General features: G+C 46.3%; 2 protein-coding genes across 2 annotated transcripts; both read left to right on the top strand.

Moving 5' to 3' along the window:
- Window positions 1–3,160: 3,160 nt before the first annotated feature.
- On the top strand, window positions 3,161–21,857 carry LOC108704178 (protein MTO1 homolog, mitochondrial). The gene is made up of 13 exons (XM_041578389.1): window positions 3,161–3,312; window positions 7,120–7,324; window positions 9,629–9,828; window positions 13,052–13,169; window positions 13,316–13,605; window positions 15,578–15,690; window positions 15,763–15,953; window positions 16,529–16,659; window positions 16,745–16,949; window positions 17,027–17,198; window positions 20,721–20,839; window positions 20,999–21,156; window positions 21,229–21,857. The coding sequence occupies exons 1-13, from the start codon at window positions 3,280–3,282 to the stop codon at window positions 21,400–21,402; spliced, it is 2,109 nt and encodes a 702-aa protein (XP_041434323.1). The 5' UTR covers window positions 3,161–3,279; the 3' UTR covers window positions 21,403–21,857.
- Window positions 21,858–30,926: 9,069 nt separating this feature from the next.
- On the top strand, window positions 30,927–44,758 carry LOC108704179 (serine/threonine-protein phosphatase alpha-2 isoform). Its single transcript, XM_041578147.1, has 7 exons — window positions 30,927–31,094; window positions 41,523–41,654; window positions 41,738–41,968; window positions 42,366–42,470; window positions 42,778–43,001; window positions 43,524–43,658; window positions 43,754–44,758. The coding sequence occupies exons 1-7, from the start codon at window positions 31,040–31,042 to the stop codon at window positions 43,850–43,852; spliced, it is 981 nt and encodes a 326-aa protein (XP_041434081.1). The 5' UTR covers window positions 30,927–31,039; the 3' UTR covers window positions 43,853–44,758.
- Window positions 44,759–63,036: the final 18,278 nt, after the last annotated feature.

The raw sequence follows: 63,036 nt of genomic DNA, 5'->3' as shown, positions 1-63,036 counted from the left end.
GACAATTTTATGGCACAGGTTGTTGAGGAGCCAACCAGAAATAATGTTATTGTGGATCTAGTGATCTCTAATGAGCCAGAACTTATAGCAAATGTGCAAGTCATTGAACCCCTGGGTAATAGTGACCATAATGTTATATCATTTAATGTCTGGTGCAAAAAACTAATATATACTGGGGCAACAAACACCAGGAATTTTGGAAAAACCTTTAATAAAAATGAATGTAAACAAGGCTCCAGGGCCTGATGGCATACACCCCCGAGTTCTAAGAGAGCTTAGTTCAGTTTTAGACCAGCCCCTATTTCTGATTTTCTCAGATTCACTGTCATCTGGTATGGTGCCTATGGATTGGAGAAAAGCTGATGTTATTCCAATATTTAAAAAGGGATTACGATCTCAGCCTGGCAATTATAGACCAGTAAGTCTGACATCTGTGGTGGGCAAATTATTTGAAGACTTGTTAAGGGATCACATTCAGAATGTTGTCCTAGTGAATGTCATTATGAGCAACAATCAGCATGGCTTTATGAAGGATAGGTCATGTCAGACGAATTTGATTGCTTTTTATGATGAGGTAAGTAAGATGCTGGACAGTGGGGGGGGCAGTAGATCTATTTGGATTTTGCCAAAGCGTTTGATACTGTGCCCCACAAACGACTGCTTTCTAAACTAAGGTCTGTTGGGCTTAATGAAGTCGTTTGCACATGGATAGGAAACTGGCTACAGGATCGGGTACAGAGGGTGGTTGTTAATGGGACATTCTCTACTTGGAGTAAGGTTCTTAGTGGGGTCCCCCAGGGCTCAGTATTGGGGCCACTTTTATTTAACTTGTTCATTAATGACTTAGGGGAGGGTATTGTAAGTAATGTATCAGTGTTTGCAGATGAGACAAAACTATCAGCCCAATTAATTCCATCCAGGATGTGGCACTTGCAACAGGATCTTGACTAACTGGCAATCTGGGCAGCTAAGTGGCAAATGAGATTCAATGTTGATAAATGTAAAGTCCTGCACCTGGGATGTAACAATATCCACTTATACCCTTAATGGGACTGCACTAGGCAAATCCATAATGGAGACGGAGCCAATGAGATTAGAGGAGGGAAAGGGGTGTTACAGGGAGAGCTGGGAAGTGAATCAGTGGTACAGGCTGATACATTAGATAGGTACAAGGAAGGGTCGGATGCTTTATTCACCAGTAGCTCCTCCCAGCAGACAGGAGGAGCCAATGAATTAGAGGAGGAAGGGGTGTTACAGGGAGAGCTGGGAAGTGAATCAGGGGTACAGGCTGATACATTAGATAGGTATAAGGAAGGGTCGGATGCTTTATTCACCAGTAGCTCCTCCCAGCAGACAGGAGGGAGCCAATGAGATTAGAGTAGGGAAAGGGGTGTTACAGGGAGAGCTGGGAAGTGAATCAGGGGTACAGGCTGATACATTAGATAGGTACAAGGAAGGGTCGGATGCTTTATTCACCAGTAGCTCCTCCCAGCAGACAGGAGGGAGCCAATGAGATTAGAGGAGGGAAAGGGGTGTTACAGGGAGAGCTGGGAAGTGAATCAGGGTACAGGCTGATACATTAGATAGGTACAAGGAAGGGTCGGATGCTTTATTCACCAGTAGCTCCTCCCAGCAGACAGGAGAGAGCCAATGAGATTAGAGGAGGAAAGGGTGTTACAGGGAGAGCGGGGAAGTGAATCAGGGGTACAGGCTGATACATTAGATAGGTACAAGGAAGGGTCGGATGCTTTATTCACCAGTAGCTCCTCCCAGCAGACAGGAGGGAGCCAATGAGATTAGAGGAGGGAAAGGGGTGTTACAGGGAGAGCTGGGAAGTGAATCAGGGTACAGGCTGATACATTAGATAGGTACAAGGAAGGGTCGGATGCTTTATTCACCAGTAGCTCCTCCCAGCAGACAGGAGAGAGCCAATGAGATTAGAGGAGGGAAAGGGGTGTTACAGGGAGAGCTGGGATGTGGCACTTGCAACAGGATCTTGACTAACTGGCAATCTGGGCAGCTAAGTGGCAAATGAGATTCAATGTTGATAAATGTAAAGTCCTGCACCTGGGATGTAACAATATCCACTTATACCCTTAATGGGACTGCACTAGGCAAATCCATAATGGAGACGGAGCCAATGAGATTAGAGGAGGGAAAGGGGTGTTACAGGAGAGCTGGAAGTGAATCAGTGGTACAGGCTGATACATTAGATAGGTACAAGGAAGGGTCGGATGCTTTATTCACCAGTAGCTCCTCCCAGCAGACAGGAGGGAGCCAATGAGATTAGAGGAGGGAAAGGGGTGTTACAGGGAGAGCTGGGAAGTGAATCAGTGGTACAGGCTGATACATTAGATAGGTACAAGGAAGGGTCGGAAGCTTTATTCACCAGTAGCTCCTCCCAGCAGACAGGAGGGAGCCAATGAGATTAGAGGAGGGAAAGGGGTGTTACAGGGAGAGCTGGGAAGTGAATCAGGGGTACAGGCTGATACATTAGATAGGTACAAGGAAGGGTCGGATGCTTTATTCACAGTAGCTCCTCCCAGCAGACAGGAGGGAGCCAATGAGATTAGAGGAGGGAAAGGGGTGTTACAGGGAGAGCTGGGAAGTGAATCAGGGGTACAGGCTGATACATTAGATAGGTACAAGGAAGGTCGGATGCTTTATTCACCAGTAGCTCCTCCCAGCAGACAGGAGGGAGCCAATGAGATTAGAGGAGGGAAAGGGGTGTTACAGGGAGAGCTGGGAAGTGAATCAGGGGTACAGACTGATACATTAGATAGGTACAAGGAAGGGTCGGATGCTTTATTCACCAGTAGCTCCTCCCAGCAGACAGGAGGGAGCCAATGAGAGGAGGGAAAGGGAAGTGAATTAGGGGTACAGGCTGGTCTGAGGCAAATGTTTCTGTGGATCAGATGACAGACACATTATATACAGACTTAGTGTCACTATGTGAGAGGGAGAAGGGGAGGAGGTACCACTTTGGGTTATGTACAAAACAAAATGTTTAGGACACTTATTAGCCGTTATTTAGAGTTGTAGCTATTTTTTATTTGATTCATTTCTGTTACGCAACTGCAGTGCCAGTAACCGAACGGCCAATCAGATCAGTAGCTGTGGGACCGCCCCTCCGCAGCGGGAAGCTAATGGTACAGTCCGCTTAGCAGCAAACTCCTCCTCTCAGTGCCTCGGCAGCGTTGAGTCCTCCAGAGCAGCGAAGTGGTGACGTATGGGCCTGAGCGCCGCCTCCTCTCGTTGGTAGCGCTAAGGAATAGTAAGATGGCTGCGCCCATAACTCGTCGCCGGGGAAAGGTGAGAAGAGTAGAACGACGGGACAGAGCTCACTCGATGGGTCCCCACTAATTCTGAGGTGTTATTGTGACTTTGAAGGGGACCCAGTCATTTAGGCCTCATATGTGTCCCGAGTAAACGAACAGTTCCCTTAGTTACAGTAGGTGGGCTGCTCAGTAATGGCGCCTTGTGCCTCTCATAGGCTTCTCCTCTGCCGACTGACTCACTGACTGACTCACTGACTGACTGACTGACTGACTGACTCACTGACTGACTCACTGACTGACTCACTGACTCACTGACTGACTGACTCACTGACTGACTCACTGACTGACTGACTCACTGACTCACTGACTCACTGACTGACTGACTCACTGACTCACTGACTGACTCACTGACTGACTGACTGACTGACTCACTGACTGACTGACTGACTCACTGACTGACTGACTCACTGACTCACTGACTGACTGACTGACTGACTCACTGACTGACTGACTGACTCACTGACTGACTGACTGACTGACTGACTGACTGACTGACTGACTGACTGACTGACTCACTGACTGACTGACTGACTCATGACTGTACTATGACTGACTGACTGACTGACGACTCACTGACTGACACTGACTGACTCATGTGACTGCTCACTGACTGACTACTAACTGACTGTACTGACTGACTGACTCACTGACTGACTCACTGACATACTGACTGGCTGACTGACTGACTGACTGACTGACTGACTCACTGACTGACACTGACTGACTGACTGACTGATCGAACTGACTGACTGACTCACTGACTGACTGACTACTGACTCACTGACGACTGACTGACCTGACTGACTGACTCACTGACTGACTACTGACTGACTCACTGACTGACTGACTGACTGACTACTGACTGAGACCTGACGACTCACTGACTGACTGACTCACTGACGATCTACTGACTGACTGACTCACTGACTCACTGGACTGACTGACTGATGACTGACTGACTACTGCCATGACTCACTGACTGACTGACTCACTGATGACTACTACTCAACCCGACTGCTCACTGCTACTACTACTGACTGCACTGACTCAGACTGACTGACTGACTCACTGACTACTGACTGACTGACTGACTGACTGACTACTGACTGACTGACTCACTGACTGACTCACTGACTGACCTGACTGACTCACTGACTTCACTGACTACTGACTCACTGACTCACTGACTGACTATGACTCACTGATCACTGACTCACTGACGACTGACTGACTGATCACTGATGACACTGACTACTACTGACTACTGACGACTGACTGACTCTGACTGACTGACTACTGACTACTGACTCACTGACTCTGACTGACACTGACTGACTCACTGACTACTGACTACTGACACTGACTGTGACTCACTGACTCATGTGTCCGAGTAAACTGACACGCTCCTACTGACACTGACTGTGACTGACTCACTGACTACTACTGACTGTGACTACTACTGACGACTGACTCACTGACTACTCACTGCTCACTGACTGACTCACTGACTGACTCAACTGACTGACCTGACTGACTGACTGACTCACTGACTGACTCACTGACTGACTACACTGACTCACTGACTCTGCTGACTGACTCACTGACTGACTGACTCACTGACCGACTGAAATCACTGACTCACTGACTCACTGACCTGACTGACTCACTGACTCACTGACTGACTCTCACTGACTGACTGACTGACTGACTCACTGACTGACTGACTGACTCACTGACTGACTGACATCACTGACTGACTACTGACTGCACTGACTGACTGACTCACTGACTACTGACTGACTACACTGACTCACTGACTACTGACTGACTGACTTCACTGACTGACTGACTACGACTACGAGACTCACTGACTGACTCACTACTGACTGCCACTGCACTGACTGACTCACTGACTCACTACTGACTGATACTGACTCACTGAGACTGACTCACTACTACTGACTACTGACTCACTGACTGACTCCTACTGACTCACTGACTGACTGACTACTGACTCACTGACTGACTGACTACTGACTCACTGACTGACTGACTACTGACTCACGACTGACTACTGACGACTGACTACTGATGCTACTGACTACGACTCACTGACTACTACTGACTGACTCACTGACTGACTCACTGACTACTGACCTGACTGACTGACTACTGACTACTGACTGACTGATGACTGACGACTCACTAGCTCACTGAACTGACTGACTGACTGACTGACTACTGACTACTGACTCACTGACTACTGACTCACTGACTGACTGACTCACTGACTGACTACTGATACTACTGACTCACTGATGACTGCGACTACTGATCTCCTGACTGACTGACTGACTGACTGACTGACTCACTGACTGACTGACTCACTGACTGACTGACTGACTGACTGACTCACTGACTGACTGACTGACTGACTGACTGACTCACTGACTGACTGACTCACTGACTGACTGACTCACTGACTGACTCACTGACTCGACTGACTCACTGACTGACTCACTGACTGACTGACTGACTGACACTGACTGACTGACTGCACTGACACTGACTGACTCACTGACTGACTACTGACTGACATCACTGACTGACTGACTCACTGACTGACTCACTGACTGACTGACTCACTGACTGACTGACTCACTGACTGACTGACTGACTGACTGACTGACTGACTCACTGACTGACTCACTGACTGACTGACTGACTGACTGACTGACTGACTCACTGACTCACTGACTGACTGACTCACTGACTCACTGACTGACTGACTGACTGACTGACTCACTGACTGACTGACTGACTGACTCACTGACTGACTGACTACTGATGACTGACTGACTCACTGACTGACTGACTGACTGATCTGACTCACTGACCTGACTCACTGACTGACTGACTCACTGACTGACTGACTCACTGACTCACTGACTGACTGACTGACTCACTGACTGACTCACTGACTGACTCACTGACTGACTGACTCACTGACTGACTCACTGACTGACTCACTGACTGACTGACTGACTGACTCACTGACTGACTGACTGACTGACTGACTGACTGACTGACTGACTGACTCACTGACTGACTGACTGACTGACTGACTGACTGACTGACTGACTGACTGACTGACTGACTGACTGACTGACTGACTGACTCACTGACTCCATGACTCACTGACTGACTACTGGACACTGACTGACTGACTGACTCACTGACTGACTGACTGACTGACTCACTGACTGACTCATGACTGACTGACTCACTGACTGACTACACTGACTGAACTGACCTGACCTGACTACTACTGACTCACTGACTCACTGACACTGACTCACTGACTGACTCACTGACTGACTGACTGACTGACTGACTCACTGACTGACTCACTGACTGACTGACTGACTGACTGACTGACTGACTGACTGACTGACTGACTGACTCACTGACTCACTGACTGACCACTGACTGACTGACTGACTGACTCACTGACTGACTGACTGACTCACTGACTGACTGACTGACTGACTGACTGACTGACTCACTGACTGACTACTGACTGACTGACTGACTGACTGACTGACTGACTGACTCACTGACTGACTCACTGACTGACTGACTGACTGACTGACTGACTGACTTCTGCCTCCAGTTGCCCCCAGCGGCCCGTCCTCCTGCTTCTAGATTATTTTTCTATTTGCCCCAGAATGCCCTCTGCTTCGTATTCTTTTCACTTCTACCAAAGCCATTTCTTATGTAGATGATCCTTTCCCACGGTGCCCGCTGTGCCCTCTCCCAAGTACCGATCCCCAGTCGCTCTCTGTGCCACCCCCCCAGACATGCCCGTGCCCCTCATTACCATGTGCTGGTTGTTGGGGGAGGGCACGCAGGGACTGAAGCTGCTGCTGCTGCCGCCAGGACTGGTGCCCACACCCTGCTCATCACCCACAGACTGGATACTATAGGTGAGATCTATTGTACCCACCCACTCACTACTGTCTCTTTATTGTACCCACCCACTCACTACTGTCTTTATATTGTACCCACCCACTCACTACTGTCTCTATATTGTACCCACCCACTCACTACTGTCTCTATATTGTACCCACCCACTCACTACTGTCTCTTTATTGTACCCACCCACTCACTACTGTCTCTATATTGTACCCACCCACTCACTACTGTCTCTATATTGTACCCACTCACTCACTACTGTCTCTTTATTGTACCCACCCACTCACTACTGTCTCTATATTGTACCCACCCACTCACTACTGTCTCTATATTGTACCCACTCACTCACTACTGTCTCTATATTGTACCCACTCACTCACTACTGTCTCTTTATTGTACCCACCCACTCACTACTGTCTCTATATTGTACCCACTCACTCACTCACTACTGTCTCTATATTGTACCCACTCACTCACTACTGTCTCTATATTGTACCCACTCACCCACTCACTACTGTCTCTATATTGTACCCACCCACTCACTACTGTCTCTATATTGTACCCACCCACTCACTACTGTCTCTATATTGTACCCACTCACTCACTACTGTCTCTATATTGTACCCACTCACTCACTCACTACTGTCTCTATATTGTACCCACTCACTCACTACTGTCTCTATATTGTACCCACTCACTCACTACTGTCTCTATATTGTACCCACTCACTCACTCACTACTGTCTCTATATTGTACCCACTCACTACTGTCTCTATATTGTACCCACTCACCCACTCACTACTGTCTTTATATTGTACCCACCCACTCACTACTGTCTCTATATTGTACCCACCCACTCACTACTGTCTCTATATTGTACCCACCCACTCACTACTGTCTCTTTATTGTACCCACTCACTCACTACTGTCTCTTTATTGTACCCACTCACTCACTACTGTCTCTATATTGTACCCACTCACCCACTCACTACTGTCTCTATATTGTACCCACCCACTCACTACTGTCTCTATACTGTACCCACTCACTCACTACTGTCTCTTTATTGTACCCACTCACTCACTACTGTCTCTATATTGTACCCACTCACCCACTCACTACTGTCTCTATATTGTACCCACTCACCCACTCACTACTGTCTCTATATTGTACCCATTCACTCACTCACTACTGTCTCTATATTGTACCCACTCACTCACTACTGTCTCTATATTGTACCCACTCACCCACTCACTACTGTCTCTATATTGTACCCACCCACTCACTTCTGTCTCTATACTGTACCCACTCACTCACTACTGTCTCTTTATTTTACCCACTCACTCACTACTGTCTCTATATTGTACCCACTCACTACTGTCTCTATATTGTACCCATTCACTCACTCGCTACTGTCTCTATATTGTACCCACCCACTCACTACTGTCTCTATATTGTACCCACTCACTCACTACTGTCTCTATATTGTACCCACTCACTACTGTCTCTATATTGTACCCACTCACTACTGTCTCTATATTATACCCACTCACTCACTCGCTACTGTCTCTATATTGTACCCACTCACTACTGTCTCTATATTGTACCCACTCACTACTGTCTCTATATTGTACCCACTCACTACTGTCTCTATATTGTACCCACTCACTCACTCACTACTGTCTCTATATTGTACCCACCCACTCACTACTGTCTCTATATTGTACCCACCCACTCACTACTGTCTCTATATTGTACCCACCCACTCACTACTGTCTCTTTATTGTACCCACCCACTTACTACTGGCTCTATATTGTACCCACTCACTACTGCCTCTATACTGTACCCACCCACTCACTACTGTCTCTTTATTGTACCCACCCACTCACTACTGTCTCTATATTGTACCCACCCACTCACTACTGTCTCTTTATTGTACCCACCCACTCACTACTGTCTCTTTATTGTACCCACCCACTCACTACTGTCTCTTTATTGTACCCACTCACCCACTCACTACTGTCTCTATATTGTACCCACTCACTCACTACTGTCTCTATATTGTACCCACCCACTCACTACTGTCTCTATATTGTACCCACTCACTACTGTCTCTATATTGTACCCACCCACTCACTACTGTCTCTATATTGTACCCACTCACTACTGTCTCTTTATTGTACCCACCCACTCACTACTGTCTCTTTATTGTACCCACCCACTCACTACTGTCTCTATATTGTACCCACCCACACACTACTGTCTCTATATTGTACCCATCCACTGATGGATATAAAATGTCTATCCCTGTGCCAGGCCAGATGTCGTGTAACCCCTCATTTGGGGGCATTGGCAAGGGGCACCTCATGCGGGAGATTGATGCACTCGATGGTCTCTGTGGCCGCATTTGTGACCTGTCGGGCATTCACTACAAGGTCCTAAATCGCTGCAAAGGGCCGGCTGTGTGGGGGCTGCGCGCTCAGATAGACAGGGAATTGTACAGGCGCAATATGCAGGTAAGTGAGTGTATGGAGGGAGTGAATATTCAGGTAAGTGAGTGTATGGGGGAGGGAGTGAATATGCAGGTAAGTGAGTGTATGGAGGGAGTGAATATGCAGGTAAGTGAGTGTATGGGGGAGGGAGTGAATATGCAGGTAAGTGAGTGTATGGGGGAGGGAGTGAATATGCAGCTAAGTGAGTGTATGGAGGAGGGAGGGAATATGCAGGTAAGTGAGTGTATGGGGGAGGGAGTGAATATGCAGGTAAGTGAGTGTATGGAGGGAGGGAGTGAATATGCAGGTAAGTGAGTGTATGGGGGAGGGAGTGAATATGCAGGTAAGTGAGTGTATGGAGGAGGGAGTGAATATGCAGGTAAGTGAGTGTATGGGGGAGGGAGTGAATATGCAGGTAAGTGAGTGTATGGGGAGGAGTGATATGCAGGTAAGTGAGTGTATGGAGGGAGGAGTGAATATGCAGGTAAGTGAGTGTATGGGGGGGAAGTGAATATGCAAAGGTAAGTGAGTGATGGAGGAGGGAGTGAATATGCAGGTAAGTGAGTGTATGGGGAGGGAGTGAATATGCAGGTAAGTGAGTGTATGGGGGAGGGAGTGAATATGCAGGTAGTGAGTGTATGGAGGAGGGAGTGAATATGCAGGTAAGTGAGTGTATGGGGGAGGGAGTGAATATGCAGGTAAGTGAGTGTATGGAGGAGGAGTGAATATGCAGGTAAGTGAGTGTATGGAGGAGGGAGTGAATATGCAGGTAAGTGAGTGTATGGAGGAGGGAGTGAATATGCAGGTAAGTGAGTGTATGGAGGGAGGGAGTGAATATGCAGGTAAGTGAGTGTATGGAGGAGGGAGTGAATATGCAGGTAAGTGAGTGTATGGGGGAGGGAGTGAATATGCAGGTAAGTGAGTGGTATGGAGGAGGAGTGAATATGCAGGTAAGTGAGGTATGGGGGGGGAGAATATGCAGGTAAGTGAGTGTATGGGGAGGAGTGAATATGCAGGTAAGTGAGTGTATGGGGGAGGAGTGAATATGCAGGTAAGTGAGTGTATGGGGAGGGAGTGAATATGCAGGTAAGTGAGTGTATGGGGAGGGAGTGAATATGCAGGTAAGTGAGTGTATGGGGAGGGAGTGAATGAGTAAGTGAGTGTATGGAGGGAGTGATATTGCAGGTAAGTGAGTAGGGAGGAGTGAATGAGGAGGGATGATATGAGGAAGGAGTGTATGCAGGAGGAGTGAGGGAGGAATGAGGTAGTGGGGGGAGGGAGTGAATATGAAGTAAGTGTTATGGAGGAGGGAGTGAATATGCAGGTAAGTGAGTGTATGGGGGAGGGAGTGAATATGCAGGTAAGTGAGTGTATGGAGGAGGGATGAATATGCAGGTAAGTGATGTATGGGGGGGAGTGAATATGCAGGTAAGTGTGTATGGAGGAGGGAGTGAATATGCAGGTAAGTGAGTGTATGGGGGGGGAGTGAATATGCAGGTAATGAGTGTATGGGGAGGGAGTGAATATGCAGGTAAGTGAGTGTATGGGGGGGAGGAATATGCAGGTAAGTGAGTGTATGGGGGGGAGTGAATATGCAGGTAAGGAGTGAATATGAGTAAGGAGTGTATGGGGAGAGTGAATGTGAGGGGGAGAGTGAATTGAGTATGGGAGGGGAGGGAGTGAAATGAGTAAGTGAGTGTATGGGGAGGGAGTGAATATGCAGGTAAGTGAGTGTATGGGGGAGGGAGTGAATATGCAGGTAAGTGAGTGTATGGAGGAGGGAGTGAATATGCAGGTAAGTGAGTGAGGGAGGAGTAAGTGATGATGGGGGGAGTGAATAGAGGTAAGTGAGTGTATGGGGGGGGAGTGAATATGCAGGTAAGTAGTGTATGGGGAGTGAATATGAGGTAGTGAGTGTATGGAGGGAGTGAATATGCAGGTAAGTGAGTGTTGGGGGGAGTGAATATGCAGGTAAGTGAGTGTATGGAGGAGGGAGTGAATATGCAGGTAAGTGAGTGTATGGGGGAGGGAGTGAATATGCAGGTAAGTGAGTGTATGGAGGAGGGAGTGAATATGCAGGTAAGTGAGTGTATGGGGCGGGAGTGAATATGCAGGTAAGTGAGTGTATGGAGGAGGGAGTGAATATGCAGGTAAGTGAGTGTATGGGGGCAGGGAGTGAATATGCAGGTAAGTGAGTGTATGGAGGAGGGAGTGAATATGCAGGTAAGTGAGTGTATGGGCGGGAGTGAATATGCAGGTAAGTGAGTGTATGGGGGAGGGAGTGAATATGCAGGTAAGTGAGTGTATGAGGAGGGAGTGAATATGCAGGTAAGTGAGTGTATGGGGGAGGGAGTGAATATGCAGGTAAGTGAGTGTATGGAGGAGGGAGTGAATATGCAGGTAAGTGAGTGTATGGAGGAGGGAGTGAATATGCAGGTAAGTGAGTGTATGGGGGAGGAGTGATGAGTAAGTGAGTGTATGGGGGAGGAGGTGAATATGCAGGTAAGTGAGTGTATGGAGGGAGGGAGTGAATATGCAGGTAAGTGAGTGTATGGAGGAGGGAGTGAATATGCAGGTAAGTGAGTGTATGGAGGGAGGGAGTGAATATGCAGGTAAGTGAGTGTATGGAGGGAGGGAGTGAATATGCAGGTAAGTGAGTGTATGGAGGAGGGAGTGAATATGCAGGTAAGTGAGTGTATGGGGGAGGGAGTGAATATGCAGGTAAGTGAGTGTATGGGGGAGGGAGTGAATATGCAGGTAAGTGAGTGTATGGAGGAGGGAGTGAATATGCAGGTAAGTGAGTGTATGGGGGAGGGAGTGAATATGCAGGTAAGTGAGTGTATGGGGGAGGGAGTGAATATGCAGGTAAGTGAGTGTATGGAGGGAGTGAATATGCAGGTAAGTGAGTGTATGGAGGGAGGGAGTGAATATGCAGGTAAGTGAGTGTATGGAGGGAGGGAGTGAATATGCAGGTAAGTGAGTGTATGGAGGAGGGAGTGAATATGCAGGTAAGTGAGTGTATGGAGGGAGGGAGTGAATATGCAGGTAAGTGAGTGTATGGAGGGAGGGAGTGAATATGCAGGTAAGTGAGTGTATGGAGGAGGGAGTGAATATGCAGGTAAGTGAGTGTATGGAGGGAGGGAGTGAATATGCAGGTAAGTGAGTGTATGGAGGAGGGAGTGAATATGCAGGTAGGTGAGTGTATGGGGGGAGGAAGTGCTCAGCATTGTGGCTCTTGTATTTGCAGAAGGAAATCCTGGGGACCCCTCGTCTGACCGTGATGGAGGCGTCTGTTGAAGATCTGATTTTAGAGACACCGGACCCCAGTCTTCCTGGGAAATGTCAGGTCAAAGGAGTCATTTTAGGTGAGAAGCTCCCAGGTTTTGTTAAAGACCCAGTAAGTGTTCCGGGTCTGTGTGGGTGAATGGTGCTAATGTTGGGGTGCAGTACACAGGATTAGGGCCCAGTTGGGTGCCCGAGGGTATGACCCATTTTGCCACTTGTTATTCAGGAGATGGCAGGCCGGTGTTGGCAAGCAGTGTGATTCTGACCAATGGCACTTTCCTGCGGGGAACCATGAGGATTGGAATGGAGGAGCGGCCAGCAGGACGCTGGGGGGAGGAGCCGGCCGTAGGTCTGGCACAGACATTGGATAATTTGGGGTTCACGGTGGGGCGACTAAAGACTGGAACCCCTCCTCGTATTGCCAAGGACTCTGTGAATTTCGATGTTGTGGAGAGGCACGAGGCTGATAATCCCCCAGTTCCGTTCAGCTTCATGAGTGACAAGGTCTGGATCCAGGTACAGTGAGTCGTTCATTGGCTAGAGAGGAATGTGGGGAGACTGGAAGTTCATTGGCTAGAGAGGAATGTGGGGAGACTGGAAGTTCATTGGCCAGAGGGGAATGTGGGGAGACTGGAAGTTCATTGGCTAGAGAGGAATGTGGGGAGACTGGAAGTTCATTGGCTAGAGGGGAATGTGGGGAGACTGGAAGTTCATTGGCTAGAGGGGAATGTGGGGAGACTGGAAGTTCATTGGCCAGAGGGGAATGTGGGGAGACTGGAAGTTCATTGGCCAGAGGGGAATGTGGGGAGACTGGAAGTTCATTGGCTAGAGAGGAATGTGGGGAGACTGGAAGTTCATTGGCTAGAGGGAATGTGGGGAGACTGGAAGTTCATTGGCTAGAGAGGAATGTGGGAGACTGGAAGTTCATTGGCTAGAGGGGAATGTGGGGAGACTGGAAGTTCATTGGCTAGAGGGGAATGTGGGGAGACTGGAAGTTCATTGGCTAGAGGGGAATGTGGGGAGACTGGAAGTTCATTGGCCAGAGGGGAATGTGGGGAGACTGGAAGTTCATTGGCTAGTGGGGAATGTGGGGAGACTGGAAGTTCATTGGCTAGAGGGGAATGTGGGGAGACTGGAAGTTCATTGGCTAGAGGGGAATGTGGGGAGACTGGAAGTTCATTGGCCAGAGGGGAATGTGGGGAGACTGGAAGTTCATTGGCTAGAGGGGAATGTGGGGAGACTGGAAGTTCATTGGCTAGAGGGGAATGTGGGGAGACTGGAAGTTCATTGGCTAGAGGGAATGTGGGGAGACTGGAAGTTCATTGGCTAGAGGGGAATGTGGGGAGACTGGAAGTTCATTGGCTAGAGGGGAATGTGGGGAGACTGGAAGTTCATTGGCCAGAGGGGAATGTGGGGAGACTGGAAGTTCATTGGCTAGAGAGGAATGTGGGGAGACTGGAAGTTCATTGGCTAGAGGGGAATGTGGGGAGACTGGAAGTTCATTGGCTAGAGGGGAATGTGGGGAGACTGGAAGTTCATTGGCTAGAGGGGAATGTGGGGAGACTGGAAGTTCATTGGCTAGAAGGGGAATGTGGGGAGACTGGAAGTTCATTGGCTAGAGAGGAATGTGGGGAGACTGGAAGTTCATTGGCCAGAGGGGAATGTGGGGAGACTGGAAGTTCATTGGCTAGAGAGGAATGTGGGGAGACTGGAAGTTCATTGGCTAAGAGGGGAATGTGGGGAGACTGGAAGTTCATTGGCTAGAGAGGAATGTGGGGAGACTGGAAGTTCATTGGCTAGAGGGGAATGTGGGGAGACTGGAAGTTCATTGGCCAGAGGGGAATGTGGGGAGACTGGAAGTTCATTGGCTAGAGGGGAATGTGGCGGAGACTGGAAGTTCATTGGCTAGAGGGGAATGTGGGGAGACTGGAAGTTCATTGGCTAGAGGGGAATGTGGGGAGACTGGAAGTTCATTGGCCAGAGGGGAATGTGGGGAGACTGGAAGTTCATTGGCTAGAGGGGAATGTGGGGAGACTGGAAGTTCATTGGCTAGAGGGGAAATGTGGGGAGACTGGAAGTTCATTGGCTAGAGGGGAATGTGGGGAGACTGGAAGTTCATTGGCTAGAGGGGAATGTGGGGAGACTGGAAGTTCATTGGCTAGAGGGGAATGTGGGGAGACTGGAAGTTCATTGGCTAGAGGGGAATGTGGGGAGACTGGAAGTTCATTGGCTAGAGGGGAATGTGGGGAGACTGGAAGTTCATTGGCCAGAGGGGAATGTGAGGAGACTGGAAGTTGATCGGGCCAGATGGAAGATAGGCGATATTAAGTGTCCCCAGTAGTTCCTGCACCCCGAAATCCCACTGTTTCACCTTCCATGACTATTTATTCTCACGCAACCTCACCCCACTGCTCAAGTCCCTCCCCATGGGGTGCACAGTAGGTTTGGGTTCCTGTATATATATGTAACACGCGTGTCATTCCCACAGCCTCACACGCAGCTCCCGTGTCACCTGACCAGTACCACGCCTGCTGTGGAGCACATTGTCCGAGAGAACCTTCACCTAAGTAGCCACGTCCAGGAGACCACTGCCGGCCCCCGGTGAGACCTTATTAGTCACCTGATTGGTCAGAGCCTTGAGTGCTTCTTGCTCATTGGCTGCTCTCTCCCCAGGTACTGCCCATCCATTGAATCCAAGGTGTTGCGCTTCCCTGGGAGGAGTCACCAGGTGTGGCTGGAGCCTGAAGGGGTAGATTGTGATGTCATTTACCCCCAGGGGCTTTCCGTCACCATCCCGGCCGAGGCTCAGGAGAGGCTTTTACGTCACATCCCTGGCCTGGAAAATGTGCGCATGTTACGTCCAGGTCTGTCTGTTGTGTGTGCCTACCTACCTGTCTACTCACCTACCTGTCTGTCTATACTCCTCAGCCCATTGTCAGTGCCTACCTACCTGTCTACTCACCTACCTGTCTGTCTATACTCCTCAGCCCATTGTCAGTGCCTACCTACCTGTCTACTCACCTACCTGTCTGTCTATACTCCTCAGCCCATTGTCAGTGCCTACCTACCTGTCTACTCACCTACCTGTCTATTTATACTCCTCAGCCCAATGGCAGTGCCTACCTACCTGTCTACTCACCTACTTGTCTATTTATAATCCCCAGCCCATTCTTTCAGTGCCTACCCACCTGCCTGTGTCTATTTATACTCCTCAGCCCATTCTGTGAGTGCAGGTGTGTGGGTACCTACCTACGTGCCTGTGTGTATTGATATTGTGTCAGTGCAGGTGTGTGGGTACCTACCTGTGCGTGTGTGTGCGTATATATATATATATATATATATATATATATATATATATATATATATATATATATATATATATATATATATATAGTGAGCGAGTGTTGAGCGTTATGAACTTGCCTTTGTGCCCCTGCAGGTTATGGGGTACAGTACGATTTCCTGGACCCCCGGCAGCTGTGCAGTTCATTGGAGACCTACCTGGTGCAGAGGCTTTTCCTGGCGGGGCAGATCAATGGCACCACGGGGTATGAGGAGGCAGCAGCTCAGGTACAGGTTATTGGCTGGGGTATTCACTGTAGTGCCCCCCAGGAATGTGCTTGGTTGTGACTGGCAGTTTGTGCCCCTGTTGCAGGGAATCATGGCGGGTATAAATGCTGCATTGAGAGTCAAGGGCCACCCTGCCTTTACCATCAGCCGCACCCAGGGCTACATTGGGGTGCTAATAGACGACCTAACCACACAGGGAACTAGAGAGCCATATCGCATGTTCACTAGCCGCGCTGAGTTCCGAATGTCCCTGAGACCCGACAATGCCGACTCCCGGCTGACCCTGAGAGGTGAGCAATTGGTCAGGCTAGAAATGGGGGCTTAGTTCTGTCTCTTATTAATGTGACTTCTTGCCCCCCACCATCAGGGTATGAGGAAGCCGGCTGTGTGTCCCAAGAACGTTATGAGAGGGCTCATGCCACAAACACCACCCTGGCACAGGGACTGGCCACACTGAGATCCCTCCAGCTGTCACCCCCAAAATGGCAGCAGCTCATCCCCAGAGTTCCCATCAGCAGCAGCCGGGGATCCACCCTCAGGTACCTGTGGGAACGGTTTGTTTCATCCCCCAAATTAGGGCATTTCCTTTTCTCGTAGGCCCTTGTGTCAGTTCAGACGTTTGGGTTATGTCCAGGATCTGAAGGCAGGACAGAATTGGTCTCCTGGCCCCTCCCTCAGGATATATAGGCTCCACCTCTGTTCCCCAGTTCTGTTGCAAAGCTTGGTGAGGTGATGAGGAGACGGCAAGTAGGAAGGAAGGTCAAGAGTATGGAACATAGTAGATATGTAGAGCAGGAGAAGTCCTTTCCCTCATACTAAAATCAGCCTGTTTGGCACTACACCTGGTTTTTATTTGTAACCAAAACTTACCTCCCAGCCTGGAATTCAAAAATCAGCACCTGGTTTAATGTCACCGGGAGCAACATCCGAGGTGTTGGAGAGCAACATGTTGCGGATCACTGGCATAGACTCTCTTGAAGTTCCAGGGAATTACCAGGGCATCTATGAACTGCGCCCCTTCATCCCTGGTTCTGGAGCAGTAGCATGGAACTTTGAAATTGTGTCTGGACACTAATAAGTCTGTGTCTGGTGTCCCCCATCTGGTGGTTATTTAGGCAAAGATCTTGTGATGAAGGCCCCATTCTCCTTGGGTGATAGGAAATCTGCCTCCCAGTTTTGGACTTTGGGGATATAAACTGCAGCAATTGATGGAACATGGCATTCTGACTTTTTTCATCTTGCAGGGTGTTCCTCCTTGTTTGTTCATACGCCACCTCTGTTGTGTTCTCTGATTGAATTCGGACTGGTTTGAAGGATGTTGGACCAGCCTCGGAGGACTAACACTATGGCACAAAGTTCTAGCACATTGATTGGCAAGCGAGACTTCTGTTGAGTCCACTGTCCCTGCAAAGTGTGGGTGCGGTTCACTGCTCCCCACTCGAATGTGCTTGTGTCGGTTGTCACGATCTCCCAAGTCCGTGGTGCTCAGCTTCTGCCAGAAGTTTGGTGTGCCTGAACCGTCCACCACGAGTGGCTGGCCCTGCTTTGTGGTGCTATTGGGATTTTCTGCTGGAGGTCTTGGTGACCTTTGTTCCAGCCCTGAAGAAAGTTGCTCTGTTGTGGTCGTAAATGAAATCTGGCATAGGGAATCGTCTCTATCGCTGCTACCATGAACCCCAGTAATTGAAGGCAGTCTGCTGCTGTTGCTTTGGTCTAGAAAGTGTCTTGTGCTGGAGATGATGGTGTAGACTTTGTCCCCTGTCAGTTGTACTGTTGCTTGGAGTCCAATAGTAGTGCCAGGAAGCCTATCCACTGAGCGGGTAGCAGCCAACCATGTTGTGTTAGCACCCATAGGGTTATTGTATCCGCTACTGCTTGATCTTCTGATGTTGCCTTGAGAAGGAGGTCGTCAGGATATAGTAGCACATGGACCCCATGGTCCTCAAGTGGGCCGCTATTGGTGCTAGGACTTTTGTGCACACTGTGCAGAGTCTGAAGGGAAGAGCTACAAATTGGAAGTGCTGATCTCTTACTGCAAACTGGAGGAAGGCTGTGAGCTTGGATGTGATGGGACATGGAGGTACACGTCATGCAGGTCGATTGAGCTCATAAAGCATCTGGGTTCCATGAAGACTATCGCTGACCTGATTGATTTCATCTTCAACTTCTGCTTGTGAATGAACCTGTTTAGTTATTTTAAGTAGAGAAGGGGTCAAAGTGTGCTCTTCTTTTTTGCCACCAAGAAAAGGTTGGAATACAATCCTTCTAATTTGTAATGGCCCCTGTTTGCCACGGGGATACTACTGCTTGTTGCAGAGTTGTTGTAGTTTGTGTGTTGGAACAAGCAATGGTATAAATAGTCTGGGTAGAAGTGTTGTATGATTTGCAGCACCCTATTGTCTGTGACAGTGGTTTTCCAACAGGAGAGGAAAGGTGACCCCCTACCTTGGCAATTGGGTTGTGGTGGGGGCAGTGATTCTGAGTTATGTTTTGTAGTGGCAGCTTTCCTCTGTCTATTTGACTGCTGCTACTGTTGTCTGTTGCACTCTGGTCTGTCCTGGAGCTACACAAGTCTGGTGCACCAAAGGAACAGGGCTTACGGCTAGTTGTGGAGCACGTTTGCCTGGTAGGGAATCTCTTCGGTTGATCACTATGTCCCCTCTTACCAGGTGGGAGGAAGGTGCTCTTTCCTCTTGTGACTTCTGTGATCATTTGTTTGAGGCACCCCCTGTATCTGTATCCCCTGTGCTTATTTGGCTACCACTGAATTGGCTACCGACTTTGCTGTGAGGCTGATCATTTCCAAGGCTGAATCCACTATAAAGCAGAGAGAAGTCTGTAACTTACTGATGGCGGCTGCTAACTCTTGAGCTGACACGGACGGCCCAGTGCTTTGTAGTTCTACTACATGCTCTTTTCACTGATGACTTTTTATCCAAAGATGCCCCTTCTGTCGCTAGTGTAGTATGTGTGGAGAGTCTGGCAATGGCTTTGGGTGCTTTGTCCCATAACTTACTCTGTTCCTCAGGAATTGGGTGTCATAGAATCACTTTGGGAAGATAAACCAACGTTGCGCGCTCTTTTCACAGCTGTAAAATAGAGCGCAGCCCCCATTGCCCAGTATAGTGTCCGTACCACATACCAACTGGGACACTAATCAGTGTGGGGAATGTAGGTAGCTCAGCACAGCTTCCTCCACAACTCCACTAAACTTTCATTGCCATAGTCTTGTGTTCCACTTGCTGCTATAAGCCAACAAACAGGGAACAGTGAATAACGTTGAGAGACAGCTCCCCATGCCTCCCTCCTAGGGATCAATAACTAAAAGATGAATAAAAAAAAGGAATGAAGAGTTTGTCCTTCACCTCCGAGGCAGGACAAAAGAACTGAGGAACAGAGGTGGAGCCTATATATCCTGAGGGAGGGGCCAAGAGACCAATTCTTCTGTCCTACCTCCAGAGGTGAACCTGGACATAACCCACTGGTCTGCACTGACAGGAGGGCCGCCTAGACAATATGTACTACTGCCCCACATGTTGGGCTGTACAGGTGCACCCCATAAGTCACCTTTGCCAGAGACCCTGAAATATCACTTGGGGGGTTCCTTGGTTCCAAACAGTACACACTTCATTACAAGGGAAGTTCACCATTCGATAACTTTTTTTTATTAATAGATCTATTCTGAGCAACGTTTCCATTGGTCTTGATTTTTTATTTGTTCAGAATAATTCTTCTATTCTGCCTCAATTCGGAATCAGTAGGGGTCGCTGACCTAGGCAACAAAAAGCAGACACTGTGTGAGGCTTGTGCTTTATTGTGTCTGTATGTGGTCCTTACTTCTAGTAACCAGGGAGCATGTGTAATGCACTTGTATCATTGCCTCCTCCGTTCTACTACTGGTCCAGTCCCCTTAGCAACCACATACACTTTACATTATATCAGCTGCAGAACAAAAGAACAGGCGAAATAAGACCAATTGCAAAGGTGTCACTCTGGTGTCTTATGTGGAAAGTGTAGGGAACCCTGCTTGAAGCCATGTCTCTTGCTCTTCAACCCGCCAGTGCCTTGGAGCTGCTTCGTTACCAGGGAATGGACCTGCCCACAATCTCCCGAGCGTTTCCCAATCAGCTGAGAATGTTCTGTGAGAGGCCCGACATTGCCCAGCGCCTAAAGATTGAAGGTGAGTGCCCCCCTGAGTGACACCCCCTCATTGCTATATTCCAATAAGATGGGAACTCTTCATTCCTATCTAGTATATATTTATTATATATGTGCCAGCCTGTAAGCCTCCCTCAGTTGTGTCAGATAATGGGGTGACCAGCCTGTATCCCCCCTGTAGCCGCGTATGAGGTGCACGTGTCTCAGCAGCGCAAGGAGATTCTGGAGGTGCAGCGGGACGAGTCCCTGGTTCTGCCCCATGATCTGGATTACAGGAGCCTGGATGCCTCCCTGTCTATTGAGGTGCAGGAGAAGTTGGCAGAGAGCAGACCAGAAACGGTGAGATTGGGTCCAGTCCCTAGTGGGGGGCTCATTACTGGCGCAACCCTAATACTCTGTTCTTCCCACCAGATTGGTGCCGCCAGTCGGATCCCTGGGGTGACACCGGCTGCTGTAGTGAATCTCCTCAGGTATGTGAGGAACAAAACACAAGAACCCCCCAGGAGGAAAGTGGGCAAAGTCGGTTCTGAGGCTGAAAGGAAGTTTTTAATTGGAGGCGGGAGCCACGAGCCCAGAGTCTTGTAGCCCAGAGTCCTGTAGCCCAGAGTCTTGTAGCCCAGAAGCAGCACTGCTGGACAGACCTGGAGCCCATGGATTTGCACTGGATAGTCCTGGGCTCTGGAACGTTTCTCCTCACTTGCCCATGGTAATATGGGTGTCGGATGTGGAACTATGAGCCAGAGAAGGTGTTTGTGGGCCCAGTCCAGTTGCTAAGGATGTGGTGGTAGCAACGGCTGGTGACGTGTGGAACAGGACTGAGTTGATCTGTGACTAGGGGTTGCACCTGGCTGCTATAACTGATGCCAATCTTATTAATAGGAAAAAGGGTAAGAATAGAGGAATGGCCTTTTATTCCAGAAAATGTGGGAACCCTACAGGCTGGGCCCCAGGAGCAATGGTTTGTCCCCTAATAAACGAGTGATTGTACCTTCACTTTTGTGTGTATTCCCCCCAATAAATCAGTGTTTATGCATACAATGGCCCTACCTGTCAGTGCAGGACGTACGGGGTTAAGTTCTCTCTGGAATTTGGACAAACAATGAATGAATTTTAGGCTCCTCCTCTTCCTGTGTCTCCTTCCATCCTCAGTTTTTTGTTTGTCCTGCTCAGAGGTGGACATAGCACATTACCTCCTCACATTATTCATTTCATTCTTCTTTACTGGTGAGCCCTAATTAATGTGTGCGCCTATAGCTTGAGCCCCATGGATTCAATACTGGGGCTTTTAGTGAGACCCGTGTGTTGCTCCGTGAGCCGACTCCACTAAGGTTCCTACAGAACTCAGCTTACAAGGTGAGCCCTTCTCCCCAGGGAGATACAGTGTGCTTCTACAGTACCCATAGTTGTGCCTTATAGAGTGAGCCCCATAGCGCTCCACTATATGACTCTCAGTAGTCATTCGGGCAATGGGGAAAAATTCTGGATAACTGGCAGTTATCCCTTGACATACCAGGCATTCCCTTTGTTGGTCCGATCTCCCCTACATCGGGCAGATTAGCGGGCAAATTCAGAACACTGAGAACCCGCCTTCCATCACGTCACAGACACAATGTCACTTGCGGTTGCGACTAGTAAGTGCGCCCAGACATAGTGACGTCACGGAGAGAGATACCGCACTTCACACAGCTAAGTAACACTACTAATTCTGCTCTGCTTATTTCTGCACATTACACACAGAATGGGCCAATCCAAAGCATTAGCGGAATTAATTGAGGAACTTTCTGCTCATCCACATGAACATAACAATGGTCACGGGCCGCAGTGTCTAAGAACAGATTCGTCTCACTTCAGTTTGAGGACACTCAATTATTTGGACTAGAACTTAAACAGATAATTTCTGAGGTGACGGGTGTTAAAGGATCTTTTCTGCCTCAGGGCAAGAGAACACGCAAAGATTCACACAAACGCAATTATCACCAGCGAACATGAGGTTCATACCCCACAACATCCAACAGAAGCAGATCTACTCCACAGCTAATCCTCTCCAAGAAAATTCAAGCCTTCAATCTCAACAAAAATCAGCCAAGAAGGGAGGCCCGACTAAGAGTCAGGATTCGTGACTCTCAAACATTGCAAAATACATTGTGGGTGGGGGGGGGCCAGACTTCAGAAGTTTGCCAGAGTATAGAGAAACTCCATAACAGACACTTGGGTGCTCAATACAATCTCAGAGGCTCACAAAATAATTCTCACCAAATACCCTCCAAGAGGCACATTTATGCCATTAAAAAATTCATCAGAACCTACTAAGGTAGCGGCCATGGCAGAAATTCTACAAGATCTTCAAGAGAAGGAAATAATAATCTCAAACAACAATTTCAAGGTTTCTATTCAAATATTTTTACTGCGGTTTCTGTCTGGTCTTAAAGGGATCCTGTCATTGTAAAACATGTTTTTTTCAAAACGCATCAGTTAAAAGTGCTGATCCAGCAGAATTCTGCACTGAAAACAGGATTTTTGATACTCACCGTTAAATCCTTTTCTCTGTAGTCAAAAGGGGGACACAGGGACGATGGGGTTAAGCTCCATCCTCCAGGAGGCAGGACACTTAAATAAAAATTAAAGGGGGCGTGCCCTATTGGGCTTAACCCCGCACACTGTGCTCTAGCCTTCAGTTTGTCCCAAAGACTCTGCAACCAGAACAATAAGAACAGTAACCATAAGCCGAGGTAAACCAGGAACTATCCTGGAACGAACAATGGTTAAGCTCGTTCTAATGGGCGGGAAGCCCTGTGTCCCCCTTTTGACTACAGAGAAAAGGATTTAACGGTGAGTATCAAAAATCCTGTTTTCTCTGTCGTCTTAGGGGGACACAGGGACGATGGGGACTTAACAAAGCAGTCCCAGAACCGCAGGGTGGGAACGAGCTTAAATAGACCCAATAGTGAAAGGTAGACTGTAACACTCTTGACCGAGGGAAGCCTGGGCTCAGGAGGGAGTGTTGAGTCTGTAATCTTGCAGGTATCTACAACCAGGCAGCTGCCTTGTAGCTGTGGCCCAGTGGGTCAGAATGTATCACGCCCAAGAAGATCCCACTGCTTAAAAGGGCTCGGATACCTTCTAGTAGAGACCTTAGTTAGAAAATATGTCTGATAAGCGATAATCGGATGTACTTGGCAAAGGAATCATGGAAGTTGCCTGACCTCTGCGAGGTCCCGCTGGTAAGAAGAGAGAATGTGAATTGCGGAAGAACGTAACCGTTTCCTCTATCCGCGGAGTGCTCGGATTTCGCTGTTTGTAGAAGTTGGGCGCAGCGATGGCACTAAAAACTCCTGATTAATATGAGAAGGAAGAATGAAGGAACTGTACGTACTATTGCTCTATCTTTGTGAACCAGAGAAGCTGGATTATGGAACGGTGCCCTCAGCTCAGACACTCTCCTGGTTGATGAAATGTCAACAAAAATGCCACCTTGCAGATGAGCCATTTACAAAGATTGAGTTCCGATATTCAAATGCTGGGTCCAGTAAGACTTAGGTACGAGATAAGATCCTAACCTTTGACAGGTGGGCGAAAAAAAAAAAAAAAGGACGGAGCTACATGTGCTACTCCTTGCAGAAATGCACAATGCATCTGTCACCGCTAACAGAGGCTGGTGAGACAGATACCTGTAACCTTAGAGAGCTAGCTGTAAACTCCGCTGCAAAAATAATGATACCCATGGAATGTGGAGTTCCAGGAAGGACAAGTCAGCCTCTTCACATCAGTTAATGTACAAGTGCTACATCTTGTAATAGGATCTCGAGAAGTAGATTTGAGTGCCATGAGTATTGCATATATGAATTCTTCTGCTTGCCCTTGTCTTCACCAGCTGTACGCAGACATCCCGTCAAGGCGAATAGACCCGGAGTGAGGTACATTGGACCTTGCCACAGGAAATTCAGTGCTGCCCTCTCGTCAGATAGGTTGTACCTATGCCCGTACTGCAATCCGCAACACGTTGTGTCTGGAGCCTGTACAGAACTACTACTAATGCCGTGGAGATAACGGTCTGATTTTCTAGCGGACCCGAGGTAGTATAGTGAGAAGAGGGAGGATTGCGTTGGATCAAACTCCCCCTCGAAGTGTCATGGCATCCAATCTAGATGCCAATGTATCTAGGCAGCCAGTGAGAATCCTGGAAGTCGTCTGTTGGCATTGAAACCCGGTAGATATATCTGAGACTGTCCCCCGCGATTCGCAGGTTCCGAGAATGCTTCTGGTTAAAGCTCCGCTTCACTTGGATATACCTGGTTTCGTCTGAGGAAGTTTGCTACAATGTCGGGCATTCGTAGCATGTGTATAGCTGATAGTCTTACAAGCTTCCTTCCACCCAAGCTCAGGCTTTGTCCACTGCTGCTAGTGCTTCTCTGCTGCCCGTTTCTGCTTGTAATTGATGTAGACTACAATGGTGACGTCTTTGCTGCAGACATACACCAGTTTTGTTTGTAACCGATGTGCCCATATGTTTAGTGCTAGTTGTACAGCTCGTAACGGCAAGGTATTGATTGTCAGCATGAGCTCTTCTGGATACCTGCGCGGACAGGTTGTTCTATATTGCAATTCCGGTCTTGCAGACTGGCACATGTGGGTATCACAGTCCATTTGAAGACTGCCCTATGGTTAGGTTGTTTGGCTGTAACCATTACTGGAGAGCCGTTCTAGTAGAAACAGGTTGATGATTCTGGACAGAGGATCCCCTTTTTCATGGTGATTCATTTTGTCTGAAGAGGACGCAAGTGTATCTATGCGAATGGAACCGCTTCTCTGGTCAAGACCATTGGCCCCAGCTCTCTCATTACGAAGAGACTTGTTGGTCTCTGAATGGAAAAAAACAGTGAAAACGATTTGACGTCTGACCCTGTCCTGTTTGTCCCATGGGAAACATAGCGACTGTGTAAATGTGTTGTGGACATGGTATCTGGGAGCTGGGTTGTAAGTTGGATTCTTTACCGCTTGATAGCCCACTGGACTTCCTGAGCATGGTTCGGATACCGAGCCTTCCTGGCCTTGTCTTCCGACCTGGTCTTGAATAAAGATCGTCCAGGTGTGGGTGACAGAACTCCCCTGCAGTCGCAAGGTTTCTGCAGATCTTGCCATCAGAATAAGAAGAGAGTCAAAACTGTAGTGCTACCAACCGGTAGTGGCGATTCGCGAGGAAAATCGAATATCCCTCTGGTGAGATGGCCATATGGGAACGTGCAGATAAACCCCCTGGATGTCTACTGACATCATTAGTTGCATTGAATCAGTTATTGTAGGGTTTCCATTTTGGAACGCATGAGCTTGTTCAATTGTTTGAAGCCGAACCACAGTTGGGAACTATGAAGCGTTGGTGTTACACCACCAGATTTCTTCGGCTGTGGTACCTGTACAATAGTTCTAGACTGCTCCATCCTGGCAATAAGTTTAAAGAGGGGGAGGCGGGGTGCGATGGCCCTCCTGGTAAATGAATTTCCGGGAGGGGTGGGGTTTAGGGATGTGACGTCTAGGAGTTATCCTTCTGTCACCCTTTGTTGACTCATGCAACCAAGGAATGAAGGCTTCGATCTTCTAGATGGTCGGTTGTTATGGAAGTAACTTGCCCCATATCTGTTCCCCCGATTTTGAAGGAGATGCCCCGTCGTGAAGTAGTCTTGTTCTCTGAGTACTTGAATGCACCTTGGCCACAACAATTTTGACGCTTAGCCGATCCTGGAAATCTGGATCTAGGTTGGGCCAGGAGGGTAGTTCGCCTGTAAATTGAGCAATGATTTACGCAAGTTCTTCTCCACATAACCATTGCCCTAGGACTGAAAATGACAGATGTCTTTGAACGGGGGTCTGCTTGAGCAGTTTTTGATGCACAGGTTCTTCCCACAGCAACAGACAGAACCAAATGCGGGCCATATTTTGAGAAGTATCTAAGGAGGTAACACCTAGATAAATCAATGCATCTGCTGTTTCCTGAGTGGCTTACAGATCACTTCTCAGTACTCCCTTCTCAGAATCCTTCATTGTAGTGCTGACACGAAGATAATTTGCTCTTAACAGCATTTTAACCGTTTAACTGCCGGGTCCCTGATGCTGCCGCCTTTAGTTATTGGCACGTGGTAATTTTTACAGTCTGGATTCCGGATTATCTATACGGAGCCTTCGTATTGCCAAGGGATCTGGCTACTTGCCTACCAGTTCCTTTGGAAATGGATATTACAACTTCATTTTAGCTCGGAATTTTCTCTCTCAGGAGCATTACATTCCTCTTGCAGTAGACTGTTTATGAGAGACTTAGAATCTCAAACACACCTTTATGATTCCGTCAATTTCAAATTGACTCTCTCTTTCCTTACTCGCATCATGAATTTATATTTCCCTACCAGAATTATTGGAAGGTGAAGTTTTTCCCCCACAGGGAAAATGCCCAGTCAGGAATTGACCTGACTGATAATTACGGTGAAGTCATCCTAGGGTTAGTTCATGTGCTACCTGATGACTAATGACTGCCAGTCTTTTCCTAAATTTACAGCAAAAAACAGGCAATCCTTGTCGTGATGCTAAGGAATTAGGGAGGTGACTTGCCAAAAGAATCTTATGGTGATACAACATAGCTGCCTCCCGGTTCCTGTATATAGTCTTTAGTGGAATACCTTGATTGGTACTGCTACTGGACTGGGGTTGCTATCTGAAGCAGATTTGGCCCCTTGCCCCACTGAACAGCACCGCACATGCAATAACCACCCGTGCTGTGGGGGGTACTCTCTCTCCTCCCCCGGCTTAGCTGCAGCCCACTGGCCTACCTGCTGTCATTTGTGGGCCCCTGCTGGTGATCATGCATGTATGAGTTGAATAACTGATGCTGGTACAGGAGAGCCTTAGGCACTGCGGATTTGACCTTTTTTGCACCGCCAGAACGTGCTCGGTATCTTTGTGGCAGTAGCTGCATAGCCAAAACACCCCCATGCAGCTCGCAGCCGACGTACACCGCTATTTTTACAAAATGGCCGCTGGAACGCATTTGCGTTCCAGCAGCGCGTGCGGCAGTGCAAATGGCGCCGGACTCTCAGACCCTCCAGAGTAAAGGACCTCACCTCAGCCTCCTTTTCTGCCGATATGAATGCTAGCAGCGCATTTGTTTACCGACCGGTAAATATGCAGGAAGCAGCCGCTCTGCGCCGCTATTATTTCAAAATGGCCGATGGAACGCATATGCGTTCCAGCGGCGCGCGGCAATGCATAATGGCGCGGAACGCTAAGTCTCTCCAGAATGAAGACGCTCACCTCGCCTCCTCTCCTGGCGATATGAATGCTAGCAGCGCATTCGGTTACTGACCGGCATGATGCAGGAAGCCATCCAGGAGAGGTAATAGCCGGCACTGAGGGACCAGTTGAGCGCTGTTCCGTGGATGGAAGGAGACAGACATGTTGGTCCTCCGTCACCTGAAGTGAGGTTTAACCCGCAACCAGGGGAAAACTCTTCGGAGGTGGGTTAGGAGGGAGGGAATTCTGCAGCAGAATAGCACCGCTGGAGCCCTCTGCCCATAGTTACTAAGGGCTACCACCGGCCAGACCCTCTACCCTCCAGTGAGGCGCAGGCAACGTCTGGATGGTCGTTATAGCCTTCAAGGCTAGGATTTGACCCCGGTGTGCTACTCCATGTTGGGGGCTAACTGTAGAAGAGACAGGTAACCCTGCTCTTAGTATCACCCCGGGTGTCAGACAGGGCTGACCGTAGAATCATCTATTCCTAGATAGAGTGCGTAGTCCAACCTCCTGGTAGCAGGACACTGAAACTGAAGGCTAGAGCACAGTGTGCGGGGTTAAGCCCAATAGGGCACGCCCCCTTTAATTTTTATTTAAGTGTCCTGCCTCCTGGAGGATGGAGCTTAACCCCATCGTCCCTGTGTCCCCCTAAGACGACAGAGAAATCCATTTCTCAAAAGAGCAAACAGATTTTTTTATATTCAATTTTGAAATCTGACATGGGGCTAGACATATTGTCATTTTCCCAGCTGCCCCCAGTCATGTGACTTGTGCCTGCACTTTAGGAGAGAAATTCTTTCTGGCAGGCTGCTGTTTTTCCTTCTCAATGTAACTGAATGTGTCTCAGTGGGACCTGGATTTTACTATTGAGTGCTGTTCTTAGATCTACCAGGCAGCTGTTATCTTGTGTTAGGGAGCTGCTATCTGGTTACCTTCCCATTGTTCTGTTGTTTGGCTGCTGGGGGGAAAGGGAGGGGGTGATATCAGTCCAACTTGCAGTACAGCAGTAAAGAGTGATTGAAGTTTATCAGAGCACAAGTCACATGACTGGGGGGCAGCTGGGAAATTGTCAGGTGATCCCACTGGTGTCTAATAAAAGGGCAGCCACGTTTGGGAGTTTTACTTTGAAAGCAGCAAGTAAGTTGCAGGTAAAACGTATTCGTCCCTTTTATAAAATGTATAATGAAACCATAGAATTCTTAATGAATCAGATGAAAATTAAGCGTAGGACTGGCCAGATATGGGATGACTTTGACGTAGTTGTTCAGCTTAAATATATTGCAATATATGGACAAACAATCCCTGTTTTGTTTAAAGGGTAAGGCATTTTTCAGTAGCAGTAGCACAAAATGTCTCTGTCTTAAATATATTGATAATGGGTTGAGTGCAGAGGACTCTTGTAGTTGACTATATGTATTTTGTGGTCACACCCTCATTGCACCCCCGCCTAATGGTTTTATAATTAGTGGTGAGCACAACTTTCCATTGTTTATATATATATATATACACACAATTCATTTTCTATAGATAGTTTATTATATTTGTTTACACAACAATGAATGGCAGAAACACAGGAGTCCACTCCCAGGACTGATGCCAGGGAATAGAAAAAAGGATAAAATAAGGAGGAAAACCAGGAAAACTTAGGAGGAAGTCTAGGAAGGGTTAAATAGCTGAGGAGAAAGGAGTCAGTAAGTAGTTAATGAAGAGATAAGTATTGCAGGCAGGAGAGGAGCGCAGTGTGTGTGAGGTGGATATTAGCAGAGGGAACTCACAGCTCCTTTAGCTCATCTAGTAACCAGTACAACTAACTAGGAGAGAAAGCTCCTCCCTCCAAAGGAAAGCAGAGATCAAACTTACAGAAGGGGAGGAGCTAGTGCAGCTGTAGAGCAGAACGTAGGAAAGTGAAAGTAATTGGTTCCCTGCAAACCATGTGACCTCTCTCCTCCAAACATCACAGGCATGGGCAGAGAGGGGAGGGGCTAGATTATCATGTGGTAGTGCAGGGACGTGGCTTTTCATTACAGAGTGGCTGCCTCCAAGCACACAGGTAATGCTGGGCCTGCTGTTAGACACAGCATGAATGTGTAATGAGCACAAATGGAAGCCCCCATGACTAAATACAAACTAAAATAACTTATGCATGGATTTGTGCATTAACATTTTATTTGCCACACAGTATTTATGGAGGTGTGTTTTTTATAAAAATGCAAAAAGATTCCCTTTAACCCTATACCTGCTGCACTGACACTACAGGAATAAACAAAACATATGGAGCAGGTGAGTAAATTCCCGCCCCTCTGCCTCACGACATGGCAACAGCCAATCAGCTTCAGTAACGTCCCTGACAAGCGCTGATAGGGCGCTATTGCTGTCAGTCTCCTCAGAGTACGGTGCCGCATGTAGTTCAATCTCTTCCTATTGCCAAATAGTGTTTCAGTCCCTAAGAGGTAAAAGCCGTAGATATCGAGGGCTACCGGCATCGGCACTTCGGGCAAGCTTACTACGTCATTTCCTTTCAGGCTCTGAGCCGCTGAGCTCCCTCTGTTGCTTCCGCAGCGGTTGCCATGGATACGGGCGGAACTAGCGTTACTAGGACTCGCCCCACTGCTAGTGACGTCATTTACAGCAGGGCCGCTAAATCCAGCGGCCGAACATTGCCGTTTCCCTCCAGCCAATCAGCGCGCCCTTGGTTACCAGTCTAGCCACACCCTTTTACGCAGGGGAAAAGGTGGGGCGTTTTTCGAACGTTTAGCTCCGGAAAGCCAATCAGATGCCGCTAGATAGGCGTGACGCATGCGCAGTCCGAAGGGTCTGTTCACAAGAGAGCAGGCGCGAAGAGCAGCGTATTGACGTCATTAACCGGCGGCGAGGAAGCACGTGACTTTCTTCTCTAGAGCTCCGCCTACCGCGTCCGCTTCATTTTCTTTACACACAGACACCGATGGGGGACGGAGAAAAGCTAAATATCGACTCCATCATCCAACGCCTCCTGGAGGGTGAGATTCGCACCGTGTGTGGGGAGGTCTGGGGGTAATGTCGCCTTGTCAGAGGCTTTAGTCGCGCGTCATGTTCTCTCTGGAACCCGCTGCTCCTCCTCTCAGGCCTAATGTCTCATTGTCTGACTCACTGATCGTCTCCCTGTGATATTCTCACTAATAGTCTCCCTGTAATACTGATAATAGTCTCACCAGCTACAGCCTCCTAATAGTGACGTCATTTACTCCTGCCCCTCCCCCAGATTTCCCACAATTCCCTCTTCCACCTCTATTTATCTCTATTTATCTCTATTTCTGATGTAATATCGTCATTTACTTTGTAATCTGACCCACGTCTCATGTATCAGTCTGTACCATATCCCTGTATTACTTACTGAGCACCATCCGACCCTTCCTTGTACCTATCTAATGTATCAGCCTGTACCCCTGATTCACTTCCCAGCTCTCCCTGTAACACCCCTTTCCCTCCTCTAATCTCATTGGCTCCCTCCTGTCTGCTGGGAGGAGCTACTGGTGAATAAAGCATCCGACCCTTCCTTGTACCTATCTAATGTATCAGCCTGTACCCCTGATTCACTTCCCAGCTCTCCCTGTAACACCCCTTTCCTCCTCTAATCTCATTGGCTCTCTCCTGTCTGCTGGGAGGAGCTACTGGTGAATAAAGCATCCGACCCTTCCTTGTACCTATCTAATGTATCAGCCTGTACCCCTGATTCACTTCCCAGCTCTCCCTGTAACACCCCTTTCCCTCCTCTAATCTCATTGGCTCCCTCCTGTCTGCTGGGAGGAGCTACTGGTGAATAAAGCATCCGACCCTTCCTTGTACCTATCTAATGTAACAGCCTCTACCCCTAATTCACTTCCCAGCTCACCCCTTTCCCTCCTCTAATCTCATTGGCTCCCTCCTGTCTGCTGGGAGGAGCTACTGGTGAATAAAGCATCCGACCCTTCCTTGTACCTATCTAATGTAACAGCCTCTACCCCTAATTCACTTCCCAGCTCACCCCTTTCCCTCCTCTAATCTCATTGGCTCCCTCCTGTCTGCTGGGAGGAGCTACTGGTGAATAAAGCATCCGACCCTTCCTTGTACCTATCTAATGTAACAGCCTCTACCCCTAATTCACTTCCCAGCTCACCCCTTTCCCTCCTCTAATCTCATTGGCTCCCTCCTGTCTGCTGGGAGGAGCTACTGGTGAATAAAGCATCCGACCCTTCCTTGTACCTATCTAATGTATCAGCCTGTACCCCTGATTCACTTCCCAGCTCTCCCTGTAACACCCCTTTCCCTCCTCTAATCTCATTGGCTCCCTCCTGTCTGCTGGGAGGAGCTACTGGTGAATAAAGCATCCGACCCTTCCTTGTACCTATCTAATGTATCAGCCTGTACCCCTGATTCACTTCCCAGCTCTCCCTGTAACACCCCTTTCCCTCCTCTAATCTCATTGGCTCCCTCCTGTCTGCTGGGAGGAGCTACTGGTGAATAAAGCATCCGACCCTTCCTTGTACCTATCTAATGTATCAGCCTGTACCCCTGATTCACTTCCCAGCTCTCCCTGTAACACCCCTTTCCCTCCTCTAATCTCATTGGCTCCCTCCTGTCTGCTGGGAGGAGCTACTGGTGAATAAAGCATCCGACCCTTCCTTGTACCTATCTAATGTATCAGCCTGTACCCCTGATTCACTTCCCAGCTCTCCCTGTAACACCCCTTTCCCTCCTCTAATCTCATTGGCTCCCTCCTGTCTGCTGGGAGGAGCTACTGGTGAATAAAGCATCCGACCCTTCCTTGTACCTATCTAATGTATCAGCCTGTACCCCTGATTCACTTCCCAGCTCTCCCTGTAACACCCCTTTCCCTCCTCTAATCTCATTGGCTCCCTCCTGTCTGCTGGGAGGAGCTACTGGTGAATAAAGCATCCGACCCTTCCTTGTACCTATCTAATGTATCAGCCTGTACCTCTGATTCACTTCCCAGCTCTCCCTGTAACACCCCTTTCCCTCCTCTAATCTCATTGGCTCCGTCTCCATTATGGATTTGCCTAGTGCAGTCCCATTAAGGGTATAAGTGGATATTGTTACATCCCAGGTGCAGGACTTTACATTTATCAACATTGAATCTCATTTGCCACTTAGCTGCCCAGATTGCCAGTTAGTCAAGATCCTGTTGCAAGTGCCACATCCTGGATGGAATTAATTGGGCTGATAGTTTTGTCTCATCTGCAAACACTGATACATTTACATGAAATTAGTGTGACATGACGTTTCCTTCATAAAGTCACAAAAAGGATTCCTGGTTCTGCAGCCTCTCCAGGCAAATAGTGTGGTGTCCGGAGAAGAGGTCGGCACCTCTCCAATATACATAGAGACGAAAATTCACCAGACACTGAACAGCCAGTGAAGTGGGTCGGACCCCGCGTGTTTATTCAAGTCTTGTGATGTAACGTTTGGGGGACGGGTCCCTTGGTCAGACAAGTAGCGAGTACTCACCATAAATACCCTCAGAATTACATACACTTATCACATGATGGCAAATTCATTCCCAATACAAAACCTAACATATTTGTCAAAAACGTTGCTTTACTAATACCCCTCTGTATATTATGCCATATAAACCCACATGATCCAGAAAACTCGTTCATACAAACATGGTGAAGAAAAACATTTTAAAAAACATTTTTTGAAGAAAAGGTGGATAAAAGTTCTGTGATCCGCACAAATGTGAAAAATGTGCAGTATTGGTCTTCTTGTCCTTTAATGCTTCGATCAACCTGTTAATGTAAGAGACATATTTCCTAAAGTTAAAACATTTGTACATATCAGAACAAGGAGAAAATTCAGCAGCAGAAAAAACTACTGAAGAAAAAAAAGACTTCTTTATCCGTAGGTGAAAGCTTTCCCTGGTCTTAATCACGTTCACTGAAACAATGTAGAGGAGATAAGACACATGGTAACTACAAAGAATTAAGCAACAAGAATTGATACAAATTCCAATAAAAAAAGAATCATCTAACTTCAGATGTATAAAATTAACTAAAAAAGAGGGGATCTGACTTCCATCAGAATTCAAATTTTTGTATAGGAGAAAAGAAAGAAAGTGTCCCCGTCTTCTTAATCAGAAAACATACAAAAAGTTATATATTATCACTGTGTGATTTGATTTCACTTAAACCATGTGGTCTCCAGTATCTATAGATTCCCCCTTAATAATTAATCCCACAAAGTGCTAGTGCTTAACCTCAATAAAATAAAAATAGTAATAAAATTAATTAATAAAACCATTAATTTTCCTTTTATATATTGTGTATATTTAGTCATTTCTAACTCATAAATGATTCATTTAACATTAATTGATGAATTCCTAACAACCCGCTAAAACACCAATAAGGGGATAAAGTGCCACCAGATTGTGATTAATTCACATATAAATTAAAGTGCAATTATAAATATCTCTGATTCCAAGAAAAGGAAATTGGTAGACATGTTATAGTGATGTGGGCGCTTCTCTCTGCTCAGACTATAGGAGATTCCTATCTGTATTCTTGTTCTACTGATTTCACTAGAAGTGCTCTGGAATTTGTGTGTTTGTTAGACAAGAAAGCTTCTCAATCCAGTTAGTTAAAATAGAATTGAGAGCACAGTCCCAGAAGCCCTGACTTCTCCTCCTTTGTGGGGTCCCGCAGTTAGTAAAATAATCAGCTAGACAATACGGGACTTCTCCACCCACCTACCAATTTCCTTTTCTTACCTTTTCTTGGAATCAGAGATATTTATAATTGCACTTTAATTTATATGTGAATTAATCATAATCTGGTGGCACTTTATCCCCTTATTGGTGTTTTAGCGGGTTGTTAGGAATTCATCAATTAATGTTAAATGAATCATTTGAGTTAGAAATGACTAAATATACACAATATATAAAAGGAAAATAAATTGTTTCCTAAGTTGTACCCAATTTAATGCTAATTTATTGAGGTTAAGCACTAGCACTTTGTGGGATGAATTATTAAGGGGGGAATCTTTTTGTATTTTTTCTGATTAAGAAGACGGGGATACTTTCTTTTCTCCTATACAAAAACAAGAATTGGTACAAAGTGACATTACAGGTAAGAGTTGAAGTTGTGGTGGTTTTGTCTGTAGCAGTTCTATCCAGAATCCGTCCCTCTATAATAACTTTATTTTACTAATAAAATTGCTGCCATGGACCTTTTCTAAGATTTGCCATGTCAATTGGGGAAACCCTATCCCCTGTTCATGAAAATGTTGTGCCAGTGTAGTTTCCTTTCTTTGTCTGCCCCCCTCTTTCTCCCTCTGTGTATAGTTACGGATAACAGATTTGTGCTGATTTAGACGTATTTATCCTTCTGCCTGTCTGACCGGTGTACACCAACCCACAGGGGCATTTAATACACAGGTTAGTACAGTCACAAGTACAGAAACCTGTAGCCTTATGTTTTCTTCCTTTAAGGGGATGTTGGACACAGTCACCCTGTAAGGAAACGTTCCACTGGTTTTTGGGGGTTCCAAATTACTTTCTATTTGTCTTAATTTTTTCTTATTAAGATGGTCCCTTATGCTTCTCCCTCTTTTATACGAAAATAATGGTAACTGGGTAAACAATTTCCCATATTTAGGGTCAGATTTTAAACCCCCCCCAGTATTTAATTACTGTTTTGCATTAGTATGACATAATGAATGGGATCCTTCCTTGTCCTTTAACCCCCCTTTATACTCCTCTCTAGAGTTTTCTCCTCTTTCATTCACCTACAGTAAAGTAGTCGTTTTTTTCTTTAGTAGTTTTTGCTGCTGGTAAATTTTCTACTCATTTGATATGTACAAATGTTTTTAACTTTAGGAAATATGTCTCTTACATTAACAGGTTGATCGAAGCATTAAAGGACAAGAAGACAAATACTGCACATTTTTCACATTTGTGCGGATCACAGAACTTTTATTCACATTTTCTTTAAAAAATGTTTTTCTTCACCATGTTTGTATGAACGAGTTTTGGGGATAATGTGGGTTTATATGGCATAATATACAGAGGGGTATTAGTAAAGCAATGTTTTTGACAAATATGTTAGGTTTTGTATTGGGAATGAATTTGCCATCATGTGATAAGTGTATGTAATTATGAGGGTATTTATGGTGAGTACTCGCTACTTTGTATGTCTGACCAAGGGGCCCGTCCCCCAAACGTTACATCACAAGACTTGAATAAACACGCGGGGTCCGACCCACTTCACTGGCTGTTCAGTGTCTGGTGAATTTTTGTCTCTATCCTTCATAAAGCCATGCTGATTGCTGCTCATAATGACATTCACTAGAACATTTTCAATTTGATCCCTTAACAAGCCTTTAAAACAGTTCTGTCCAATTGGCGGCTCGCAACCCCCCATTCTGTGCCCCCCACATGCTGTGTCTGATTACCATATGTAACATATAGAAGGTATCACTACAGACATTAACTGACCCCTGTATTGTCTAAACCTCAAATTCACACTAATCCCCTGTACTGTTCTACCTGAGACCCCTCTATTGTTTCTATCCTAAAGCCCCTGTACTGTTCTACCTGAGACCCCTCTATTGTTTATATCCTAAAGCCCCTGTACTGTTCTACCTGAGACCCCTCTATTGTTTCTATCCTAAAGCCCCTGTACTGTTCTACCTGAGACCCCTCTATTGTTTCTATCCTAAAGCCCCTGTACTGTTCTACCTGAGACCCCTCTATTGTTTCTATCCTAAAGCCCCTGTATTGTTCTACCTGAGACCCCTCTATTGTTTCTATCCTAAAGCCCCTGTACTGTTCTACCTGAGACCCCTCTATTGTTTCTATCCTAAAGCCCCTGTACTGTTCTACCTGAGACCCCTCTATTGTTTCTATCCTAAAGCCCCTGTACTGTTCTACCTGAGACCCCTCTAATTGTTTCTATCCTAAAGCCCCTGTACTGTTCTACCTGAGACCCCTCTAATTGTTTCTATCCTAAAGCCCCTGTACTGTTCTACCTGAGACCCCTCTATTGTTTCTATCCTAAAGCCCCTGTACTGTTCTACCTGAGACCCCTCTATTGTTTCTATCCTAAAGCCCCTGTACTGTTCTACCTGAGACCCCTCTATTGTTTCTATCCTAAAGCCCCTGTACTGTTCTACCTGAGACCCCTCTAATTGTTTCTATCCTAAAGCCCCTGTACTGTTCTACCTGAGACCCCTCTAATTGTTTCTATCCTAAAGCCCCTGTACTGTTCTACCTGAGACCCCTCTATTGTTTCTATCCTAAAGCCCCTGTACTGTTCTACCTGAGACCCCTCTATTGTTTCTATCCTAAAGCCCCTGTACTGTTCTACCTGAGACCCCTCTATTGTTTCTATCCTAAAGCCCCTGTACTGTTCTACCTGAGACCCCTCTATTGTTTCTATCCTAAAGCCCCTGTACTGTTCTACCTGAGACCCCTCTATTGTTTCTATCCTAAAGCCCCTGTACTGTTCTACCTGAGACCCCTCTATTGTTTATATCCTAAAGCCCCTGTACTGTTCTACCTGAGACCCCTCTATTGTTTATATCCTAAAGCCCCTGTACTGGTCTACCTGAGACCCCTCTATTGTTTCTATCCTAAAGCCCCTGTACTGTTCTACCTGAGACCCCTCTATTGTTTCTATCCTAAAGCCCCTGTACTGTTCTACCTGAGACCCCTCTATTGTTTCTATCCTAAAGCCCCTGTATTGTTCTACCTGAGACCCCTCTATTGTTTCTATCCTAAAGCCCCTGTACTGTTCTACCTGAGACCCCTCTATTGTTTCTATCCTAAAGCCCCTGTACTGTTCTACCTGAGACCCCTCTATTGTTTCTATCCTAAAGCCCCTGTACTGTTCTACCTGAGACCCCTCTAATTGTTTCTATCCTAAAGCCCCTGTACTGTTCTACCTGAGACCCCTCTAATTGTTTCTATCCTAAAGCCCCTGTACTGTTCTACCTGAGACCCCTCTATTGTTTCTATCCTAAAGCCCCTGTACTGTTCTACCTGAGACCCCTCTATTGTTTCTATCCTAAAGCCCCTGTACTGTTCTACCTGAGACCCCTCTATTGTTTCTATCCTAAAGCCCCTGTACTGTTCTACCTGAGACCCCTCTAATTGTTTCTATCCTAAAGCCCCTGTACTGTTCTACCTGAGACCCCTCTAATTGTTTCTATCCTAAAGCCCCTGTACTGTTCTACCTGAGACCCCTCTATTGTTTCTATCCTAAAGCCCCTGTACTGTTCTACCTGAGACCCCTCTATTGTTTCTATCCTAAAGCCCCTGTACTGTTCTACCTGAGACCCCTCTATTGTTTCTATCCTAAAGCCCCTGTACTGTTCTACCTGAGACCCCTCTATTGTTTCTATCCTAAAGCCCCTGTACTGTTCTACCTGAGACCCCTCTAATTGTTTCTATCCTAAAGCCCCTGTACTGTTCTACCTGAGACCCCTCTAATTGTTTCTATCCTAAAGCCCCTGTACTGTTCTACCTGAGACCCCTCTATTGTTTCTATCCTAAAGCCCCTGTACTGTTCTACCTGAGACCCCTCTATTGTTTATATCCTAAAGCCCCTGTACTGTTCTACCTGAGACCCCTCTATTGTTTATATCCTAAAGCCCCTGTACTGTTCTACCTGAGACCCCTCTATTGTTTTATACAAAATGCTAATGGGGCCCCAGCACTGTGTCACTGTATGTAGTACATATTAGACTGAGAGCTTTCCCTGTCTCCTGCTCTCTTCTGCCTTCCCTCCCTGTGTGTGCCATTCTCTACTTGCCCAGTGCTGCTTGTGTGTGCCATTCTCTACTTGCCCAGTGCTGCTTGTGTGTGCCATTCTCTACTTGCCCAGTGCTGCTTGTGTGTGCCATTCTCTGCTTGCCCAGTGCTGCTTGTGTGTGCCATTCTCTGCTTGCCCAGTGTTGCTTGTGTGTGCCATTCTCTGCTTGCCCAGTGGTGCTTGTGTGTGCCATTCTCTGCTTGCCCAGTGTTGCTTGTGTGTGCCATTCTCTGCTTGCCCAGTGGTGCTTGTGTGTGCCATTCTCTGCTTGCCCAGTGTTGCTTGTGTGTGCCATTCTCTGCTTGCCCAGTGCTGCTTGTGTGTGCCATTCTCTACTTGCCCAGTGCTGCTTGTGTGTGCCATTCTCTGCTTGCCCAGTGCTGCTTGTGTGTGCCATTCTCTGCTTGCCCAGTGTTGCTTGTGTGTGCCATTCTCTGCTTGCCCAGTGGTGCTTGTGTGTGCCATTCTCTGCTTGCCCAGTGCTGCTTGTGTGTGCCATTCTCTGCTTGCCCTACACTACCTGTGGGATATAAGTCTGTTAGGGGTTAGTTCTTGGGGTTGTTAGCATATGGAAATTGTAGTTAAGGGCCCCTAAGGTGTTTAATCATGTGTTGGGGGGTTCCTGTATTATCCACAGGGGAGGATGAGACATATGGATTTAAGGGGATATTTTAACATGACTTCAATGTCTCATATGAGAGATGAGGGATTTCCCTGCAGTGAGCACCAACCATTTGGTTTTTTTTTGGTGTGTTACCATAGTTACCATGTGGATATGATCTTAAAAGTTCTTGTGGTAACATGGGTGTGGTTTAAAAGGGGAGTGGCCAACACTGACTTCTTTTATTGGCCCTCCACCACATAGGCCAGTAACATTTTAGCCCTCGGTACCACAGAAGTTGGACAGCACTGCTTTAAAGGACCAGTAACATCAAAAAAAAATTACTTTTTTTTTTTTGTTGTAGTATACATCAAAAAATAAACACCAACACAAATGAAACGTTTAAATTGCAAAGCCTTTATTAGAAAATAACTTAGTGAAACGACACTTCTGCTCTTCTTGAGAAAAGGCGACAGGGCGACCATGGATTGTGCAGCAGTTGATTTCTCCTCCCTGGTTATGTCTCCGGGCTGCTCTGCCGGCAAGATCGGGGCAGCACTTCCAAGCGATGTCTTTGTTTTCTTTTTTTCGGTCACATGTCGTATCCCACAGCCCTGCGCTAATTCATTACTCTGTTTCTGTGCCCGGCTGGACTGGCGATATCCCAAGTAAAACCGTTATACTAAAACGTACTTCTCCAGTGTGCAGTAGGTCTCGCTGTCTCGCACAAAGCGCTCCGTTCTCATCCAGGTACTGACTGTGAGACAGACTGTCTGCCACTCTCGGGATGTACTGGTCAAGGATGTGGCTCCCACAGCCCACACATACGGCCACACCGTGTCTTATAAAACGGTTTTACTTTGGATATAGCCAGCCCACGCAGACACAGACATCGTTATAAATTGGCGCAGCACTGAAACAGCGATGGAGGGAATAAGATTTTGTTTGGCGGAGGAGGGAGACGGGACAGTGCAGGGGCTGGGGGGTGCGGGAAGAAAAACAGTCTGTGAGAGACGGAAGAGCAATGCTGGGAAGTGGGGAGCAACTGGCAGGCGACGTGGGCTGTGGGATACGACATGTGCCCGCACAACAAAAACCAATACATCTCTTAGAAGTGCTGCCCCAATTTTGCCAGCATAGCGGCCAGGATAGATAACCAGGGAGCAGAAATCAACTGCTACACAATGGATGGTCACCTTTTCTCAAGAAGAGCAGATGTGTAGTTTCAGTAAGTAGGCTTTGCAATTTAAAAGTTTAATTTGTGTTGGTGTTTATTTTTCCATGTATATGAACGTGTTTTTAAAACAATTTTTTTGATGTTACTGGTCCTTTAAATGATTTGCCCACCACAGATGTCAGACTTACTGGCCTATAATTGCCAGGCTGAGATCGTAATCCCTTTTTAAATATTGGAATAACTTCAGCTTTTCTCCAATCCATAGGCACCATACCAGATGACAGTGAATCTGAGAAAATCAGAAATAAGGGCTGGTCTAAAACTGAACTAAGCTCTCTTAGAACCCGGGGGTGTATGCCATCAGGCCCTGGAGCCTTGTTTACATTCACTTGTATTAAAGCTTTATGAATCATATCCTCAGTCAGTCACTGACTAGATTGATCTGATGTAGGTAGAAAGGGGGGGACAGATATAAATATACATGTATTATTGTTGCACACGGCTCATTCCTCAGATTGATAGGGACCCCAATACTGTGTTTGTGCGATATTAAAGGGGAAATATCTCTCCTCCCCTGTGTGACATGAGAAAAGGTGTAGCCGATATAGATGTACATGTATTATTGTTACACACACAGCTCATTCCTCAGATTTATAGCAACCCCAATACTGTGTCTGTGATATTAAAGGGGAAATATCCCTCTGGTTTGAGAGGGGGCACATTCATCTGATCTTCTCCTGTCTCTATGTTGGTACATGTGGGGGGTAGTGGCTCTGCAGGATGGGGGCCCCTATTCGTGGGCCCTTGTTTATCAGTGCATCTCAGGTGTCCGACCTCATACTAACTGCCAGTTCTCCCATAACAGTAAAAGGCTGCCGTCCTGGGAAGAATGTTCAGCTGGCGGAGAATGAGATCCGGGGCCTGTGCCTGAAATCCCGCGAGATCTTCCTCAGTCAGCCAATCCTGCTGGAGCTGGAGGCGCCGCTGAAGATCTGCGGTGAGTTGGGCCCTTGGAGGTGGGGCTCTTGGAGGCGTGGCTTGAGTATCAGTGTAGATCTGATTGGTTCCTTCTCTCCCCAGGAGATGTGCACGGTCAGTACTACGACCTGCTGCGACTGTTCGAGTATGGCGGCTTCCCCCCCGAGAGCAACTACCTGTTCCTGGGAGATTACGTGGATCGGGGGAAGCAGTCGCTGGAGACCATCTGCCTGCTGCTCGCCTACAAGATAAAGTACCCCGAGAACTTCTTCCTGCTGAGAGGCAACCACGAGTGCGCCAGCATCAACCGCATCTACGGCTTCTACGATGAGTGTACGGAGGGGTCACATAGGAATCGCCTAGATATGAAAGGGCGGGGTCACATAGGAATGGACTGGATATGAAGGGGCGGGGTCACATAGGAATGGACTGGATATGCAGGGGCGGGGTCACATAGGAATGGCCTGGATATGAAGGGGCGGGGTCACATAGGAATGGCCTGGATATGAAGGGGCGGGGTCACATAGGAATGGCCTGGATATGAAGGGGCGGGGTCACATAGGAATAGACTGGATATGAAGGGGCGGGGTCACATAGGAATTTACTGGATATGAAGGGGCGGGGTCACATAGGAATGTCCAGTTATCAGTATTGAACCAATGAGATGATAGACAATGCTGGGAGGTACCAGAAACAGGCCCGGGCTCACAGTGAGTGTCTCCCCCTGCAGGTAAGCGTCGGTACAACATCAAGCTGTGGAAAACCTTCACTGACTGCTTTAACTGCTTGCCTGTAGCTGCCATTGTGGATGAGAAGATCTTCTGCTGCCACGGAGGTGAGACTGGCACATTTCTCTTTGGGAGGGGGGGGCCCCTGATATAATGTGGGGGTGGCCCTTGGCATGTTGCACAGGTGAGGCCCCCCTATATCAGCTCAGGGTGTAACACTAGGTTTCTATTTCCAATAATTCTCTGTACTTTGTACATTACAGTGCAGGGAGGCCTCACTAGTGGAACAGAGTGATGTCACGAGGGGCGGGACTATTTCCCATTACCTGGCTAGTCTAATCTAGTTATACAGGTGTGACCAGTCTGAGCGGCTGGTGCTGATTGGCTGTCACTCATACACTGTGTGTGTTTCAGGTCTCTCCCCTGACCTACAGTCCATGGAGCAAGTGAGGAGGATCTTACGTCCCACTGATGTCCCAGACCAGGGGCTCCTGTGTGACCTGCTGTGGTCTGACCCAGACAAGGACGTGCTGGGCTGGGGGGAGAATGACCGGGGGGTCTCCTTCACCTTTGGGGCCGATGTAGTGGCAAAGTTTCTTCATAAACATGACCTGGACCTCATCTGCCGAGCCCACCAGGTAAGTCTGCTCAATATCTCCTTTACTAAGCCCCTCCCACCATAGTGTGCACACAGGTAAGTCTGCTCAATATCCCCTTTACTAAGCCCCTCCCACCATAGTGTGCACACAGGTAGGTCTGCTCAATATCCCCTTTACTAAGCCCCTCCCTCCATAGTGTGCACACAGGTAAGTCTGCTCAATATCCCCTTTACTAAGCCCCTCCCTCCATAGTGTGCACACAGGTAAGTCTGCTTAATATCCCCTTTACTAAGCCCCTCCCTCCATAGTGAGCACACAGGTAAGTCTGCTTAATATCCCCTTTACTAAGCCCCTCCCTCCATAGTGTGCACACAGGTAAGTCTGCTTAATATCCCCTTTACTAAGCCCCTCCCTCCATAGTGAGCACACAGGTAAGTCTGCTCAACATCCCCTTTACTAAGCCCCTCCCTCGTGTGCATCATGTGACAGGTGGGTGGAGCCTGTTTGTACAAGTGTAGGGTGAGTAATTGCCCATGTGTGACCCCCGGCTGTTCCCGGCAGGTGGTAGAAGACGGTTACGAGTTTTTCGCTAAGCGCCAGTTGGTGACGCTCTTCTCGGCCCCCAATTACTGTGGGGAGTTTGACAACGCGGGTTCCATGATGAGTGTGGACGAGTCTCTCATGTGCTCCTTCCAGGTGGGTGTTGGGAGATTCCACTTTCCTTATGACACGGGGGGGTTTATTTGTGACCAAGGTGTTGGGGAGGTAAAACCCTGTATTTTCTCTTCCAGATCTTGAAACCCGCGGATAAGAAACTATTTGCTTATGGGGGAGTCAACCAGAGCCGCCCCATCACCCCCCCACGGAACAAAAACAAACAGTCCAAATGACCCCTCACACACTGACCTCCTTCCTCAGTCTCCCCCAATCTGCACCCACAGAGGGCGGGGCCTGGGGACCTTACTTTTACCTCTCACGGGGGCACCTGCAAATAGAACCACTTCTCTGCCTTAATCTTCCCCCTCCCCCGCCCCATAATTCCTAGAGCCCCTCCCAGTGGTGCCTTATTGCAGTGACATCTCAGGGGTGGGTGTATTGTGTGGGGCACCTCCCTCTTGTGGCATTAACTCCGCCCCCTCTGTACATAGCAACTTGGCTCTCCGTGTGATTGGTTCCTCAGGCTGTCTGTATAGGAATACGCTGAGTCCTGATTGGTGCTTTCATTCTCCCCACGCCCCCTTGTTACCAACTGGGTGCTACAATTAGAGTAGATGCAGGGGTTAATGGCATTTCAAGGGTAACTAAGACTACCCCCTGAATAATATGCTGGAATGGGTGGTTGGCTCAGTAATTGGGCATTGTTACTATTGCACAGGTGCATTGTGGGTGAATGGGTCAGTGCACTCCAATTGCTTCTTGCTCCCCCCACAGAACCCCCATATCACATGACGAGTACAAACCACTAGTGTTACTACTGACCATTCCTGACTGGGGGCGGAGTCACAGGTGGGGGAGGGCTGTTGATAGGCCTGTAGGACTTTGCTGCTACACTTTCTATTGGTTCTTGTCCCGGGGGGCAATCGCTGGCCCCTCACTGGGACCTCTTGTGCTGGGGGGTAAGATTGTTTGCAGCATGGAACTCCTTGTGAAATTGCTAGTGGGGGGGGGGGTGTTGATAATGAGCATGTCGGAGGGAATGGGGGGGCTCTGAATGGGGGTGGGGGGATTTTGTGTGCGTCTTTTCTTCTGTAAGAGCTACGGCTTTTTATTAAACCTTTTTATCTCATTGGAATGGAGCCCAAATGTGTCTGTATTTATTCCTCAGGGGCGGGGCTCTTGTCTGGGGGAGTGACAAAGGGGCGGGGCTCGTGTGTGTGGGGGAGGTGCTTAAGAATGTGATTGTTAGTGGGTCTCCAAACGTGACTCCTGATGCTGTAGCCTCCCCCAGTGTAGGTGCAATGCTGTGTATAGTGATGTGGGGGGGGGACCCTCTTCATACGCCGCTACTTCCTGTACTTTATATGTGACTCTGGGACATCTCCCTAATTCTACTGTGTGATGATAATCCTGTGGCTAATGGAACCCTGGGAATGACTCCTGTTGGCTCTGCTGGGAAAACATTTACTGATGCGCATGTTACATTTCCTGCACTACATGTCACACAAACTCATTTACCATTTCTATTCTATATCCTTCCCACTTCCCCTTTGTATCCTCTTCCCACTTTATATCCTTCCCCTTCCTGTTTGTAAATCTCCCAATAGACAGAACTGGGTTGTTCCATACAAATGCTGATATTTTCTTCTGTCACGTCAGGATGGGAAGGTTTGAGTGGCAGCCAGTGTATTTATATAGCCGGGGGGGGGTACACTGCCCCCTAGTGTCACAAGTTCACATGTTTGTTATACTCAGGGGCACATTTACTTGGCTCGAGTGAAGGATTAAAATAAAAAAAAGTTTGAATTTCAAAGTACTTTGACCTTTGACCATTCGATAGTCGAAGTACTGTCTTTTTAAAAAAAACTTTGACCTCCTACTTCGCCACCTAAAACCGACCGAGCACCAATGTTAGAAAGAGTATTGGGACCTTCCCCATATACTAAGTCATTTATGATTGAAGGGAAATTGTTCAATCAATGGATTAAAATCTTTCAAATCATTCGATTCAAAGGATTTAATATTTTAATCAAACAATTTTTCCTTCAATCAAATTTCGGTAAATCCTTCATCTTCGATATTTGAAGTCGAAGGTTTTAACTTTGATGGTTGATCCCATAGTAAACTTGCCCCTCAGTGTCCATTTAAAGTCCAAGTGAACCCAAACATGTCCATATACAATAAAAGTAATAAACGCTTGTCTGAAAGTTTCCGTATCCAATACTGATTATATTTTATTCCTGTTGGGACTGTGATATGTTCTACTGATCTCCTATAACAAATAAAGTTAAATAAATTGAGTCCAAGTGGGACCCCGTTCCTAATTGACGTATTGATTGTTCTTCTCTGTATAATAATTCCTTGTCTCCCCCACTTCTCTCTCTTGGTACAGAATTAAGAATATGAAATGACAGAGGACTAAGGGTTTGTCCATTTTCATTGAAATACTGAGTAACAACTTGATTTCACTTATTCCTAATGGCTGATTTCTGTTTATCTCTTGCCCTCCACATGCTTTCCCCACATATGTTTCCCCACATGGAGATTTAATCCTCTATGTGACACACGTGTAGTTACCCTTTATTGGAAAGCGGGTGCCATTGAGTGGATGATAAAGCCATTAACCCTTTAGTACAGGGGAGCCCAAAGGATAAATGGGATCTTCCAGGAGACCTTTAGCTGAGGATCAGTAGATCTGTCTGTCTGTCTGTGTCTGTCTGTGTGTGTCTGGTGTCAGTCATTGTGACAATGTTGTAAAGCAGGAGGGCCCACACTTTACTAATGGGACAACTTACTTCACTTTATGATTTTGTCCCATTATGATTTACACCCATAAAATATTGTTGCCATTCAGTGCTATGGAAAATATTAATTAAATCTTGATTAGTGAGAAACTGTATATTGTTCTATTTTTACATCTATTTCTAATGTAACAGAATAAAGGTTTAATAAACATTGGCTGTGGCCTTTCTCCACACAAAACCACATGTGTTTAAAGGGATACTGTCATGGGGAAAAACATTTTTTTTTCAAAATGAATCAGTTAAAACTCTGCACTTAAATCCATTTCTCAAAAGAGCAAACGGTTTTTTTATATTCAATTTTGAAATCTGACATGGGGCTAGACATATTGTCAATTTCCCAGCTGCCCCAAGTCATGTGACTTGTGCTCTGATAAACTTCAATCTCTCTTTACTGCTGTACTGCAAGTTGAACTGATATCACCCCCCTCCCTATTCCCCCCCCAGCAGCCAAACAACAGAACAATGGGAAGGTAACCAGATAGCAGCTCCCTAACACAAGATAACAGCTGCCTGGTAGATCTACAGTGGTGTGAAAAACTATTTGCCCCCTTCCTGATTTCTTATTCTTTTGCATGTTTGTCATACAAAATGTTTCTGATCATCAAACACATTTAACTATTAGTCAAAGATAACACAAGTAAACACAAAATGCAGTTTTTAAATGAGGGTTTTTATTATTTAGGGAGAAAAGAAATCCAAACCTGTGTGAAAAAGTAATTGCCCCTGAACCTAATAACTGGTTGGGCCACCCTTAGCAGCAATAACTGCAATCAAGCGTTTGCGATAACTTGCAACGAGTCTTTTCCAGCGCTCTGGAGGAATTTTGGCCCACTCATCTTTGCAGAATTGTTGTAATTCAGCTTTATTTGAGGGTTTTCTAGCATGAACCGCCTTTTTAAGGTCATGCCACAACATCTCAATAGGATTCAGGTCAGGACTTTGACTAGGCCACTCCAAAGTCTTCATTTTGTTTTTCTTCAGCCATTCAGAGGTGGATTTGCTGGTGTGTTTTGGGTCATTGTCCTGCTGCAGCACCCAAGATCGCTTCAGCTTGAGTTGACGAACAGATGGCCGGACATTCTCCTTCAGGATTTTTTGGTAGACAGTAGAATTCATGGTTCCATCTATCACAGCAAGTCTTCCAGGTCCTGAAGCAGCAAAACAACCCCAGACCATCACACTACCACCACCATATTTTACTGTTGGTATGATGTTCTTTTTCTGAAATGCTGTGTTACTTTTACGCCAGATGTAACGGGACGCGCACCTTCCAAAAAGTTCAACTTTTGTCTCGTCGGTCCACAAGGTATTTTCCCAAAAGTCTTGGCAATCATTGAGATGTTTTTTAGCAAAATTGAGACGAGCCTTAATGTTCTTTTTGCTTAAAAGTGGTTTGCGCCTTGGAAATGTGCCATGCAGGCCGTTTTTGCCCAGTCTCTTTCTTATGGTGGAGTCGTGAACACTGACCTTAATTGAGGCAAGTGAGGCCTGCAATTCTTTAGATGTTGTCCTGGGGTCTTTTGTGGCCTCTCGGATGAGTTGTCTGTGCGCTCTTGGGGTAATTTTGGTCGGCCGGCCACTCCTGGGAAGGTTCACCACTGTTCCATGTTTTTGCCATTTGTGGATAATGGCTCTCACTGTGGTTCGCTGGAGTCCCAAAGCTTTAGAAATGGCTTTATAACCTTTGAAATTGAACTCAGATGTGATAAACCACGGTTAAGTTATTTTTTAACAAGGGGGGCAATCACTTTTTCACACAGGCCCATGTAGATTTGGAGTTTTTTTTCTCCCTTAATAACGTAAACCTTCATTTAAAAACTGCATTTTGTGTTCAATTATGTTATCTTTGACTAATAGTTAACGGTTTTTGATGAGCAGAAACATTTAAGTGTGACAAACATGCAAAAGAATAAGAAATCAGGAAGGGGGCAAATAGTTTTTCACACCACTGTATATGGCTGATGTTTTATATCCTGCCTCCAGTGACACTCAGAAAGATGCTTCTGGATCCAAGAAGTCAACAGAGGGACAGTCTCCTGTGGGACAACAACAACAAGCCGCAGTGATGCCTCAGCTGGATGCTTTAGTATCGCTAATCAAGCAGGCTGTGGTACAGGGAGGCCTCAGCGTCGACGTCTGGAGGTCTAGGAGAGTCAGGGAATCGCTCTATGACTCGTTATCTGAAGTTTCAGAACAGGAATTGTATGATCCAGAGGAAAGTTTAACTGAGGAAGGAGAATTTGTTTCAGAGGAAGAAACTACTCTAGATGTCGCAGCTGTTGACCGTTTGATTAAGGCTGTAAGAAAAGCGCTGACAATAACAGAAGAGGCTCCGAAAGGTTCCTCAGCAGATAGATTCTTTCCATCTCTCAAGAAGAAAGCACCGACATTTCCGGTACGTGAGTCGATTAAAGATTTAATTCACTCGGAGTGGAAGAATACGGAGAAGAAAGTGGTTATACAGGGGAGATTCTCGAAGAGATATCCAATTGAAAATGCTTTCTCGAAGCTGTGGGATAATCCACCCAAGGTTGATGCAGCAGTGGTTAGGTTGGCAAAGAAGACTACGTTGCCAGTCGATGATGCGGCTGCATTCAAGGATCCTATGGAGAAAAGATTAGAGATTGGAGCAGCTTGTAGGCCAGCAGTGGCAATAACTTCTACCTCAAGGGCAATGAAGGTGTGGCTGGATAACCTGGATGAGGCCATTTCATCTAATGTAAGAAGGGCGAATTTAAAAGAAATGCTCTCGGAGTTGAGGCTCACTGTGGAATTTATGGCAGATGCCTCTTTGGATTTGGTAAAACTTTCGGCGAGGTCCATGGCACTGTCGGTGGCTTCAAGGCGTGCCTTATGGCTGAAGCCATGGTTGGCAGATTCAGCATCTAAATCAATTCTGTGTCAGTTGGCCTTCGAAGGAGAGATGCTGTTTGGTGAAAAATTAGATTCAATTATTAAAAAGGCATCTGGAGGGAAGAGCGTATTTCTTCCCCAGGAAAGAAGGTTTAAAGGAACAGTAACGTCAAAAAATAAGTGTTTTAAAGTAATGAAAATATAATGTAGTGTTGCCCTGCACTAGTAAAACTGATGTGTTTGCTTCAGAAACACTACTATTGTTTATATAAACAAGCTGCTGTGTAGCAATGGGGGCAGCCATTCAAAGGAGAAAAAGCTCAAGTTACACAGCAGATAGCAGATAAGCTCTGTAGAACATAATAGTGTTATCTGTCATCCATTAGTTAACCTGTGCCATTTTAGCAGTTTTTCAATTTCCGCCATTGCTCCACAGCAGCTTGTTTATATAAACTATAGTAGTGTTTCTGAAGCAAACACATCAGTTTTACCAGTGCAGGGCAACAGTACATGATATTTTCATTACTTTAAAACACTTACATTTTTTGGTGTTATTGTTCCTTTAAGCGGCAGAGGTCTGGACAATCGTCCCCAACTGGGAATACTTTTCGTGACCGAAGATATTCCAGACCAGGTAGAAGCTATGGCAAACAGCAGAATTGGAGAAACTCTCGCGGAGACGGACGGCAGTCCAATAAGAAGACTTCGACCTTCCTCGCAGGTTCCAGTAAGTCACAATGAGATATGGCGGACCCAGGCTGTGGCGGTGGGGGCGAGGTTAGCCCTTTTTCAACAGATCTGGGTCTCAAAAATCCAAGATGTCTGGGTCTTGAAGATAATCCAGGAGGGGTATCGACTGGAGTTTTCCAAGATGCCGAGACACAATATTTTTTGTTGTTCAACGGCCCCGAAAGTTTTAGGGGAGGAAGCTATTTTTCAAGATTATGTTCAACAGCTCAAGATGTCTGGCGCGGTGGAGATGGTGCCGGTCTCCCAGCAGCGCTTGGGATTCTATTCGAAGCTGTTCTTGGTGAGGAAAGCATCGGGGGCCTTCAGGCCAGTTCTGGATTTGAGGCCCCTCAATCGGTTCATTTCATGTCCAAAGTTCAAGATGGAGTCATTAGCCTCAATCATTATGACGATTCGTCCAGGGTCTTGGTTAATAAAGTTAGACCTAAAAGACTACTATTTCCATATACCAATTTACAAGCCGCACAGGAAGTTCCTTCGATTTATGACGGGAGGCCAACATGTTCAGTTCACCTGTCTTCCCTTCGGGCTGTCAACATTGCCAAGAACGTTTTCGAAGGTGCGAATAACCAATATAGCAGCCTTAAGAGAGGTCGGAATTTCGGCATACCATTATCTAGACGACATTCTGTTGGTGGCCGAGTCAGAGGAAGAGGCCGCAAGAAACAGAGACAATGCGATACAGGCATTGCAAGCTTTCAGATGGGTCATAAATTGGCAGAAAAGTTGTCTTGTGCCAACTCAGGACTTGGTATTCTTGGGGGCTCAAATAGAGACCGGCAGAGACCGAGTAAGTCTTCCTCAGGAAAAGGTAGAACATGCGATATTCTGCTGGGGAACGCTGTATTGCCAATGCGGCTGGGAGGCATGCCACCCCTAAACTTTCGCCGTCTTAGGCCCAGGACTATGTGGCCTCACCACAAATCCGGGCCTGGGGACCCACACTGCTTCGACCCCACATTGCTCTGATATGTGTAAGAAATATAAAACAAAAGTCCAAGGCTCATATATGTGCAGGGGGGAAGCAATGGCATCACTGCTAAGGGCAACCATCTGCTCCAGGTAGACTATTCAGCAATTTTATCATTTGTAATTTAAAAGTAACACTACACTACACAGGGATGCCCAACCTTCAGCCTTCCAGCTGTACTTGGACTACAGTTCCCAGAATCCTTCTGAGAGCCCTTAGCTGCTGGGATTTGCAGTTCAGTGACAGCTGGGGGGAGGGCAGGTTTTACATTTCTGCAAACAACCTTCATAAGTTTAATTGCAACTCTGAGTGTCCCCTAACATCTTAACTAGGAGCTCTCACCACATTTTCCTACAGCCACAGTCTGTCTCTAGTATTCCCTCAGCCCGGGGTCAAAGTTAGAAAACAGGGGTCCCGGATTTCGGAAACTGCTGGGGTCCCTGATCTGAGGGAAAGAAGAAAAGTTGCTAAGTGGGTGTCCAACCTGTGAGCCTTCAGCTACAACTCCCAACATTCCTCTGACAGCCCTGAGATACGCGAACCAGTACTGAGTTCTGTGCTGCAGAATGTATCTGGGTTTCATGGTGCTTGTCTGAATACCTCATGCTGTCCCACTCCCATCCCAAGTCTCCTCCAGCTTGTGCCAGTGGAGGATCTCCCTTCAGTCCCAGTCACTCCGCTGCCTCCTCCCATCACACATTTACCCACATTTCTGCGCTCAATTGGGAACTTTCCCTTATTTACATTTAAACCCACTTCTACAAACAGTACTTGTCTCCCTTCTCTGTGCCGTGTTTGTCTCCCTTCCCTCAGCGTTTGTCTCCCTTCCCCCTGTGCTTGTCTCCCTTATTCGTGCCGTGTTTGTCTCCTTTCTCCATGCGTTTCTTGTAAGGGGGTGAACCAGATGAAAGTGTGATGTGTGAAAATGTTGTTATCTTGTAAGTGACAAAAATGTGTTTGTAAAATGTTTGTGTATTTAAAATGGTTGAATGTAATTTGTGTGAATCACCACTAGATGGCATTAGAGGTTTAATTTAGTCTAGTAATTTTTTCCTACTGATCCCATGTCTATAGAATGTCAGAAGTTCCCCCAATGTCTATAGAATGTCAGAAGTTCCCCAATGTCTATAGAATGTCAGAAGTTCCCCCAATGTCTATAGAATGTCAGAAGTTCCCCAATGTCTATAGAATGTCAGAAGTTCCCCAACGTCTATAGAATGTCAGAAGTTCCCCCAACGTCTATAGAATGTCAGAAGTTCCCCCAACGTCTATAGAATGTCAGAAGTTCCCCCAACGTCTATAGAATGTCAGAAGTTCCCCCAACGTCTATAGAATGTCAGAAGTTCCCCCAACGTCTATAGAATGTCAGAAGTTCCCCCAACGTCTATAGAATGTCAGAAGTTCCCCCAACGTCTATAGAATATCAGAAGTTCCCCCAATGTCTATAGAATGTCAGAAGTTCCCCCAATTCTATAGAATGTCAGAAGTTCCCCCAATGTCTATAGAATGTCAGAAGTTCCCCCAACGTCTATAGAATGTCAGAAGTTCCCCCAACGTCTATAGAATGTCAGAAGTTCCCCCAACGTCTATAGAATGTCAGAAGTTCCCCCAACGTCTATAGAATGTCAGAAGTTCCCCCAACGTCTATAGAATGTCAGAAGTTCCCCCAACGTCTATAGAATGTCAGAAGTTCCCCCAACGTCTATAGAATGTCAGAAGTTCCCCCAACGTCTATAGAATGTCAGAAGTTCCCCCAACGTCTATAGAATGTCAGAAGTTCCCCCAATTCTATAGAATGTCAGAAGTTCCCCCAACGTCTATAGAATGTCAGATAGGCAGGGGATTTAGAGAAATACCCCAGCAGTGGGCACGGTGATATTTTACAATTTATCAGATGTGGTTTGGGAGGAGGAATGTAATAAAATTACCTGTGCGGTGGGGTCGCCCGCCGCGTGGTTCTTAGGCGCCATCTTTGATTCTTAGGGCGCCTGCTTCGACCCATCCTGTCTGACCATCCTTGTGCCTAATCCTTTTGTACCGTGACCTTCGGCCCAAAAGACTCTAACAGCCGTGCCCCTTTGACAGCCAGAACATCTCGCCTTGTACCCCTCGTTAAGTGCAGGTGGCACCCAAGTAAGCTGAGGGCTCCTACCGAAGCCCAACGGTGGTCACACTACTGGTGAAACGAGCCGAGCTAGGAACAAAGCAGGATCCCGCACACCCAACAGATAACAGCAATATGCCTGGTGCTCACTGGCAGAGGTTCGGCAGCCCCACAACAGAGTACATCAAAGGAATTCCAACGGCACACAGGACTGTGAGAAATCTTCAAAATTTATTTCAATGCGGAGTGCGATGCAACGTTTCGAGGAGTAGAACCCCTTTGTCAAGCTTGACAAAGGGGTTCTACTCCCCGAAACGTTGCATCGCACTCCACATTGAAATAAATTTTGAAGATTTCTCACAGTCCTGTGTGCCGTTGGAATTCCTTTGCTGAAGCCGAGCCGAGACCAGGGTGCTTGGCACTTGTTCTGGTATTGGGTGCCGGTCGTGACAAGGAAACATTGTAACTGTCTGATATTGTAGCCACCTACTGCTGGCACAGTTGACTCAGCTCTGGCTTCTCGGTGTGCCCGCTGGCATAGATGCCCACCACTGTGCTCCTTCTCTGGCTGCTGGATGTGCCCCAGTCCAAGACAGCGGGTATTTGCAGGACAGTCGGGTGGAGGGTGAAAGTGCAGAAAGCAGAACAGAAAGTCTCTTTATCTAACCACAACAGAACGGCAATGACCAACTGCAGAGCAGCTGCTGATGTTACAGGATACAGAAATGTGATTGTATCAAACCCAACGTGGACTGTTTTCCCTACAGTTTCCAAGGAGTCTGAATTGAGTTTGGCCAGGAAAGGAAAATCACAGTAAATCTGATAGGATTCCTCCTTTCCTTGACCATCCACCATCAGCAATAACTAATTGCGTAACTACCCAAGCAATAAACAAGGGATGGAGACTACTATCTGCTGTATAATTTATTCAGCTTCAACCGCTGATCGAATAACTTCATAACCAAAAGTTGCTCTTTTAGCAACCCGACATCTAAAAGATAATGTTTAATAAAAGTGTTAGAATTGGCCCAAGTAGCTGCTTTACAAATAGCTTCTGTGGAAACTCTTCTGCTGCCCAAGAGACTTCTGTATTTGAATGTGCGTCTTGTCCTTGGAGTGAATAGTTCTTCTTTATCACAGTTACGATCCATCTTGTAAAGTGGCAATTGAAGCAACTTGCCCCCTTCTGGCACCTAACGGAATGACAAATAACTTCTCTATCTTCCTGATAGATTTGGTTGCATCCAGATAAGCCTGTAAACATTGTTTTACATCCACTGATGAAGAAGACTCATCATCTTTCCCAACTTCTTCAGAATTGACCGTTGGTAGAAAAATTGGTTCATTTATATGAAAACTGGATACAATTTTCGGCAAAAAATTTAGCATTGGCCTAAGTGTCACGGCTTCAGCACTGAAAGCTGTATGAGAAGGCTGGAGCTCTAATGCTCTTCTTCCTGAAGCAATCGCTACCAAAAAAACACTTTAACGGTCAGGTTCCACTATGTAGGCTCTGGAAGTAATCTGTTCTAGATAACACCCAGGACTAAAGGTAAATTCCAAGAAGGTACTAAATCTTTCACCGGAGGTCTGATTCTCATAGTAGCCTTCAGAAATCTTGCCACCAATGGATGGTTGGTAAGCTGTCTACCCAATACTGCTGACAACTCTGATACCTGTACCTTCCGTGCATTAGCACTCAGGCCTTTGTCCAAGTTACCTTGAAGAAATTCCAATACCTGCTGAATCTGAGGATCTTCAGGATTAACGTCCTCCCATAGAGCTCAAGAGCAGAAATTCGGTCATATCTAGTAATGGTACTGTTTTTCCTTGACTTAGACAAAGTACTAATGACTGCTTCTGAACAACCAGTGTCTCTCATACTGCTGAACTGAGTCTCCATGCTGTTACGTTTAACTGGTGAGGTGAAACGGGCTTAAGTCCTTCCTGTTCAGAAGCTTCATTGGTTCGTCCACCAATAGTCTCTTCAAGAGAAGATACCAAGGCCTCCTCTGAATAGGTTTGGCATCATTGCTGCTTAGGTTGAGCCTTTGGTGATCTGGAGTCCTTAGGTCTAAATCCCCTGAAGACAGTCTGTCCTGACTTCCAGGAAGCGATCCAAAAAAATTCTTTGCCTGGTCTATAGGATCTTGATTCTTCCCTTCGCCTAGGAACAAATCTCTCCTGTCATCAATTAGGCCCCTTAAAACATCTTGGAACTTAAGGAAGAAAAGAACTCTTGCCTCCCGAAGACTTCTAAATTATATCATCTAAGGCCTTTCTAAATAACATCTTCCCTTCAAAGGGCAACTTGCAAAGGACATTCTTGGAAGCTTTGTCAGCAAACCATACCTTCAACCATAAAGCCCGTTGAGCAGCGAAAAAGTCATATTTCGGGCTGACAATTTAGTAAGATCAACTGCTGCTTCTAAACAAAAATGACATGCCATCTTTATATCCTCCAAAAGATGTAGATTCTGTTCACCTGAGGAGTCATTATTCCCCTTTTGAGCAGCTGCCTTGGTCCATAAAGAAATAGCCTTGATAACTGAGATTAAGGCAACTGATGGCCTCAACATCGCCCCGGCAATCATGTATGTTTTCTTTAGCTCTGTTTCAATTCTCTTCTCCATAGGATCCTTTAATGCTGTTAGGTCATCAATTGGCAGAGCTGTTTTTTTTAGATAATTTCACCACTGGAGCGTCCACTGTAGGAGGAGAATCCCACTGTTCTGAGACCCCCGCTGGGAAAGGGTAAAACTTCTCCATCTTAGATTCCACAGGAACTCTTCTAGGACCTTCTGCTATTCTGCAAAAAATAACTCCTGCACCTCCTTGTGCATTGGAAAAAAATCCTTCTTATCTTTGGCATAAAAATAGAAGTGGATGGTTGTTCCTCTTCCTGAAGAACTAAAGAGTATTTAACGGCTTTGATTAAAGCTGGAATAAGCCTAATATCAAATGAGGGTTCTATTTCCTATTCAGATCCTTCATCTTCCTCCCCAAAAACCTCTCTAACATTAGGTCGGGAAGGGCCCGGCTGAACAGAGGCCTCTCTAATCCCATGGGAGACAGCCTAAGAAATCCAAAACAAAATGTCTGCCGGGGACGGATCTGAAATGGCTGAATCAGTAGTGATGGGCGAATTTGGGGCGTTTTACTTCGCCAAAAAATTCTCGTTTTTCCCGCGAAATTCATGAAATGGCGAAAAATCCACGAAATGGCGCCGGCGGCAAAAAAACGGACGCCGGCGTCCATTCGCTGCCAACTCGCGCCTGGCGAATAAATTCGCCCATCACTATGAATCAGATCTAGAAGGAGAAGCTGATGTGAAAGCTGATCAGCTGATCTAGATTTCCTCTTGGCCAGACTAGGCTGCTCTAGATCCCCATTAAGCATTTTGAGAATACACTGCTTACAAAGCCTCTTCCCCATTGCTGCTGGATTCTTACAGGCTTTACAAATAACCACCACGTCAGATTCAACATCAGAAGAAACCTCCCTTTTGGATGTAGATTCCTCCATCTATAACAAAAGAAAGGAAAATACTAAGCACTCTTTTCATAGGAGACTTACCTACTAGTGACTCACCATGCCCGTAGGGGCGGCATAATTCTCTGCAGACAGATTTCTGCTAGGGACCCACTTAGAAGTGGAAAACGTATCCAGCTGGTCAGCACCGCTGACACTCGTCCCCAGCCGCTATGAGGGACCTCTGCCAGGGACGCGCTGAGATGACCCAACTGACTGGAACTTCAGGTGGAGAGCGGCATGAACTGCACCCGGAATCCAGCCCTAAACAAGGTGGACCACAAAATAAAAAACGTATTTCCTGCAAGGAGACGCAAGGGAGAAAAGAAAAAAAGACAAGGCAGGTTGTAGGGGAGGGGTTTAAGAAGGAATTGCTTAAAAGACCAGTATCATATAAAAAATGTAAAAAAAAAATTAATTTCTTTGCAACAAAAAAAAACACCAAGACAGTTTTAACTTTTAAATCGCAAAGCTTTTATTAAGAAATGACTTACTGATTCTCTGCGTGCGCTCCTCTTCAGAAACGGCGACAGGGCGACAATGTATCGTGCGGCGCTGGATTTCTCCTCCCCGGTAGAGATGTCGCGAACTGTTCGCCGGCGAACTTGTTCGCGCGAACATCGGGTGTTCGCGCTCGCCGGAAGTTCGCGAACGTCGCGCGACGTTCGCCATTTTGGGTTCGCCATTGTTGGCGCTTTTTTTTGCCCTCTCACCCCAGACCAGCAGGTACATGGCAGCCAATCAGGAAGCTCTCCCCTGGACCACTCCCCTTCCCTATAAAAACCGAAGCCCTGCAGCGTTTTTTCACTCTGCCTGTGTGTGCTGAAGAGATAGTGTAGGGAGAGAGCTGCTGCCTGTTAGTGATTTCAGGGACAGTTGAAAGTTTGCTGGCTAGTAATCGTTTTGATACTGCTCTGTTATTGGAGGGACAGAAGTCTGCAGGGGTTTGAGGGACATTTAAGCTTAGGTAGCTTTGCTGGCTAGTAATCTACCTTCTACTGCAGTGCTCTGTATGTAGCTGCAGTGGGCAGCTGTCCTGCTTCTGATCTCATCTGCTGACTGCTGCAATAACAGTAGTCCTTGTAAGGACTGCTTTTATTTATTTTTTGTTGTTTTACTACTACTACTACTACTACTACTATAAGAGCCCAGTGCTATTAGTCTAGCAGTGTTGGGGAGTGGGACTGGTGTGCTAATCTGCTGCTCCTAGTAGTTCAGCAGCACCAACTTTAATTTTTTTTTTTAATATTCATTTTTTTTTATTTTACTTTTTTTATTTTACTACCGCTGTAGTAGTGTATAAGTTGACCTTTTAGGCATTATTTGCCCAGTTTTTTGGTCGCAGCCACTGAAGCACAGTTGCCAGAAAAAATATGCCATATAAATGCTGAAAATAGTCATTTTTTGCCATACGTTGACTCAACGTATATGGCAAAAAATGACTATTTTCAGCATTTATATGGCATATTTTTTCTGGCCTCTGTGCTTCAGTGGCTGCGGCCAAAAAAACTGGGCAAACAATGCCTACAAGGTCAACGTATGGCAGTTGTTTAAAGAGAACAGCAGATTACTAGCCAGCAAAGCTACCTAAGCTAAAATGTCCCTCAAATCCCTGCAGACTTCTGTCCCTCCAATACAGAGCAGTATCAAGCAGATTACTAGCCAGCAAGCTTACTATCATCTGTCCCTGAAATCACTAACAGCTCTCCCCCTACACTATCTCTTCCAAGCACACACAGGCAGATTTTTCAGATACATTTTTGCCCTTGATCCCCCTCTGGCATGCCACTGTCCAGGTCGTTGCACCCTTTAAACAACTTTAAAATCATTTTTCTGGCCAGAAATGTCTTTTCTAGATGTTAAAGTTCGCCTTCCCATTGAAGTCTATGGGGTTCGCGAACCGTTCGCGAACCGCTCGCGTTTTTGCGCAAGTTCGCGAATATGTTCGCGAACTTTTTTTCCGACGTTCACTACATCCCTACTCCCCGGCTCTCTCCTATAGAAGGCAGGAAAATTGTCCATTTGCAGTTAGTTCTGAAATTTGCAATGTTTTCTATATTCCATTTTACTTTCTATTGTAATCTATTTCTTTTTATCCATCTCAAGTATTATAACTTACTTATTCTGCGCTGTTATTATCTGTCACTGAGCATTTTCAAATGCCAATAAATATCATTGGAAAAGAAAAAGAGACTTAAGCAAATTCAATGGGCTTCGAAGTTGCCTCTTTATAAGCAGTTGTGCTGGGGATTCCGTCAGTAAGAATTAAAGAGACATGAGCACAGTCTGAGCTGAAGTGAAAGGGACTCACTGGGAACTGTTTCATCCAAACGTTAATGTTTGATCAGTCCATTCAGCAGAACCATTTGAAGTTGGGTGATAACGTGGCCTCCATTTGTGTCTTGTACCATTTTGTACTGAAATTCCTCAGATGTGAATTGAGGTCCATTATCAGAAACCAATCCCATTAGCAGACCATTGAAACAAATGACACAGCAAAGCATTGATACTCCTTTTAGTGGGTAACGGCTCCTGGAATAGCTGTCTATAACCACAAGAAATTGTTATTACAGTGTAGTCAATATGGATTCTTTGCCATGTCCATGAGTGAAGGGGTGCAGTGATTGGCTGATTTTGTACAGAAACACAAGCACATGTCTATGTCCTCACCCGGCCACTATAGGTGACCACAAGCCTGTGCTTTCATCTTTTTCACCCCTGGATCCCTCATGGAGTTCATGCAAGAGCCTCTGCTGATATTTTGGAGTTATAACAACCCGTATCCCCTATAGTAAGAAACCTTGATCTATGGAAAGCTCTTCTCTCTTTTCAGAATATCACTTGGGCCAACCTTTGTCTGTCCATAAGAGGATCACGACTTTGCAAGAAATAGGTAGTTCCCCTGCAAATACAACTTGAAAACTGACACCTTCTTCATGGACATCTGTTGTATGTGGAAGCCGTGATAAAGTATCTGCATTCCCATGATCCTGACAATGTCTATATACAATATCATAGTCATATCAAGTTCCCAGCGTTGCATTCAAAGTTCTGCCAGTGTTGGAATGGCCGTAGTTTGTGACCAATGAAAATTTCCTTCCATAAAGATATTTAAAAGTTTTTTTTTTACTCCTAAAATCATACTTTGTGCCTCCCGCTCTATTTGACTATAGTTGTGGTGAGTTTGAGTTTGGGCTCTAGACACAAAAGCAATTGGATGTTCTTCTCCATTAGGCAGTATATGTGATATAACTGCTCCAACTCTATAGGGTGAGGCATCACATGCTAATCTTAGTGGCTTATTAGGGTCACTTGCTGTTGGTTAGTCTTTGCTTTGCATCCTCAAATGCTTTTTCACACTCAGCTGAGCAAGTCCATCGGTATCTTTCTGCAGAAGGTCATGTCCAGGTTGCAGTAATGTGGACACATTTGGAAGGAAGTGTCCATAGTCATTTAGCAACCCTAATAAAGAGTGTAGTTCATACACATTTGTAGGTGAGGGTGCAGTAACAATAGCAGTTGGTTTCTGTTGGGTGAAGACCTTGTGCCTCTATGTAATAAACTTTATACTGACAGACAATTTTACTCACACCCAGATGCTTTTAATTTTCAGAAGATCTTATGTAACAGAGCCAAGTGCTTTTCAACGGATGAACCTGTAATGAAAATGTCATCCAGAAAACAGACCACATGATGGATTCCTTGAAGAATCTGATCCATCGCTGGTGCCGTTGATAGTCCAAATAGCAAGTGCTGGTATTGGAACAAACCCTTGTGTGTGTTGATGGTAAGATATTAATCTGGATCCAGCTCTAGCTGTTCATAGGCATTTGATAAATCAATGTTGCTAAAGTATTTGCCTCCAGCAAGTGTAGTAAACAAGTCCTCCGCATTCACTAGTGGGTAGGGTTCTGGTTCTACACAACGTCTGACTTTTGTAGTCACCACAAAGTCTATTAGTTTTGTTCTTTCTGGGAACCACTACAATTGGGACAGTCCAGCGGCTGTATTTTATTTAACATGTGACACAATATCATAATATTTTAGTATTTCTCCACAGGTTCTATGAGGGCATATGGCAAGGGACGTGGCTTCTGAAAAATGGGTTTTGTATCTGAATTTACTGTGATAGTTGCTTTTAGCCCCTTTATAGGGCCAAAGAGACAGTCAGGCTTACTCAACACCTGTTCCTAGGGTCAGACTGGGGGGCCCAGTTTAGCTTTATGCACTTCAAACAATTTCTACCCAAAAGGCTGGGCCTGTCGCCTTTCACAACCTATAAGGACAATGGAAATGACTGACCTTAATATATTATTATATTATTATGATTATAGGATCTCAGGTATAAGACGTGAGATGTAAATGTGAGTTGTGTAGTGTATCAAGTAACATGTTTACTGGATGTCCATCCATAATATTTGTTTTATTATGGGGCCCAGCCAATCAGGGAGCAGCTCTGGGCCAGGGCCCACTGGGTTTTTTCCTGGTTTCCCTCATTTCCTCATTGGCTGTGACTCTCATTTCAACCTCCTGGATCTGATCTGATGAAGGGGTGGTTCACCTTTAAGTTACCTTTTAGTATTATAGAATGGCTAATTCTAAGCAACTGTTCAATTGGGCTTCATTATTTTTTCTATAGTTTTTTTTAAATTATTTGCTTTATTCTTCTGACTCTTTCCAGTTTTCAAATGGGGTTCACTGACCCCATCTGAAAAACAAATGCTCTGTAAGGCTACACATGTGTTGTTATTGCTACTTTTTATTACTCATCTTTCTATTCATGCCCTCTGCTATTTATATTCAAAGCAGTGCATTATTACTAGAGTAATTTGAACCCTAGCAACCAGATGGCTGAAATTGCAGATTGGAGATCTACTGAATAAAAAGCCAAATAACTGAAAAAACACAAATAATAAAAAATGAAAGCCAATTGCATATCTGTTGTAGGTATATGTTTCCTGGTGTTCATGCCTAGCTCCCCCATGCACAGCGAGGTTGATTCACTCCATCTCACACGGTTCAGATCCTCATGTAGGAACTTGTACAGCTAAAGTCTATCCAGGACCTGGTTGAACTGTACCTGCTGCTGGGGAGATCTGTTATTAGCAACAAGCAGGTGGATTGGAGCCATAACTGGACTTGGTTGGTTATTGTGGTGCCTTCAGCCTGACAGTGAGGAGACACTTCTAACAGTTCATCTTCAGCCAATGGAAATGTCTTTGCCCCAAGGGTAAGAGCAGTGAACATCTTCCAGGTACCCCAATGGCTTATTTGAAACTGTGAGCAGATGCCCCCCAGATGGCACAATCTCTTCTGAGAAATGTTATGAGTTGAGGGCAGAGGTGAGACATAAGGCACTTGGATCCCTTGATCTCATATCATTTGTATTTGAGTACAACAGGCTCCAACAGGTTTCCAAGCTGAGATTTATCAGAAGGTCTAAAGGTTGTCAAACATGGGCATAGATCTGTTCATTTGGTGAGGCTGGCCAACTTAAGTGGGCAATATGAACTGATCGTAGGTCCTACGGCCCAATGATTGGATCAGAAGGCCAGATATCGATTGGGAAAGCCCATTGGAGGGGCCCATACACTGCCCAATAATCTGTCAACTGGCAGCTTTTATCGGCCCCTGTACGGCCACCTTAAGGTTACACTAAATCCTCCTTGCCCTGTTGGACATTTCCCTTATGTCTTTAATCAGGGAATGTGATGTATAAGTGGAGTCTGAACTGGTGGCCCATAGATCAATGGTCAGACTGGGCCAGTGGGACACTGGGAAAAAACCTGCTGGATCTCCTCCCCATGGACTCTGCCAACCCCGGTTTCCCTACAAGCAGGCAATTAAGCAAGAGCGGGGGCAGCGACATAGAGACAATGACGGGGCCGGATTGGGCCAGTGGGACACCGGAAAAATCCAATTGGCCCAAAACCGCAGATTTTGCGGTGCAGCTGAATTACTTGCCCAATGAACTTTATCAGAGCTCAAAACACAACCAACTCTAATGGCTGATTTTATTTTCAAAGTTAAACAATAATAATAATAAAAAGTTTGAAAATCAGAATTCTGCTGAATCAGCGCTATTGACTTCCCCCGACCGTATCCCTTTAACGGACTCCTAAGAGTTGCTTTAGTGGCCCCTGGTGGGTTTCCATGGTTACAAACTCAGAAATAATCCCATTAGAAAGAAGAAGCTGTTCACCGTATCTGTGGGTTTATTTCACTTAATTTCAGTGACTTGTGTATGTGCTGCTCTCGCCCCCAGACCCCAGGGGTGAAGAAATGGAGCTGACACTTTGGCTTCATTCTTTAATCATAGAGACGTCATCAGTAAATCATTTGCACATCTTTATGTGACCTTTAAACTGGGGGGGGGGACAAGAGACATGCCAGGGCCACACATGT

The sequence above is a fragment of the Xenopus laevis genome, chromosome 9_10S (assembly GCF_017654675.1).
Source record: "Xenopus laevis strain J_2021 chromosome 9_10S, Xenopus_laevis_v10.1, whole genome shotgun sequence".
In the NCBI taxonomy this organism is placed as follows: domain Eukaryota; kingdom Metazoa; phylum Chordata; class Amphibia; order Anura; family Pipidae; genus Xenopus; species Xenopus laevis.
This window is presented reverse-complemented; position numbering and strand designations above follow the sequence as displayed.

Bases quoted from the DNA above. Each gene is read 5' to 3' on its own strand.
- LOC108704178 (XM_041578389.1), top strand. From the start codon at position 3,280: ATGGCTGCGCCCATAACTCGTCGCCGGGGAAAG. The intron at 7,325-9,628 runs GTGAGATCTATT...TCCCTGTGCCAG, and splicing joins CCACAGACTGGATACTATAG to GCCAGATGTCGTGTAACCCC. The intron at 15,954-16,528 runs GTCTGTCTGTTG...GTGCCCCTGCAG, and splicing joins TGTGCGCATGTTACGTCCAG to GTTATGGGGTACAGTACGAT.
- LOC108704179 (XM_041578147.1), top strand. From the start codon at position 31,040: ATGGGGGACGGAGAAAAGCTAAATATCGACTCCATCATCCAACGCCTC. The intron at 41,969-42,365 runs GTACGGAGGGGT...CTCCCCCTGCAG, and splicing joins CTACGGCTTCTACGATGAGT to GTAAGCGTCGGTACAACATC. The intron at 43,659-43,753 runs GTGGGTGTTGGG...TTTCTCTTCCAG, and splicing joins CTCTCATGTGCTCCTTCCAG to ATCTTGAAACCCGCGGATAA.